This window comes from Miscanthus floridulus, chromosome 19, assembly GCF_019320115.1.
Source record: "Miscanthus floridulus cultivar M001 chromosome 19, ASM1932011v1, whole genome shotgun sequence".
Classification (NCBI taxonomy): Eukaryota; Viridiplantae; Streptophyta; class Magnoliopsida; order Poales; family Poaceae; genus Miscanthus; species Miscanthus floridulus.
The window spans coordinates 20,065,679-20,117,190 of NC_089598.1; the positions used below are offsets into that span (position 1 = coordinate 20,065,679).

Genomic DNA, 51,512 nt, shown 5'->3' on the forward strand with positions numbered 1-51,512 from the left:
TCATATCATCTATCTATTTAGCTGTCTGTTTTCTGATTACAAGACTATGGGCTGAACTGCCCTAGGCTTCCATCTTCTCCATCAGTGTTGGTTTCGTTTAGCTGTGTTCACCCCACTAGCAGACACACCCTTAGGGTCTGTTCGTTTGGTCCCAAAACCAACGGGATTGGGAGAGATTGAGGGAGATTAAATCCCCTATAAGTCAAAATCCTCTTCAACTCCCTCCAATCTCCTTCAATCCCTTTGGTTTTGGAAACAAACGAACAAGGCCTTACCAGGCTATTTGCCTTCCCCATAGTGGGCCATCTTCCTCTGTAGCTTCGATATTTTATCTTTCAACATAGCATTCTCTACGAGTAACTTGCCTTGCTTACTTTGTAGTCATGAACACGTCTTTTCAAGGTCGTCCCTTTCTTCAACAACTTCCTTACATATTTTTGCGACGTCCATCACCCTCGCCTTCCATACATCCAGTTTCCTCCTACTAAAATCATTGATTTTAACAAGGCCAAATTTCTCTAGCATAGTGACAGCGTCACGAGCGGCCTTTCCAATGGCTCTTCTTGCAGAAATCGATGAGGTGGCTGTGAACTCTCGTGGACCACGGTATCCCATGGAGACCCAGTTAAGAAGGTCCACTTCTATGATAGCACAGAACTTCGTGTCCTCCCTCTGCTTGCATGTTATTCTTGGTTCATTCAGTCCAAGCTGACGCACAATCCATGCGAGGCTCCTCAAGTAGTTGATGGTTAGCTTTGCCATGTAGCTCATCTGGGATGGTAACTAAGGAAGAAATTACAGTATGTTAGGGAAAGTGGAGACACAGCTGTAGAATATTTTGCTTAGCTTATACAAAAAGTGGGTATTAATAGGTGTTCCATCTAAATATCGTGCCAAGCACATATTATAGATCCTTCCCTACACTGAACCAGCGCGATGCCTAATTATTCTTAGGCTTAGTGAATGAGAAGTAGGAATTGATAAACATATTTCTTGTCAGCCATACCTCGTCCCCTGTGGATTCCTTCTTGCACGTATAGGATGTCTATGATGGTATAGGCTTTGTGTCCCCTTTTATAGAGACTCCCAGAAACTATGGTTCGCACAAATGCAGATGAAAGCAAGGGGTCTAGGATAGCCCACCCCGTTTATTGTATGTCGTCTATTGGCCACCCCGTTTCACATTTTGACCTCGCACCAATAGCCGAGTATGGGTGTTGATGTTGATAGATATAGGAACCAATTTTAAAATGGGTTCACGTGTACCTATTATTGCCACCCATATTAAAATTGGACTCAGGCATGAATATCTACACTGTCCCTAAAATAAATACTCCTTCAATTCCAAAGGGAACAGAATTATCACTTTCCAATAAAATAAATGATTTTAGATTTGGCTAGATCTATACAAAATACTATTAACATTATGTGATACCAAATATGGGTTATTACACTATGGGGTGTATTTTATATAGCAAATTTATTTGTAGAGGCAATTGTTAATATTACTTGTGTTTTCTTGATCAAATTTTGTAAAAAAAATTGCTTATTCTAAATCTAGAATTAAATACTCTCAACGTTAGTAAAAGCTTGCAATTCTAGGCCCAACGCTGTGTCCATGAAAGCTTGCAATTTTAGACCTATAAAAGGCTAGCAGTGGTGGGACCCTCTCATCTGCACCTGGGTAAATCTACCGCCAGCTCTCTGTCCAGCCAATCAGCCATAGGTGTTGTGGCATGTGCGCGTGATGGAAGACAAAAGTCTGTCAATCTAGTAGGGATACATTCCTGTTCACTAACTTCACCTTGGGAACGTATATTTGCAAGCATTTGCGGACAGAGGGAGTACCTTTTTGCATCAGGACCTCTATCCTTATGTTCCATCATATGAGGTAGATTGATTTGACCCATAAGACAGTCAGCCAGTCACCCATCTTGCCAATTGAGACAAGACAAAACATGCTTCAGAGTCTATGAAAATTAAATGCTAGCCTGCATGCTTAGCCATAGCGCAAGTATGACAACCATCCTTTAAGCAAGGACAGCATTGGGGATGGCGACAATTTTTCTGCGTGATGCTTCTTCTACGGGCAAAAACAAATGCCTGTCTTGGTATCGCCCACGGTTTCGGTAGGTTCACTAGACTTTTATAAGAATAAAATAAAGTTCCAAATGTACACATCGTTGGAGGCGTGCGTGTTCATATCATTTTCTCCGTAGTTTAATCTTGCTAGAAATATTCTCTCCTTGCAAAAAAATATATAATCTCATTTTTTGAGAACCAAACAGTTTAAACTTTGATTGAATTTTATAGAACAACAGCAATGTTCATGATATACAGTAAGTACTATTGGATTAGCTATATTAGTTATATAATATATTTTGTATTAATTTTTTTGGTAGACGTAGATGTTGTTATTATTTATTATAAACTTAGACGGACGTAAACTAACTATTTGATTATTTGTTCGGCGGGGTACTGTGGTTGCATTCTTGGCCCTGTTCAGTTGCACTCTAAAATGCTAAATTTTTCAAGATTCTCCGTCACATCGAATCTTTGGATTCATGCATGAAGCATTAAATATAAATAAAAAATAAAACTAATTACACAATTTAGACGAAATCCACGAGACGAATCTTTTAAGCATAATTAGACTATGATTGGACACTAATTGCCAAATAACAACGAAAACGCTACAGTAGCATTTTGCGAAAAAATTTTGGCATCCAAACTGGCCCATGGAGCAAGACAGCAAGTGATTTTGACCACACTTTGCCAGTGCACGACAGTCAATTTATATGCTTACTACGGCCTCTGTTTAAGGCCTTGTTTCGATTGCAAGTTTTTTCACTCTCTCTTCATCACATCAAATATTTGGACATATGCATGGAGTATTAAATGTAGATAAAAAAATAACTAATTACACAGTTTGATTGTAAATTACGAGATGAATCTTTTGAGCCTAGTTAGGCTATGATTGGATAATAATTGCCAAATACAAACGAAAGTGCTAAAGTGTCAAATACTGATTCCTAATCTCAATATAAACAAGGCCTAAGTGGTCACATGTCTCGCCTCACTGGATTTACACTTTATAGTGACAAGTGCCATCCACAGTTACACTTCTGGTGTTATCACATCAATATTTATTTGGGTTCCCAGTCCTGGTCACCTACTGCGTGTTTTTGTTTGGGCCTTGTTTAGATTGAGGTTAGGAATCAGTATTTGGCACGGTAACACTTTCGTTTGTATTTGATAATTATTGTCCAGTTATGGCCTAACTAGGCTAAAAAGATTCGTCTCGTAATTTACAATCAAACTGTGTAATTAGTTATTTTTTATCTACATTTAATACTTCATGCATATGTTAAAGATTTGATGTGATGGAGAGACGCGCGCCCCTAGCGATGCGTGTGTGTCTACTTATACCTATAGACCAATGCAAGACCACACATCCTAGATCAGCTACTCGCGGGCAGGCAAAGACCAACAGATAGGTAAATCAACTTTCCAACATCTTCACATTCGTTCCCACCAGCAAAAGTGCACTGTTTGTGCCACGTGCCCACGTGCATAGGCCAAGCTAGACATAGGTTTCTCTGCCCAACATTTCTATTCATTTTTATACTTCAAATCTCCTTCGTTCAGTGCTACATCTATTTTTGCATATGAGCATGGGAACTGGTAGCTCTGAATAAACAAGTGGATACAAGTGAAGTGTGGTCATGTGTTGTTTCCTTTAGATGATAGCGAGTCGAATATATATATGCGAGTTTTAATCGCGTACACCTTTTCTTAAGAAATATGCTCATCATAAAAATTCGTTGTTACATATGTCTGACAAATGGCAGAATGAGTAGCGGTAACATGGACAAGGGGAAGAGCACGAATGGGGAACCAATGCTACAGGGCTCCCAGAGAGTACAGTCAAGTGATTCCGTAACCCAGGTACACTTTAACGTTATTAGGCACAGCCAACACCGTTTCGTATCACTACCCTAGGCAATTTTTTTCCTGACGGCCGACACCGTCAGGGACAGTAGCCAATACCGTCAGGAAAAGTCATCCGTGACGGTAACCGTCAGGGATACGCCGTTAGGGATAGACTGACAGGGAAAGTCTACCTTCCCTGACGGAAAACCATCATTGATTGATTCCTGACGGTGGGAACCATCAGGAAAGGTCTTCTGCGTCAGTTTTTTCATCTACCGTCACGGAAACCTTCCCTGTCGGTTACCATTCGTCAGGGAAAATCTAAATATTTCCCGTCGGCTTTAGACCATCAGGAAAAAACTAAATCTTTCCAGTCAGGTACCAACCGTCAGGAGAAACCTAGGACCTTTCCTATCTGTTGCTAACCATCAGGGAATGCCAGTTCTACATATCCATAAAGCATAATTTAACCATTCAAATCAGTGATTCATAGCTCTTTTAATCATGCATCCTAAATGTCACACCAGGTAGTCTTGGCACATATAATCAAATAATCATCATTTAATCATGCATCCACACAAGCGGTAAATGTTACACTGTCTTTGTACATATAATCATATCTTAAAATTGTACATACATCAGATAGTAAATGTTCAACAAATCAATCTTAAGCTACTAGTTGTCTTGCAAAATAAAGATAGAAGAGCGAAGCTGCAGTGCTACAAATGTAAGAAATAGAAGTCAAGTAACTATTGCTTCTTAACAGGCCGATGGCAATGCAGCAGCTACTGCACATGTCCTGTCCCTCTCTACAACCAAAACGATAAATGGAACCATTCATGAGATCATATGTCATGGGTGTAGCCAAGAGATCATACTTTCACAGCAAGTGTAGAAGTAGAATCTTCTAATTGCAGTTCAGATACAAATAGAACACTAAAATAGTCCTATTAAAACATGTATCTAGCACCTCGGTCTGATGCATGTAAATAACAATAGTTGCACCAGACCAAAAATAATTTTGTACCATACAGTAAGAGCCAACGCAGTCAGGGATCTCACCGTTGTGTTACAGAAGTAGGGGAAGATCTACGACATTTTGGATGGCACTATGCAGCAGCTTCATTTTTGTAATAACGCACAGCTCAGTGAGGACAAATAAACTGCACATCTGGATACACATCTAGTCGAATATGCCTTTACAACATTAGTTGCTATGAGTAACTGTTCAAGAAGGTGATTGGCACTATTTTCTGTTTGCATAATAGTAAGCTCTTTACTATTCTAACTGTAGTTCAGAAAACTTCAACAAAATAGTGCACTAGAACCTATCTTTAGAACTAAAATGTTCAGATTTAAAAGGTTGTCTATCCAGCACAAAGAATAAGAATATTCAGTCTTGTCACATGGTAGCCTGATCTTACCATGTCATTTCTTCTCCCAAAAAAAAACAAAACTGTGCAGAAATCACATACTAAAAATAACTATGCAGAAGTACTTGTTGAATAATGCAAAATGCAGCTACGCAACACAAGAGGATACCCGTGTGTTTGCTTGCATTATCATCAGTGTACACTTGCAGTTGCAGGAAAGATTATTCAAATAAAATTCAGTGTACTAGCACTCTGTAAGGGTAAATTGTGTCAGATGGTGTCATCTCTATTGTGTCAGCTTGTGAGTAATTAGATAATAGAGTTGTCTGCATTTGCATCAGTTGTAGTGAGTCTTGGCACTATCGATTTGAGGGTAGAGACTAGAGACTACAGAATGAATGACCTTATGATTTTATTAATTACTAAGAAGCTCATCTCATTTTGGAATTTTCCCTTGTTTGATTGGCTAGTTTGGAATATGTTGAATATCAGTAGCTACCAAGAAGCTTATCTCATTTTGGAAAATTTCATATCCAATTGTTGTAACACATAGTTGCATTAGACAAAAATGGCTTCATGTTATTCTGCCTCACCATAATTGCTACAGATCTCTCACAACACAGGACTTGCTCCCACACCTCAACTTGACATCAACTTGACACAAAATCCTAATAAACTTGATAATAGAAAAGGCAGTCACAACATCTCATGTTCGACATTTTCAGGATTTGAGCCACCCTGCAATTTTGATGTGGGCTGAAGGCAAAGTTTAACATAATCATTGAAGTATGTGTGCAGAATTAAAGCATGTAGATGGATTTAATTGCAAGTTACTGAACCTCAAGAACTATGAACTGACCAAGCGAGATGACATTGTTAAAGCAGGCATGTCCATCTTCATGCTCATTCTTCCAAGTGAACTGATTGCAAAAAATATATATATAATCAAGAAAGAATGTGCGGTCAATAACACTAATCTTAGTATGCACAATCATATTTAGTGTTTTATATAGCATGAATCAGCAGGTTAACTACAAGCAGCAGGAAACATATAGCATGAATCAACATGATTAACTAGCAATCTAATTCTAAATCTGCATAACTAACAAGATAGCTAGCTAGTAGTGACAAGCAATCAATAAGATATCTTGCTAAAACAGTTATCTCAATACGTCAGGCTATGATATGAACATTAAATATTTATTTAACTGCCAATGATGCCTCGCAAAGTCTGTATAGAATAAAATCCTTCACCATGTTCATTATTGAGCATGAATAGCTGTAGTTCAGAGAAACAAGGTAGTTCCAAGATGCATCTGCAGCCTATATACATGCAATAGAATTTGTAGATGTACCATGCCCACAAAATCTCTACCCCTACTTTCACTTCAAATAAATATGTCTGTAGCAGAGTAACAAATCATTCTTACATTGGCAGATTTCATAGCTATTGCCTATTGGTGAGTTTGACAGCAAGTAACTGAATGAAAAGCAATGAAAAAAATAACAATTCAAGAATTGCAATAATCTAAAATTCCAGATTTGCAAAGGCATAATTAAAAAATCTACCAGATCGATTTATAAGGTACCAAGAACAAGTGTCTGCAACGTCTTACCATAGGGAGAGGAGAAGCAGCGTTAATAGCCTGATATTGCTAGCAACTACGGCAGCGAAGGGTTGCTCACCTGCACCAGACTACTAACACATGGATGCCGCCTGTGCTGTGGCGCCTACGCCGCATCCACGCCACCACCCACTAGGTTCTCCACACCCGCCTGCAGGTTCGCGTCGCCCATCCCGCCGCGGAGCCGGCAGCGGCCCGCGCCCTCGTACGCGGCGCCGTTCGTCGCGGAGCCGGAAGCCACGCCCGCGCCGTCCGTCGAGGTGGCGCCTGCCACAGTGTCGCTCCACCCGCGCTGACCAGAGGCCCGAGCCCAGAGCACAGAGGCCCGAGCCACCTCGGAAGGCGAGGACCGAGGAAGAGCTAGATCTGGGGGGAGGACAGGAGAAGAGAAGCTCGGGCGACGCATGGGACTGGGGGACTGGGGAGAGGATAAGGATGGGGAAATTTCCCCTTGCGCGCCTTGTGCGCTTGCCAGCCGTGCGCTTTTCTTTTCGCCTCTGTCTCTGCTGCGTGGGCCGATCCTTTTCCAGAAGCGCGCGAGTTCTATTTTTTGGCCCTGCATGCAGCGCCCCTGACGGTGCCTGACCCTTTCGCTTCGGTATATGGCGAACGTAGGGGCAGAGTCAGCGTTTCTGACGGAAGGTTGGGGACCGAGGGGAGTACTCCGTACCGACGGGAAAGAACTGAGCTGGGGTAGTGTATGCCCACCTTGGTAGTAGCTATTATTTCATGCATTGCACATGTTCTTGTTAGTGATTACCTAGCGTGTAAATGGCTAGGCGTAAATGCAGGTAGGTGGTAATTCTTTTCATGATCTCATAACCCATTATATCTACTCATATATATACATATTTTTTTTTTCTTTTTTAGGAACCTCTTGTAGTTGTTATCTCGCGCAAGGACATCCTGCGCCAAATCATTACCAGCATAGGTGCAACTATTCGTACTGCAGGGGTGGTAGAGATGGAGAACTCTAAAAGGATGGTCTGGCTTAGCGTTGAAATCCCTTCTAAAGATGGTACAAGAGGCACGATGCTTGAGAACTTCTGAGGTGTTCCTTGCAGAACCGGTTATGAGGCAGAAGAAAATGTTTCTGAATTAGCAATTTTCCACCTCATGTCACATTTAAATATATGGGTCAAGGATATAAGTTATGATCCACTCTTAGAAACAAGTAGGCACTTACACTATTATATGTACTGGTCACAATACCTTCAGACCACATATCGAGAATTGAGTGCGGAGAAGGATGCCTTATTCAATGCCCATAAGGCTATTTTGGAGCGTCTAAGCTCCATCTGTGCAAGATACAGTAACATCCTTCCCCTAGCGTCCAGTGCTGCAGTGACAAGCGTACAAAGTTAATCAGTTACGTACACAGGAGTAGAAGCACTAGAGATACAATATGGAGGTCTTGCTCATGAGCTAATCAACATTTTGCACGAGAACACCATTGGTGTTAGTCTGGCTAATGTTAAATGAGTGGTACGTGTGCTACCTAGCTATTTACTATCCAATTTTAGCTTCACGTTACATACCTCTCCTAATTTGTCAATCCATTTACATGTGTTTGTGTAATCTCTCGCAGGAATTCAATCAAATGATGATGCCACCATCCAGTTCAGTCCAGTGCAGATGAGGCCTTAGGCTACCCTAATAATCTCCTTCAATTATATTTGTCGCATCAATATCTATGACAGACCGCGTACCACCTAGCGAATCTACCTCGTACTAGCATGCATAATGCTCCCCCCCCAACAGGGGGACATTTTAGTCCATCTGGAACGTTGTGTTAGGCAAATGGCACTATATATTATAGTATCCAGAATTGTCCATGCCCTAGAATGTAATTTTTATGTGTCTCAAGTGTGCACCTTCCCACCATCTAGGTTGTATAATAAATCATAGTATGTGCTTTGACCCAATATTGGCTCAGTTAATATGTTACTATGAATACCTGTATTTTGCATGTGAAATTATATGCACGTATGAACGCACACACACCCACGTGTATGTATGTGTGTCTCTATATGCTCCCCATAAATATTGTGCTAATGGGTATGGTGCTATTTGATGAGTAATTTCATCTCCCGAACAGGTTATAGATTAGCGTCTTTAGTCAGCTAGGTAAATCGCACCCATCCCAACTATCATTGGCAGTATGGACATAGTCCCTAATGTACCTGTGCTGGCATCGTGTGCTTAACTACACAACCAACGAGTATAAATTAGCACATACATTATTGCTGCTTGGGATTTTTATATCCTTACACAATTCATCATAAAGAGGGTAGAACTTTAAGGTACATACAACCATACGATTCACTGTTGTTGCCCCATAGATTAGTACAAGGGTAGGTCAAATGTTTCCAGACAACATATAATTCTATAGGTCCGAGTCCCATGGAGGTGATTCAAGCAGCAGTCCACGCTTTGGCTACCAGAGGCCATCACCTAAATTACTTGATAATGAATTTTGGGGAGGAAGTGGCAAGCATATGCATCTTAGTTTGTGTGCACTGGTACTGACTCTGACAAACTCAATGCATCAAGTATGCAAAAAATCATTAATGGTGGCAAGAGCAGGGAGACTGACGTAGTGTTCCCATATTATGTCCTCTACAATTTGGCTTGATCCATTGAGACGTGCTCACATGGCTTCTGTGGCATCTAGGGCACGAACAGGCCAACCCCAAACGCCAGCAATGTGGCAAATCTTTTTAGTTTGTGATCTGGCAAGGGCTTGTGTATTCACCTTCATCTCATCTATGCAGGTAGAAAGCCCCCTATGTCTAGTAAAATATTCCTTCAATTCTCGCACGCCAATTGCCCTGGCCAACCCATTGTGGCTATCGATCTTGCCAATGGACATAGTATCATAATACTCTTTGATTTCCTCAACTAGGCCATCATCAACCATATCATCAATACAGCGATTCAAATATTCATTGAGAGCCAACTCATCAACATGGAGCCACAAGAGGCAGCTCTTAAACCTCAAATTTGGCCGATACCTTGCATTTGTCAAGGGATCACCAATGTAGGGATCATATTGTTCAGCAAGAAACCCATGGATTAGTGAGTTTGACCCACCTACCAAAACTGGCACATGGCCACGCCTTGCAATAGACGCTAAAGTTGTAGTTGCAATAGATCGAAATTAAGGTATGGATAAATCATCACTAATTGCTGAAACCATTCCGATAAGGTGATGAGGAATACCGTGTTGGTTACTTAGATTGACCTTGTTGGTTGTGATGTTGAGGCCAGCATAGATTTGCATCTTGTCAGTGTTTACCGCTTCGCCACCAATTGCCTTGCACACATAGATTGATAGCTTCGTCTTTCCTGTACCCGTGGCGCCTAGAATGACCACTGGCGACAGCATCTAGAGTCTATGGCAAGGGGAAGGAGTATGGGGGATGCAATCGGGGGAGGAGGGGAAAGTGTCACCGGTGGTACCAATCGTCGTTTGCCGCTGGTGTGTACTATATCAACGCATCTAATTTCTTCTACCATCACTGTTTATGTGCACTTCAACATGGCAACCATACAGAGAAATACAATATCCTTAAGGATTTGATATGTGCTCCAACTAATTCATTTTATAGGTGATCACATCTAGGTACCAAAGTAGGCTTGAAAGGATCAAGATGCCCAAGAGGGGGGGTGAATTGGGCTAATTCTAAATTTTCTTGCAATAATTAAATCCTACGGTTAGCCCAATTAACCCCTTGTGCCTAGAAAAGTGTTTCCTATAAACTAACGCACAACGGACTAGCAACCTATGTTCCAAACTTACTCTACATGGCAATTCTATGAATGTAAAGACAAGTATTGAATTGCTCAAAGTAAATGCTCAAAGTAAATAGAGAGAGAGAGAGGAACATGGTGATGTTTTGCCGAGGTATCGGAGAGTCGCCACTCCCCACTAGTCCTCGTTGGAGCACCCGCGCAAGGGTGTAGCTCCCCCTTGATCCGCGCAAGGATCAAGTGCTCTCTACAGGTTGATTCTTCGACACTCCGTCGCGGCGAATCACCCAAAACCGCTCACAACTTGAGTTGGGTCACCCACAAGCTCCGCCGAGTGATCACCAAGCTCCTAATCACCACCAAGCCGTCTAGGTGATGGCGATCACCAAGAGTAACAAGCACGAACTCTCACTTGACCACGCGAAGCCTAATGAGAATATGGATGCACACTTGTCTACTCTTGATTCACTAATGAGGCTACTCTCTTGGATTCACGAATCTCAATCACTTCACTAGGACCTTGCTCTTCTTGGCACTCACAAATGTGTTTCTCAGCTGTTGGAATGAGCAAAAGTAACTCCACACACGAGAGGAACTTCTATTTATAAGGCAGCCTGAAAAACGAACCGTTATGAGCTTCTACGGGGTGACCGGACGCTCCGGTCGTACTGACTGGACGCTTCGGTCAGTTCAACCCACAAACCAGTGAAAATGTGTTGACCGGACGCTAGCAGGGTCTGGTCACCACTGACTGGACGTGTCTGGTTGCATTAAACCCTTACTGGAACCTTACTGTACTCGACCGGATGCTGAACCCCCAGGGTCCGGTCAGTACTGACCGGACACGTTTGGTCACAGATTCCCTTCTCTGGAACCTTACTGGAGTCGACCGGATGCTGCCTCTCAGCGTCCGGTCACTTGACCTCTCCAGCGTCCGGTCGCACCGAACGCGGTCTCTTTATCAAATAAACTGACCGGACCCTGCGGCCAGCGTCCGGTCGCACCGGAGCCAGTGCCCAGTCAGCATTTGACCTTCCATTCACTTCCAACTCTCGATCATAAGTGAATGAAGTTTGCTCCAAAAGATCTTAGGCATTCATAGGAGCTACCTAGAGCTAGTTTTAACAAGTGTGCACCCACCTAACTCACTAGACTTATCTAGGTCAAGCTACCCATCCATACCCCCCTTAATAGTACGGCCAAAGGAAAAACAAAGTCCTAAACTACTCTAAGTGTCTCTCCAACTCCAATCGGCACTTAGAACTAGTCATCCTTAACCTTGTCGTCCATCCTTTGAAAACCGAAATGATTTCCATCGTAGGGGCATGACAACCTTGATTGCCCAATTGATCTCCATTACCATGACCCAACTTAATTGCCTCTGCAAAACACACATTAGTCATAGTAATCTTGTATTGTCATTAATCACCGAAACCCAACTAGGGGCCTAGATGCTTTCAATCTCTCCCTTTTTGGTGATTGATGACAATACCACCTCGAGTATGTGAAAGAATGAGGTTTTTGATGGGCTTGGTTCATATAAGCTTTTGTCGATAAGAACAAAAGTGTTAGTCAAGCTTATATGACCCAAGCCAACACAATGTACTCAAAGGATATGAATTAAGCATGAGTACGAGTAACAAAGCTCATTTGCATCGGAGTATAAACGCGGAAGCAAAGGCAAATGAGCATAACACAAGTGATATGACATATAAATAATGTAAAGTAGAGAGCACACATGTCATATATCACAATCACGTAGATATCACTATCACATAGATATAATAATATGCATGAAAGTAACACACGAATGCATAATAGTAATAGTGTATCACACAGATAAAACTCTAAATGTATATAATAAGCTAATACTAGATAACCAGCTCCCCCTAAATGTCGCTCCCACTGAGTCTACATACTCGAACCCTCTTCCCCTTTGGCATCAAACACCAAAACCTAAGGGTCGGTCGGCGGGGCTACAGTGGACGAGCCAGGCGCTGAAGTACGTGGAGCAAGATGAAACTGGGTGCCATCATCATCTGACCCTAAGCTCTGTACTGACTGACCCTCTATAACAGGAAGTGTTGCTGAAGCGGTCTGGGTCTAAGCTAGGGCAGGTGCTGCCTGTGATGTTGCTAGGACGTTTGTCGTAGGATCTAACGAGGCGATAGACGAGGGGAGCCTCTGAGTAGTCATGACAACTAGAGCTGCTGTAGAAGGACCAGCGGTATGCATATGAGGCGGTGTAGGCATGCCGGTCAACTCGCTAAAGGACGCTCCAAGACTCCTGGAGACTGACGTGTCAGTCACAAAAAGCGAGGAAGACTGATCCGGTGAGAAGCCCATATGATATAGAGTGAACTGCAGGGCTACCACTGGTGAGGACAACCACTGGGACACCTGAACTATGGGTGAAGCAAAAGGAGCTAGAGGCTATCCCAGACTCTAAAGCCCACTGAGCTGTACTCCTGGAGTCATCGTGGCGGTGGCAGACTGAGCAAGCTAGGGCGAAGGCTCTGGCTGTGGGGCCCCAAGAGCTATTACTACATGCTGCATAAATCCCATGAGCTGCTGCTGCATATGTATCTGCTGCTGATGCATCTGCTGCTGCTGCTGCTGAAGGAGCTGCTGCTGTCGCTGGAACTCGTCATGACGAGCCTAAAATTGTGCGAAGTTGGCAGCAGTCTCCTGAGCATGTCGTGCCTAATCCCGCTGCATCCGCTCAAGAATAGCAATCAGAGCGGGGTCCGTCTATGATGTAGGTGGAGCTAAGCTGGAACTGCCGACCTCTGCATCATGTCTGCATGGAGGCATCTGAGGAATCGGCTGATAGTCATCATCCGAACTGTCACTGGACTCGGTCATCTCCTGCTATGCCTCAAGCTACTCCTTCTCAGTAGCGGCTATGCCTCTGATGATCTCATCTTGCTGAGCTACTGACTCTAGAACATCTGGATGACGACTGGGCTGAGTGGGTGCCTATGGTGTGCTGTGCCTGATCCTCTGTGCCATGTTATAAGCTGGAAACTCAGTGGTGGCACCCTTATACTTTGCAACCATCTCAGGGGTCCTGACCTACATAGACTTGAGCATCAAGAATGTGATCCAATGTGCATAAGGAAGCTGCCTGCGACCCTTGAAGCCCTTAATAATAGTATCCTCCATCTCTGATAGAAGGAGGTCCCAAATGTCGAACACGGTCTGCTACATCAGGGCATTAAGGAGCTAGAGCTGTAGGCGAGTCAGACCCTCTCTGTATCCCAACCTAGGAAGTAGTGTCCTCCTGATAATGGCCTCTAGCACACGAGCTGTAGGAGTCAGGTCACTAGGGTTCCTCCTCGACCCCTCACCAAAGGGCTCCTTGAAGCAATGTCGCACAAGATCAGTAGGGGGCACTAAACCTCCATGAGGACGCCTAGGAGGCTCCTGTTGTCCATAACATACCTCATGCAACTTGACAGGCTAATCCTGTATCCTTAGTATCTCTCAGGCCCTGAAACTCATCACCCTGTAGTCTCTGCCGTTGAATGCAAAGTGTATGAAGTTGTGCTGTGGGTCAACGTAGAGCGAAGCATAAAACTGCTGAACCCAAGATGGCACATACAATCCAGTCTGGCCAATCAGATCTAACAACCTCGGCAAATATGACAAGTAGGGGCGGATATGCTCTCCAGCTACTGCCATAATAGATTCTATACTGCATACCCGCTGAGATCTTAACACTGCCCCACTGTTGAGATAAGCATTGTAGAAATCCTCGTATAGTGGTGTGTAGAAACCCTCAGCTGCTCTCTCATCCCTCCTTGGAGGGAACCACACCTCAAACTCAACAAACCTCAGCTGGCGAACCTGTCTGGCTGTGGCGGCCCTCAAGTCAAGATGTACTATTGGAGGCGGACCCTGTGGTCTAGGCGGTGGGTGTGAACCCCTGCGCTGTGTAGCTAGCCTCGGTGGACTGTAGCATTGGTATGACCAGAGCGGCGTAGCTGGGGTGCTGGCTCGGTTTCCTCGGCCTGCTGACCCTCATGAGTCTCCTGAGCTGGCTGAGGCTCTGCTGGTGGGGGCTACTGCTGTGGCTCCTGCTAAGACTCCCCCTAATGCTGAGGCTCCTCAATAGCTAGACGACGTCCTACCATCATAACAGTCCTAGGTGGACTACCATGAAGTCGCTCAATCTCCCTCAGTCTGCCCTGCGCGTCTAGTGCCAGCTGATCTGCTATGACAACTCCACTGCGGGCACCTTCTCTCTCGGCACGCTCTGTGGCCTCAGCGACTGCTGCTGCTCTCACTGTCTCTACATCGGGGTACTTGCGCTTCTTGGATGTCACCTACTTCGTTGCCTTGCCTTTCGATCCTATAGGCTGGCAAGGTGGGGGCCTCCGATCGTCATCTCTTGGACCACCACCAACATTCTTCGTGCAAGCCATCTAATCTGACAAGAAGATGAACTACCACTGATGAAGATCAACTATCAAACTAACACTCCCGAGGCTTGGCCTCGATCCGTACTCACGAGCTTGGCTCCGAGTTGTCTGACAACTGCCATAAGAACCTCAACGGCACCAACTCGCTGCACGATGGAATAGATGGATATACAAATGAATACAATATATCTAATAGATGCAAAAGACCTAGGAAGCAAGCAATGTAGGTACGAAATTAAGATGATGGGCATGCTACCTGACGATCAGCGATCCAGGAAAAGAAGAGACGTCACGCGGGGAACCTCGGAACTGGCTAGGGTTAGGATTGCGAACCACTTTGAAGAATTCGGCGGCCCTGGATGATTTAGGTCAATGCATTGAGATTTGAACAGATCAAAATCACGCAAGGAGGATGCTATGGTCTTACCGGTGAGAAGACAGGGCTAGGGCTCAGGAACAGCGGGCTTGGATGGCGCCCGGTGGCTGGGGAGCCGACGTTGGCACACACGGCGTGGCAAGGTGGCGCTGGGTCGCGGGAGGCACGTGGAATCAAGGGCGCAGGTGAAGGTGGCGGTTCAGCGTAGGACAACGATGGTGCTTGCGGTGGCGCGAGGTGCTCGATGGTGTGGGCACGGGAACTGCTACGGCAAGCTTGCGGTGGCATACGGTCGAGGGAGGCGTGGAGGGACTACGGCGGTGCTGGCACGGGAGGCGCTGGCGTGGCAAGCTACGGCGGCATCGGTGGCTAGGGCACGGGTAAGGCCGGTGGTGGAATAGGCCAGCAAGGTACGGTCGATTGAATAAATAGGTCCCCCAATGCGACTAGAAAGGAAACGAAAAAGGAGTCCTGAAGCCACACGAGATCCACTGACCAGACGCTCCGGTGGTAGCGACTGGACGCTACCACCCAGCGTCCGGTCAATTCCAGAGAGGTCTAATTCCTCTGGAATCACGACAGGACGCGTCCGGTGGTCCATGACCGGACGCATGTAGGGTCCGGTCAGTACAGCCTATTCCTTCTTCAAATGACCGGACGCTAGATCCCTTCCTGACCGAACGCACAAATGCAGCGTCCGGTCACTCCTTCAGTAGCAGTTCACCTCCTGTGAACTGACCGGACGCTGGACAGCAGCGTCCGGTGGTCCTTTTCCAGCAAATCTTCAAAGTTCCTTCGCACTGCCTATTCCCAATCAAGTCCCAACTTGAATAAGATCCAAATAAACACCAATTGGGACTGATGTGAGTGACCTCTCTCAAACCCTCATATTTTTCAAAATATTTTGCCTTAGGCTATAGTTCCTTTTAAGAAAATAGGCAATAAGAGGGCAAATGGAACAAAACAACATTCATACATATGCAATACTTGTAAGTAAATCTAGTTGCTTGTCAAGTTTGATCCAAGGTTAAGCTTCTTCACATGCTTTTCGGCGGTTATCTTAACCATGTTAGACAAGCCCTATATGCATTGCCAAAAATTAAACATGTTGTATATTACAATGAATGCAAGGGACAACACAAGCTCAATTTTTAGTGAAGTTGCTAAAGTCAAGTACATTGAGCTCATTGTGCAATCTACAGAATGTGGCCTCATCTAGCGGTTTAGTGAAGATATCCGCTAATTGATCTTCGGTTCTTACACCTTCTAGTGATATATCATTTTTAGCAACATGATCTCTTAGAAAGTGATGGCGGATATCTATATGCTTGGTGCAAGAGTGTTGAACCGGATTATTTGCAAGTTTTACCGCACTTTCATTATCGCACAAAAGAGGTACCTTTTCTAGAACTACACCATAGTCTAGTAAAGTTTGTTTCATGTATAAAATTTGTACACAATAAGCACCCGCGGCAATGTATTCCGCTTTGGCGGTGGACAAAGCCACACTATTTTGTTTCTTGGAGGACCAAGACACAAGTGATCTACCAAGCAAATGGCACCCTCCGAATATGCTCTTTCTATCAACTTTGCAACCGGCATAATCCGAATCGGAATAGCCAACTAATTCAAATATAGTTCCTTTGGGATACCAAAGACCAATGCTTGGTGTGAGCTTAAGGTACCTAAGGATTCGTTTTATGGCTATTAAATGTGTTTCCTTATTATTAGCTTGAAATCTAGCACACATACACACACTAAACATGATGTCGGGCCTAGATGCGGTTAAATATAACAAGCTACCAATCATAGAACGGTAGAGAGTTTGATCAACCGAGTTACCTCCCTCATCTAGGTCAAGATGTCCATTGGTAGGCATTGGTGTCTTGATTGGTTTACATTCATCCATCTTGAATCTCTTGAGAAGATCTTTTGTGTATTTCTCTTCAGAGATGAAGATGCCTTCTTTCATTTGCTTGACTTGAAAACTAAGAAAGAATGTAAGCTCACCAATCATGGACATCTCGAACTCCTTCGACATCAATTCACCAAATTCTTTGCATGAGTCTTCGTTTGATGATCCAAAGATGATATCATCAACATATACTTGACAAATGAAGATGTGCCCATCAAGTTTCTTGGTGAATAGTGTGGTATCGACCTTCCCAATGGTGAAGCCCTTCTCAATGAGGAAGTCCCAAAGGCGCTCATACCAAGCTCTCAGGGCTTACTTAAGCCCATATAACGCCTTGGACAATCTATAAACATGATTAGGATATCTAGGGTCTTCAAACCCGGGAGGTTGATCAACATAGACTAGTTCATAAATAAAGCCATTTAAAAATACACTTTTCACATCCATTTGATATAGTTTCATTTCATGATGTGATGCATATGCAAGTAGGATACGGATGGCTTCTAATCTTGCAACCGGTGCAAAGGTCTCCCCAAAATCCAAACCTTCAACTTGAGAGAATCCCTTTGCAACTAGTCTTGCATTGTTCCTCACAACAACACCTTGATCATCTTGCTTATTACGGAACACCCACTTTGTTCCAATGACTCTTGCACCTTTTGGTCGCTCTTCAAGAGTCCAAACTTCATTGTGAGTGAAGTTGTTCAACTCTTCATGCATGGCATTGATCCAATCCAGATCTTTGAGAGCTTCTTCTACCTTGGTAGGCTCATAGCAAGAGACAAAAGAGTGATGAGCAATAAATGAAGCAAGTTTTTGAGATCGAGTCATTACACCCTTTGATAGACTCCCTATGATGAGATCTTGTGGATGATCTTGTAGGAGAGGTGTATTTCTTCTATTGACCACTTGAGGAGGTTGTGGAGCATCAACAACTTGTGCTTGTACCACCATTTGCTCATGGGAGATATGAGTATCTTCATTTTCTACTCTCCCATCTTTTTCACCATCTTGTGGCACACTTGATGAAGAAGGTTGATCAATGATTTGTACATCATTTCCATCATCTTTTGGCTTGATGTCTCCAACTGGAATGTTCTTCATAGCCTCCCTCAATGGTTCATCACCTACATCATCAAGATTCTCATGTGCTCCTTGGGAGCCGTTAGATTCATCAAATTCCACATCATATGTTTCTTCAACCAAGCCGGTGGCATGATTAAATACTCTATATGCTTTAGACTTTGATGAGTAACCAACAAGAAAACCAATATCACAACATCTTTGAAACTTCCCTAGGTGTTGCCGCTTCTTGTAGATGTAGCATTTGCAACCAAACACCCTAAAGAAGGAGACGTCCGGCTTCTTCCCATTAAGCAACTCATAAGGTGTCTTGCCAAGGAACTTTTGAAGGAATAGGCGGTTTGATGCATAGCAAGTGGTGTTGATTGCTTTCGCCCATAGAGCTTCGGGGGTGTTGTACTCATCTAGCATAGTTCTTGCAAGAGTGATCAAAGTCCGGTTCTTCCTCTCAACTACACCATTTTGTTAAGGAGTATAAGTTGCAGAGACTTCATGCTTGATCCCAACTTCATCACAATAAGTTTTAATGCTTGTGTTGTCAAATTCTTTTATGTTGTCACTTCTTATCTTTTTGAGTTTCACCTCAAATTCATTTTGAGCTCTCTTGGCAAACTTCTTGAAGCAAGATGCAACTTTGGATTTGTCATGAAGGAAGAATACCCATGTATACCTTGAATAGTCATCAATAATCACAAGACAATAGAGATTCCCTCCTAAACTCTTGTATGTTGTTGGTCCAAATAAATCCATGTGTAGGAGTTCTAGCACTCTTGTGGTTGACATGAAAGCTTTGGTTGGATGAGTATTTGCAACTTGCTTGCCGGCTTGACATGCACTACAAAGCTTGTCCTTTTCAAACTTGACATCCTTCAACCCTCTCACCAAATCATTCTTCATAAGCTTCTTGAGTGAGCTCATCCCAACATGAGCAAGTCTTCTATGCCATAGCCACCCAAGTGTTGTTTTGGCGAATAGGCAAGTCTTCAAGTTTGCATCTTCAGAGGTGAAGTCCACTAGATATAGGTTGTTGTATCTAAATCCATTGAATATCACTTGATTGTCATCTACCTTGGATACAACAACCTTCTTCTCGGTGAACAAGCATTGGAAGCCAAGATCACACAATTGCCCAACGGATAGCAAGTTGAAACTCAATGAAGCAACATAGAGCACATTGGAGATGGAATGATCATTTGATATTGCCACTTTGTCTAATCCTTTAACCTTGCCCTTTGAGTTATCTCTAAATGTTATTTTCTCTTATCCATCTACCTCTTCATCTAGTGAGGTGAACATACAAGGATCACCGGTCATATGTTGAGTGCAACCACTATCAATAACCCAATGACTTCCACCGGTCTTGTAGTTCACCTACACACAAGAGATTCAAGCTTTAGGAATCCAAACTTGTTGAGGGCCCTTCACCTTCTTAACAAGTGACTTAGCCAGCCAAATCTTCTTAGGCCTATTCTTGTTAGGGGGACCTAAGAACATGACTTTCATCTTTCCACTAGAGTCCTTTCTAAGCATATAGTGAGCATTGAAGACAAAGGGTCTAGCATGCTTGGGCAAGGGTTGTGGCGGTGGAGTTTGACACTCATGAGCAAAGTGGCCTTCTTGTCCACACTCAAAACATCTCTTTGGCTTTGGCTTTGGCTTTGATTGTTGTTGTTGAACTTGAGCCTTCTTCTTCTCCATACTTGCCACATATCCAATGCCACTTCTATCCATCTTCATGATGGTGTTCATGAGTAGCTCACTTTGGAGATGCTTTTCTCTAGCAAACTTGCTCAATCCAATCTTGAGATGCTCTTTCTCCAACTTGAGCTTCTTATTTTCTTCCTTTAGAGCATCATCTTTCTTCTCTTCCTTGAGCTTCTTCTTTTCTTCTTTGAGCTTCTCATTCTCAAGAATCAACTCTTTATCATGATCAAGAGTTTCTAGCACAATGGTGTTGTGGCTTTTCATTTCTTCAAGATCTTTCATGAGCTTCTCATTTGTGTTCTTGAGCTTGACATATTCATCATAGTCATTGCACTCAACCACTTGCTTGCCTTTGCCACTAGATCCTTGCTCAATGCTCTCATCAATCAAATCATCACATGATGTAGCTATATCAATCTTAACAACATGGTTAGTAGTATCATGTGGCTCATTTGGTAGGAATTCTTGAGCAATGACAAGAGTATCATGATTGATCTTAAGAGTTGTATACTCATCTTTTAGCTTGTTGTGACTAGTGATGAGCTCATTGTGCACCCACTCAAGTTTATCATGTTTATCTTTAAGCTCTTTCTTAGAAGATTTGAGCTCCTTAAGTTTGGATGATATAGCATCATTAGTTTCTCTAAGCTCATCATTAGCCTTTTCCAATGTATCGCACTTAGCTAAGAGTGAATCATTTTTAGCATCAAGCTTTTCATTTGTAGCTCTACTTTTTCTAATGATCTTAGTGTATTTTCTTAGTATTTTGACAAGATCATCATATGTAGGTGAATCATCATCATCGCTATCGCTATCATCATCACTAGCTTGCTCATCATCACTACTATCATCATTCTTAGTTACCTTGCATTCACCCTTGGCCATAAGACATAGGTGTGTAGAGGATGATGGTGATGGTGGCAGTGAAGATGCAAGATCAATAGCAATGACAGCCACCTTCTCATTGTCACTATCATCATCGGATGATCCACTTGATGGATCAATGTCCGTGAGCCAATCACCGACAATGTAGGCCTTTCCACTCTTCTTCTTGTAGAAGTCCCTCTTTTTGCCATCTCTTTTCTTGTATGGCTTGTTCTTTTTCTTCTCATCTTCATCCTCATTGCTTGAGTCATCTTTCTTGCCCTTGTTCTTGTTCTTGAACTTGTCTTTCTTGGGCTTTATGCATTGATGAGCTAGATGGCCAAGTTCGCCACAATTGTAGCAATCCATCTCGGAGATTGGCTTTCTTCTTGAGCTAGTGAAGAACTTCTTCTTCTTGCCGTCAAACTTGATGCCACTCTTGTTTAGCTTCTTTAGCATCTTGGCGGTCTTCTTCACCATGAGAGCAAGACTTTCTTCATCATCTTCTTCATCACTTGAGCTCTCATACTCAAGTCTTGCTTTGCCCTTATCTTGGCTAGCTTTGAATGCTAAGTCCTTCTCTTTCTTCTTTGTAGAGGATGAGCCATCTTGTGGTGTGATGTGCATGTACATCTCATGAGCATTGATCTTTCCCAAGATTTGTGTCGGTGTAGCGGCGGAAAGATCACCTTGATGTAGCACGGTCACAATGTGCCCATATTTGTCAATGGGGAGGACACTCAAGATCTTTCTCACAACGTCGGATGGTGATATTTGAGTAAGTCCAAGCCCATTGACTTCCTCTACAAGAACATTTAAATGAGAATACATCTCATTAGCACTTTCTTTGGGAAGCATTTCAAATGAATTTAGCTTTTTAATCACAAGATGATAGCGTTCCTCACGCTCACTCTTGGTTCCCTTATGGAGCGCACAAACGTCTGACCATAGTACATGGGCATCTTTGTGGTTCCTTACACAGTTGAACACATCTTTGCAAAGGCCTCTAAAGATGGTGTTGCGAGCCTTTGCATTCCATTTTTCATAATTAACCTCATCGCCTTGTAGGTTAGTAGCATCCCGAGGTTTTGGGAAGCCTTGTGAGGCGGCTCTAAGAATACCAACGTCTAGAGCTTCTAAGTACGCCTCCATTCGGATTTTCCAATATGGAAAGTCATCTCTCTCAAAGATAGGAGGAGGTCCATCCCCATGAGACATCTTGCTCTAAGCAGTTAAGCTTAAAAACATGAGCACGAGGCTCTGATACCAATTGAAAGGATCAAGATGTCCAAGAGGGGGGTGAATTGGGCTAATTCTAAATTTTCTTGCAATAATCAAATCCTACGGTTAGCCCAATTAACCCCTTGTGCCTAGAAAAGTGTTTCCTATAAACTAACGCACAACGGACTAGCAACCTATGTTCCAAACTTACTCTAGCATGGCAATTCTATGAATGTAAGGACAAGTATTGAATTGCTCAAAGTAAATAGAGAGAGAGAGGAACACGGCGATGTTTTGCCAAGATATCAGAGAGTCGCCACTCCCCACTAGTCCTCGTTGGAGCACCCGCGTAAGGGTGTAGCCCCCCCATGATCCATGCAAGGATCAAGTGCTCTCTACGGGTTGATTCTTCGACACTCCGTCATGACGAATCACCCAAAACCGCTCACAACTTGAGTTGGGTCAACCACAAGCTCCGCTGGGTGATCACCAAGCTCCCAATCACCACCAAGCTGTCTAGGTGATGGCGATCACCAAGAGTAACAAGCACGAACTCTCACTTGACCACGCGAAGCCTAATGAGAAGATGGATGCACACTTGTCTACTCTTGATTCACTAATGAGGCTACTCTCTTGGATTCATGAATCTCAATCACCTCACTAGGATTTTGCTCTTCTTGGCACTCACAAACGTGTTTCTCAGCTGTTGGAATGAGCAAAAGTAACTCCACACACGAGTGGAGCTTCTATTTATAAGGCAGCCTAAAAAACGAACCGTTATGAGCTTCTGCGGGGTGACCGGACGCTCCGGTCGTACTGACCGGACGCTCCGATCAGTTCAACCCATGAACCAGTGAAAATGTGTTGACCGAACGCTGGCAGGGTCTAGTCACCTCTGACCGGACGTGTCCGGTTGCATTAAACCCTTACTGGAACCTTACTGTACTCGACCGGACGCTAAACCCCCAGGGTCCGGTCAGTACTGATCGGACGCGTCCGGTCATAGATTCCCTTCTCTGGAACCTTACTGGAGTCGACCGGATGTTGCCTCTCAGTGTTCGGTCACTTGACTTCTCCAGCGTCCGGTCGCACCGAACGCAGTCTCTTGATCAAATAAACTGACCGGACCCTGCGGCTAGCGTCCGATCGCACCGGAGCCAGCGTCCGGTCAGCATTTGACCCTCCATTCACTTCCAACTCTCGATCATAAGTGAATGAAGTTTGCTCCAAAAGATCTTAGGCATTCGTAGGAGCTACCTAGAGCTAGTTTTAACAAGTGTGCACCACACCTAACTCACTAGACTTATCTAGGTCAAGCTACCCATCCATACCTCCCTTAATAGTACGGCCAAAGGAAAAACAAAGTCCTAAACTACTCTAAGTGTCTCTCCAACTCCAATCGACACTTAGAACTAGTCATCCTTAACCTTGTCGTCCATCCTTTGAAAACCGAAATGATTTCCATCGTAGGGGCATGACAACCTTGATTGCCCAATTGATCTCCATTACCATGACCTAACTTAATTGCCTCTGTAAAACACATGTTAGTCATAGTAATCTGGTATTATCATTAATCACCAAAACCCAACTAGGGGCCTAGATGCTTTCAAGGCTGCAAACACAAACTATATGGGTGCTCATTTTCCCTATGGTAGTCAACTATATTCAACTCATTCTTAGTTAGAGGATAAGTATTTGGTGCATTTTTTGAGTTTGTCTCTTCATGGGTGTCTTGTCTTGCATTGTTTCTCTACAAGGTAAATGTTACTAGGCCATTATTTCCTTCTTATGTGTAGACGTTGATCAGACCAGGCGTCGCCTATTGGCAATAACGGCACTATCCATTACATCATTATCGTTGTGTACTTCCACATGTGAAGTGTGTATAGCGACATCCTAGCGCTTGTTTGGTTGACAAGCGAACAAATTTTCTTTCCAGACCAGTGCTTGAATGTAAACCGTGCGCCCAACTTGTAATCTTTGGAAAATTCATATTGACCTCATTTGTGTCCCCTAGCCATATAGTTGCAAAATGCCTACAACTTGCCACACCATTATTGTTTCTGTCATCATCTTGTCTCTATGCATTTTACATAAAGGCACTAATGCCCATGAATAATGGAGAAAGCCCCTAAGGCATCTGGTGACTACTAACACTTTGTTACTCGCCACTGACCATGCCACTACACAACTCCACCCGCATGCGATGACACAGTCGCTAACATTAACGAATATCATCGAGATGGCACATCATGCCCATGAGTAATGAACTATGTCCCTTAAGGACCCAACAACTACTCCTATGTTGTCACATCACCACCGCCCATGCCACTAGATGACACTACCCGCGTGCACTACCACAGTCTCTTGCATTAGAAAAGGTCCTTGGATTGCTCGACATGGCTCAGTTCATCTATAGGTTATGGCACCAAAAGACTCTTCCACCTTAGGAGATCTAGCATGCCATAACACAACAACCTTTCCGTCAAGCATCGTACCTCCAATTCCTCTCTTTTTCTATTTTTTATACGAATCGGGCTCCCTTCCTCTTCTCGCTGCCCCTAGCAAGGTGAGGAAATCATGAACATATTTATAGGAATCTTACCCTCTCATGTATGTTAAAAAATGACTTTCCTCCTTTTCCTCGCAGATGATAGATGCAGGGTGTCGAGATGGCAGAGCATGCCCATTAGTAATGGAGTGTGTCCCTTAAGCACCCAACAGCTACTCCCACGTTGTCACATCACCACCGCCCATGTCACTACACAACACTACCCGCGTGGGTTGTCACAATCTTTCGCATTAAAGAAGGTCCTTGGATTGGTGGACACAGCTCCATCCTTTTATCTATAAGATGCGGCACCGAAGATCTTCTCCACGTCATGAGATCTGGCATGCCCTAACACAACAACCTTTCCATCAAGCATCATACCTGCAGTTCCTCCCTTTTTCTGCTCTCTTATACAAATTGTGTTGCGTTGCTCTTCTCGGTGCCCTTAGCAAGGTAAGTAAGTCATGAACGTATTTACATAAATCTTACCCTCTCCTATATGTTGAAATTGACTTCATTTTCCTCGCAGATGGCAGAAGAAGGGTGGACCACCAGCTATTGCCTAAATAAGGATGGCTTCCCCAAGCTCCTATATGCCATCATGGTCAGGATATGTATTTTGGATCACCCGGAATATGTAGGAAGGGAGTATGAGGAGTATGGCACTCAAAGGTGTGAGGTGATCATCCATATTGGGGCAAGTAGGGATTTCCCTGACATAAATCCTTGGGTGGTGTCCACTGTAGGGTTTCAGTTCGAGGACAGTTACCAAGCTGTCGCTCGAAAAGCTTTGAGGTACCTATGCCAGATTTATGAGAAGCCAATATGTTGTACACCAATGAGATTCTTCCCCCCTTTTGTAAAGAACAGCCCTGTGTGGGTAGCCCGAATGAAGACCCTCGAAGGCCCTGAGCTCTGTGAAGGTGATCCAACTACAGTTTTCATGATGACTACTTGCTTTCCTTGGATAAGCAGTATGATAGGCAGGCTAAGTATTTGAGGAGGTGCATTCATAGGGCAGAGGAGGCAGAGAAGCAGATTAGAGAGCTCTAGGTGCAGCTTGCAAATGCTAAGGTGCAGGCCACTAAGGCGGAGAGCCGTGAGGCAGTGGCAGTTGAAGCCTTCAAACAAGCTGAAGACCGGCACACTCAGCAACTGAAGGATATCTATCTTGTCACTAGGGCCAGGAGAAGGATTGTCGCCATGGAAGATAGAGAGTGCCCAATACTAGATGGAATCCCAATTGCAACCATGGAAGGGAAAATAGTGGACACACCGCCTGCACCTCCTCCAACCAAGGCCTCCCTTGAGATAGGGTCACCTGATGGCGAAGAGATTCTCCCACTCGCTCAGCCACCGCCAGGAGATGGCACCTCTCCTCATGCCATCCTCTCAGAGGATTTCTCAAGCTCCGAAGCATGATCTAAGTGGCCACATGGCCCCTCAGGGAATGAAGTTAATATGGTCCAAAGCTAGACCCTTAAAAGTGGTTTTAGCGATGTGCCCTTACGCCTAAGGGGAGTGAATCTTAATTCACTTTTTTTTGTAAACCCTCACGTGAGGAGATGTACCCTTATTATACTGTAGTGTTTGCTCTTTCCACCTACAATGTAATCCCCACCCAGTGTTGTGCTATGAATTAGTAGTTCTAGCTAGGTTCGCTTACGTCTAAGGGTAGTGAACCCTAATTCACTTCTTTGTAAACCCTCACGTGGGGTGATGTACTTGTATTGCAGTGCTTGATTTTTCCACATATGGTGTAATGTAATCCTACCATGTGCTGTCCTTTCAATCTAATCACTCCAGCAAATGTTTCTTTATATGAGAAAGCCATTGATTTTATTACAAATATTAGCTTTCTTTGATGTATTTTTTGAAGATTCAATGTATCAAGCAGACCCTTCCATATAACCCATAATGGAAAAGACATCTTAGCCTTTACTAAATTTTCCAAGATTTGATATACCAAACAGACCACCCGCAGCGAAGCATGGGCATCAGTGGCTGCGAATAAAAGTTGCTTGTAGGAATAGAGCCACGACGATATAAGACTGATGTGATAGAACTCCGCTGTCAGCTATAAGCAGGCCAATGGCCCAAGACATGTAAGTATGAATTCTGTACTGTAAGGTTTTTAATATCAGTCTTGTTCAACTATGCGTATCAGCTGCCGTCTCTATTAGGAATAAATTCCTTACCCTGTGCTCTTCCCTCTCGTCCCAGTATACATAGAGTGGGCTATTAGTCCTCAGATAAATTTTGAAGACAAGATTCAGCTACACTCCACATCGTGCAACTCGGAAAGCACATGGCAGACCGTCTGCAAAAGCCACGGACATCGCGCACATAGCCCTGCGCACTCGCGCTCATTTCTCGAACGCTGGTGCTGTCCTCTCAGCGTCACGACGCTGTCCCCTCCTACACCGCCACCCACTACACGCCGCACCACCGCGCGCCATAATTGCCCCACGACGCCACTCGTGCTGTCACCTTCACCGCCCCCGATGCCGCTGCTGCCGTTCTACACGACCTCGATTCCCTCAGCCCCAATGCCGCTCGATGTCGCCAATGATGGTGAGCACCCACCCCCTTAACCCCGCCATCCATCGTCTATAAAAGCGCCCTCGGCTGCCTCATTAATCACCTCAAGGCACTCCCACCATCAAAACCAATCACCCAAATTCAAGTGCCAACCCATTCCAACAATTCAAGAAAGAGCAAGAAATGAGTGCTACCATCTGAAGACTTTCGAAGCAAATATGAAGGAGTATATCGTTGGAAGCAAGAAGTTGAAGCCCACAAAATGTGCCTAGATGAAGAAGAGCTCGCCATCACCATCTTTGCCTTTCCAATCCCTCCATTAGTGGGATCAATAATCTTGTATATCCTTATAATGCGCCCGTTACCCTACGGAGAGCGCTAAGATATCAGCTGAAACAAGAAGGGTGGAATAAAAACCCCTAAGAAATTTCATTTGGCGTCAGAGATATATTTGAAATTTTTCCCTTCCAAGTCACCACTTTCCCTAGGATTTGCATGAACTCCCAATGCAACGAACATCACCGACCACATTGGTAAAGCACATCACCCGCAGCGAAGCACGGGCAGCAGTGGCTAGTAAGTGAGGAAAGCAGCCAGGCGACACTCACTCAGGAACAGACCAGGCCAAGCAAAGCAAAGAAGGAACATCTCCAGAAATTCAACCCAATGGCGGATGAGTCATGGAGGGTGCCGAGCCTTGTTCAGGAGCTGGCGGCTACCGTGCAGGAGCCGCTGAGTTGGTACCTGATCCCCCGAGCAGGACAGGAGCGGTGACCAGCTCGCCGGTGCGGAGACGCCGGAGCCCGTCCCGACCATCCATCTCCAACGGCTGTTGGCGTTCGACTCTGGCGACGAGGAAGCTACCAAGCTGCGCTCGGCGCTGCAGAGCTGGGGGTTCTTCCTGGTGAGACTATCTGCAGCTCCGTTCTTGAGCTTCTCAGACTTACAGTAGTTAATACCCTCCGAGAGCTCACTGATGGAGTTCTTGCTCTTGGTTCTGTCCAGGTTACTGACCACGGGATCGAGAGCTCACTGATGGATTCTCTCATCGCTGCATCACGGGAGTTCTTCCGCAAGCGGCTGGAAGAGAAGTAAGCGTACAGCAACCTGATTGAAGGGAAGCATTGGCAGCTAGAAGGATATGGAAATGAGCAGGTGTATACCCAGGACCAGATCCTGGACTGGTGCGACCGGCTGCATCTCAGGGTTGAGCCGGAGGACGAGAGAAACATGGATCGCTGGCCCGGAGACACCCGGAGTCTTTCAGGTAATTAATTTTAACCGCGCGTTTCCTTTCCTCATTTTTTTTAATCTTCAGAAGCAATTGGTATGGAAGAATTTCAGGAACAATTGAGTTCCTGAAGCTAGACATGTCCCACTGGACTGCTGGAAATACGTGTTTGCAGGGGTCTTCTGCACGAGTACAGTCAGAGCGGCAAGCCAGTCAAGGACGGGATCCTCCGGGCGATGGCCAGGCTTCTGGAGCTCGACGACGACGACGGCATCATCGGCCAGTTCGGCGACAGGGGCTCCACCAACGCCAGATTCAACTACTACCCATCCTGCCCGAGGCCCGACCTCGTCCTCGGCGTCGGTCCTCACAACGACGCCTGCGTCCTGACGCTGCTCCTGGCGGACGAACACGTCGGCGGGCTGCAGTTCCACAGGGACGGGACCTGGTACTGTGTCCCGCCCGTGCGTGGCCGGGCCTTGCTGGTAAACGTCGGCGGCTCCTTGGAGGTAGCCTTCTCTGAACTTGTGTGATATTTGCAGTCATGTATGCTGTTGACGCAGAAGTGATCCGAATCAAACATCAACAGAGCCTTGAACGCTTGGGCCGCTACAGACCGAAGAATACAGCGAGGATGTCACTCTTTCATGGTGAAGAGCGGAGAGGTTTACAAGCAAACCACAAATCATCAAAGGATAACCAATGTGCTTACGTGACAAAGAACCGACTAGTTTTCAGTCAAACTAGCAAATAAACCGTCGAAGCTCTCGCCCGGGAGAGACCCGGTCAGGGCAAGGATGTCGTCGGGTTGCCCTAGTTCGGCCGGCAAGCCTAGGGCGCCATTCTTGGTCGTCGGATAAGGGATGAACAACATGGGGGTTGGAGAAGAGGGCAAAAGGGTTGGAGTAGAGGTAGTAGATTGATTTGTTTGACGATTGGATAGATGGGAACGCAATCGGCCATGATCCTCTCATATATAGAGAGGGGGCGGTCTTATCCCAGTAGAAAACCTCTGCAAGCCTTATTTTCCAAGTTTCCCACGAGTTTGTAGCAGCTCGGATCGGAATCCAAAAGGCTAGATCCGAACAGGATTTTCTGTTAGGTATGTCGGAAGTCCCGACTTGAGTTGAAACTCCCGACGTAGAGATAACCCCAAACACCCGAGCAGATTTCTTCAAGCCTCCCGGAAGTCCTGCCACCCGTCGGAACTTCCGACAGTCGGAAGTCCTGACTTGGGTCGGAACTCCCGACGTAGGGATAACCCCACACACCTGAGTAGATTTCTTCAGGCTTCCCAAAAGTTCCGACACCCGTCGGAACTTCCGACAGTCAGAAGTCCCGACTTGGGTCGGAACTCCCGACAACGAGGCCTCTTTCTGAGGGCATAACTTCTTCATCCGGACTCCGAATTAGATATTTCATATATTTTTTTGACCGTCTCGACGAGAGGAACGTAATGGTGAAGTCTGTTTCACATTTTGACAACTTCACAAAATGAACATTTTTTGTTGTCAACATATGCCCCCTGTTTTCAGATGAATGATGCATAAACCTGAAAACACTTAATCAAATAAATTAAAACCAAACAACGACGATTCCCATCTCATCGGCTGCTCTGTGGCTAAGGGCGATGTATACATAGCCATTTTTTCTAAGGGCGATACATGTATCGGCTATTGTTTGGTGAGCACTTAGGCTTCTTGTCAAACACTTAGAAAGTACCTTTTCAAGTACCTCCCGTTGAATGCTCTTATGAGATGTTCAACTTGCAATGTCTTGAGCACATATGAATTTCCGAATATAACTTTGACCACTTTGTAAGGACCTTCCCAATTTGGTGACCACTTGCCAAACTGATTGCTCTTCGATCTAATTGGTAGTATGGTTTTCCACACTAATTCTCCCACTTGGAAGGATTTGCTTTTGACTTTCTTGTTGTATGCTTTGACAACTTGAGCTTTATTTTTCTCTATTTCCTTGAGAGCTTTTAATCTCACATCAGTCACCTCATCGATATTATCCATTATCAAATCATGATACACAACAGCTGATAAATTATTTTGTTTAGCAAGCCTGTATGCATCCAAATTCACTTCGATAGGCAATATGGCCTCTTGGCCATATACTAACTTAAAAGGAGTAACCTTTGTAGCACCATGCCTTGAAATGCGATGTGCCCATAGAGCCTCAAACAAAACTTCATGCCATCTCCTTGGATTCTCCTCAATTTTCTTTTTGATGAGCTTGATCAAAGTCTTATTACTAGACTCAGCTTGGCCATTGGCTTGAGCATAGTATAGAGATGAATTGAGCAACTTGATCTTATATAATTCGACAAATTCCCTCACCTCTTTAGACACAAACGATGTCCCTTGATCTGTAGTTAATGTTTGAGGGATGCCGAATCTATGAATAATATGCTCAGTGATGAACTCAATTACTTTTTTGTGTGTCATATTCTTCAAAGAAACTCCCTCGGTCCACTTAGTAAAGTAATCCGTAGCAACTAACACAAATCGGTGTCCCTTCGAAGATGGGGGATATATTTGGCCAATGAAGTCTAACCCCCAACCACGAAAAGGCCATGGTTTGATGCTAGGATGAAGCACAACAGCAGGCACAAGCTGAATATTTCCAAACTTTTGGCACTCTTCACAACCTTTGTAGTAGAGAAAACAATCGGCCATCATAGTAGGCCAATAGAAACCGGCTCTACGCAATAACCACTTCATCTTCGGGGCCGATTGATGCGTACCACAGATGCCTTCATGGACTTCTCCCATAGGCACTCTTGCCTGATCTGATCGCAAACACTTAAGCAGTAAATCTTCGGTGATTCTTCGATAGAGCTCATCATTATACAATACATATTTGAAAGCGCTCCGCCGAACACTTTTATTTATTTTGGCACTTGGATCACGTAGATATCTCAACAAGGGAGTCCTCCAATCTTCTAAATCGGCCCCAACATCACTGGAAGTTATATCGGGCCGATTTGATAGCTTCTCAGGCGAATTGATCGGGCTGGTCACAGGGGAGTCAGCTGAGCCAACAGGGCCGATAGGCTTAGCCGATTTGGAGGTGTCGGCTTGGACGACTAGGGTAGTCGGCTTAGCCGACTTGACCACAACAGAAGAGTAGTCGGCTGAGCCAACTTGGTCAGTCGGCTTAGCCGACTGGTCTGTACCTACATAAGAAAAATTAAAATCTTCATGCATCGACTGTTTTTGAATATGAAAATTATATTCACTGACATCATAGCCAGATGCTTGTTGAGCTAACATGTTGGCCTTTTTATTTTCATGCCTCGGAATATGCCGAATTTGAAATTCAGCAAAATAATCAATAACATCAAGGCAAGCATCAAGACAAGCTCTTAGTGATCATTCTAAACATTGAAATTCACTAGCAACTTGTTGTATTACCAGCAAAGAATCACCATAAGCTTCAACATGTTTTACTTCCATAGACCGCAACATGATCAACCCGAATAATAGAGCTTCATATTCGGTTTGATTGTTGGTACAAGAGAAATCTAATCGGCTTGACATTCCAATTTCAGCACCATTAGGAGAAATCAGAATAATACCAACACCTTGGCCATCTTTACAAACCGATCCATCAAAGTATAATTTCCATGGAGTAAAAGTAAGGTAATTGACTTCATCATCTAAATCAATACCATGCTCAACAATAAAATCAGCAAGAACTTGACCTCTTAATGTTTTCAGTGGTTCAAAAGTCAAGTCATATTCTATTAGTGCATATGCCCATTTGCCTATCCTTCCACGAAGAATTGGCCGATATAACATGTGCTTTATCACATTGGCCTGGCAAGCAACAACACATGTACTAGATAAAAGATAATGTCTCATCTTAGCACAAGCATAGTACAGTGATAAACATAATTTTTCTATATGGGCATACCTTGTCTCAGGATAAAAAACACGGCGACCAAGATAAGCAATCACATATTCTTTACCTTCATCTTCTTGAGTCAAAACAACCCCAATTACCTTCTCTTCGGCAGCAATATATAACTTGAAAGGAACTCCTCTCCTAGGTGCACGAAGAACCGGTGGTGTTGACAAATATTCCTTTATCTTTTCGAATGCCTCTTGTTGTTTTGCCCCCCAAGTGAACTTAGATTCATCCTTCAGCTTCAATATAGGGGTGAAAGGAATAATTTTCTCGGACAAGTTAGCAATAAATCTCCTCAAGTAGTTCACTTTTCCCAAGAACTTTTGCAAGTCCTTCTTGCACGTAGGTGCTTGAACTTTCTTGATCTTCTCTATCCTCTTGGGATCAACCTCTATGCCCTTATCATGAATTATGAAGCCTAAAAACTTTCCAGCTGATACTCCAAAAGCACATTTGAGTGGGTTCATCTTCAATCCATAGCGGCGCATCCTCTCAAAAGCAAGACGCAAATAAGCCAAATGAGATTTATGGGCGAACGATTTGATCACAATATCATCAATGTACACCTCCATAATCACCCCCAATTAAATCATGGAAAATCAAATTCATAGCTCTTTGATAAGTAGCACCTGCATTCTTCAGCCCAAATGTCATCACAACCCACTCAAAAAGACCAACAAACCCAGGACATATGAAGGTCGTCTTAGACATATCTTCCTCGGCCATGAAAATCTGATTATAACTAGCATTACCATCAAGAAAGCTAATAACCCGGTGTCCTGAAGCATCATTGATAAGCATATTGGCTATATGCATAGGATACTCATCTTTCGGAGTAGCTCTATTCAAATCTCTAAAATCAATACATACTTTGATCTTCCCAGAATCCTTCTTCTCAACAGGCACAATATTAGAGACCCACTCCGCATACCTGCATGGCTGGATAAACCCCGCTTGCAACAACCGATTAATCTTTTCTTTAATCCTATCATAAATTGTAGAATTAAATCGATGGGGTTTTTGCTTGAAAGGCCTGAATCCTTTCTTAATAAGGAGCCGATGCTCAACAAGCTCTTGGCTCAATCCAAGCATCTCTATATAATCCCATGCAAAACAATCAACATATTCGTTGAGAAGCGCGATTAACTCAACTTTGTAATCGGCTTCCAAATTTTGATTAATAAACGTTGGCCGGGGCACAGAGCCATCCCCAATATCAACTTGCTCCAAAGGGTCGGCCGACGTAAAACCTTGGCCCAACTTATCGAGCTCATCAAAATCATCAATAGCCTCACAGGCATCGATCTTATTAGTCCGATACTGTTAAACACGATGTTTTAACCATTCAATGTTAGCATCCATTATAATAATGATTACATGATGATATTGAGCCAATTATTAATCGGCTTCAAGGACACAGGAACAAAACCTTGCCTGGTAACACTAACAAATTCAAAACTAGAAAGATCTCTACCAGATAAGCAAGCAATAGCATCATGCCCCCTGAGTGTAGGAGCATCGGCTGCAACAACATTAGCCGATGAATCTGAATGCACGACCTCAACAGCATCTCCCACCCATTGGATGAGAAATTGGTGCAAACTAGATGGCACACAATGATTGGCATGGATCCAATCACGCCCAAGTATCAAGTTATAGCTACCTTGCACATCGACGACGAAGAACACCGTGGCCAAAGTCTTGCTTCCAATGGTGAGCTCCATGTTAGCAACTCCTTTGGCTAGAATAGGAGCACCTCCTCCGACACCGTTGATCGTCATGTTGGTCTTGATCAGCTCCTCATTAGTGCCACCGAGCTTCTTGTAAAGCGGATACGGCATCAAGTTCACTATCGCCCCACTATCCACTAACATGCTATGGACCGGTGTGCCATTGATATGGCCATTTACATGTAGAGGCTTGAGATGGTTGATAGTGTCATCTGGTTTCTGAAATACAGCGCTTTCCGTTGCAAAATTAAATTCTATCGCCGTGGAGTCATCTGCCACGATGTAGTAATCAGCAGATAAAACAACTACATTGACCTCCACTCTCTCTGGAGTAGGCTCATAGTCAACCATCTTCTCATCGGGAACCTTAGGAACCTCCATGCCAACCAGAGCAGCAATGGTAATAGCAAAATCATCAAAGGACACCTCAGAGGCACCGAGGACAGCAGGAGTCAGCTCAGCTGACTCGGAAGTCGACTTAGCTGACTCTGGAGCTTCCAAAGCAGTAAGGGCAAGCAAAGTCGGCTCAGCCGACTCAGGAGTTGGCTTAGCTGACTGGCTCAACACAGGAGTCCGCTTAGCCAACTCTAGAGTCGACTTAGCCGATTGGCCAGCAGTAGTAGCGGCGTTTCAACCTTCTTGAGGGATTTCAACATGTACGGGGTTGAGGATTTCATCTCCATCTTGGCAAGCTTCTCCCTCTTTTGTTGGTTATGTTGGGCACGCTGCAATTTGCGCCGTTGAGTTTTATTCAACCCACGAGGACACCATACGGATTGTCAGTACTTGGAATCTCCTTCGACGTGTTTCTTCTCTTCAACTCAAAAAACATCTTTAGGAGCTTCATCTTGCTTAGATGTCAGAATTTCTTCGATTACAATTAGCCCATCATGATTAGTGACAGGAGCTTCCATGGAGCCAATTGTGATAACCGATTAAGGTCTAGCTCTTGGTGGGGGAACGATAGAAATCTCAACCTTCTTAGGCACATAAACTTGCTGCATTGGTGTCTTTCCCGACTCTTGTGGAGAGAAAGTCCTGGAGGTAATCACACGATCTTGATTTGTACCGCTAGAGCTTGATTGACAATTGTTCAATCGGCTAAAGACAGAGGGTCTTGAAATTGAACCAGTAGGATCTCCCCACCTTTGTTGGCTATGCACGGGTGCTGCCGGAGGATACGGCACCCAAACTCCATAAGAACCCCATTGCGGTCTAACCGGAGGCGGAATCAGGGGACCCCAGCAAGAAACATGAGGAACAACTCTCTAAGACGGAGCTGTTGGTTGCACCACCGCCAATTGCTTGATCTTGTCATCTTCCCGCTTAGGCGGAGTAGACTCTCTTTTTTTAAACCACCAATTCTGGGAATCGACCTTTTGTTGCTTATACTTGGCTATGAGCCTATCAAAGGTGCATTGCTTCTTCACGAACTCTCCCTAGTTCTTCTTCTCATTGGTCTTCTAGGTGCCAATCTCCGGTCACTGTGGAACAAATGTATGCAAAACACGAACACCGAAGGCGCCAGAGCTATTGGAACCTGGAGAATTGGCTAAGCTGACTGGCGCAATCGGCTCAGCTGACTTGGCTGAGGTGGTGGTAGAGTTAGCTACGCCGACTCCTTGAGTCGATTGAGCCAACTGGCCCTGCTATGTACTGGAGTTGGCTTGTCCAACTGGTGGAGTTGGCCTAGCAGGCCTCTGATGTGCCACCATTGTTTCATACCACCGCTGCCTTTTCAAATATTGCGTTGATGCAGTGGTGATCTTCAAATTGTTGTTGCCTTCATCATCCTTCTCAAGCACCACTTTGTGCCCCAAATTCATTTTGACATTCGGTGCTACACGTGGTTCGCCGATAATCATGTTCTTGCCTTGGGCTTTATCGGCTTGCTCTGGATGAATCAAAACAGCAGGTGCCCCTGCTTCAACCATGTGCATGGGAAAAGGGGTCTTATCAACTTGCATTTCAGTAAGACTCAATCGTCCCTCATTAAGGGCCGATTGGACCTGCCGATGAAAAACATTGCAATCATTAGTGGCATGAGAAAAAGAATTATGATATTTATAATAAGCCCTTCTCTTTAATTCATCAGCTGAAGGTAATATATAATTGATTCTAATATAACCAAATTTCAACAATTCATCAAAGATTCGGTCACATTTAGAGAAATCAAAAGTAAATTTCATTTCCTCATTCCGATTTTTATGAATCGGCTTGAGAGAAGGACAAGTAACCAATTTATTCTCTGTTGGCCATTTAATTTCAACAGCTAAACATTCTTTATTATCATCATTAGAATCATCGGAACAATCACCAACAAAATGCACATTCTAACGATGAGATTTATAAGCATCACAAGACTCTTTAAAGCTCGATTCAATTGAAATGGTCTTTTGCATAAGTTGATTAACATTGTGAAACTCATAATGCTCAAGCTTTTCTCTAATACTAGAACGTAAACCAGCAAAGCACAAATTAGTTAAATCTCTTTCAGAACTATTTAAATGGAAACATCAGTTCTTAGTCTCTCTAAATCGTTTGAAAAAATCATGGACGGACTCATCGCGCCCTTGACGAACCGATGCAAGATGAGACAATCTTGTTCCATGAGCACCGCTATAAAAGTGATTATGAAATTTCTCTTCTAATTTAGCCCATGAACCAATAGAACAAGATGGTAATGAAGTAAACCATGCAAAAGCTGTGCCAGTAAGAGATAAAGGAAAATTACGAACTTTCATAAAATCATAAGCACTAGCTTTACCCAATTGTGCAAGAAACATGCTAATATGCTCCATGGTTGATTTACTATCATCACCACTAAATTTCTAAAAGTTAGGTACCCTCCACCCATCAGGTGCTTTCATGAAATCATAAGTAGAAGGGTACGACTTTTGATAAGTATTCCTACTAGACTTAAGTTGCACTCCTAAACTACTCTCAAGAGATTTAGCCAATTCATCCTTAAACCGATTCAAAGCATCATCAAAATCGGTAGTAGGAGCATTAGGAGTATCATTAAATGTAGGAATTTGACTAGGTGACTTCGGTGGGTTTGGTAAAACATTATGCCCCACTAAAGCTCTATTCGTTGATGCTCCATAATCGGTTCGAAGAGCTCGACACGAACTTTGTGCACCAACACCTGTACGTGTAGATGTGCTAGCACCAGGTTGACCGGCCTTATCGGTTTTAGATGCCAAAGGGGCCAATTGAAATTGGCTAGCAGAAGCATAAGAGGTTTGATTTTCATAAAAATTCAAAGGCATACCAAATTGAGGTTGTTGCACGGCACCCGATTGATCACAATCGGTTGTCTTGCCCTCTAACTTATCCATACATGCTTGAAGTAGATTAGAAAGATGCTTAAGGTTATTACTATGCAATTTTCTTTCATCTATCAACATCTGAGCAAAATTAGCATGAGTAGGATAAGCATCGGCATTTACCTCCTCGTCACACTTAGCTTTTCTGTTGCCCTTCTCCTCGGCGCCTGAAGATTCGGAAGCGGTAGCATCGCCGTAGGAGGGTTCATGAAACTGAGTGACCTTGTCATGCTGATTCTTGGTGTAGTTCTCCAAGAAAGCCTTGACATCAGCATCGAGCTTGGCCTGAAGCTTTTGGCGCAACTCATCTAGAAGCTCGTCCATGGATTGAGGAAAGATCATGTTAGCCTCATTGAAGGGGCTGGTCTTATCACCCTTGTCGGTGGTAGCACCATCGTTGCCTCCCATGTTGCTAGTAGATTGATTCTTGATTTGCTTCGCTTTCCCCAGCGGAGTCGCCAAAAAGTGTTGTTGATGTCAGAAGTGATCCGAATCAAACACCAACAGAGCCTTGGATGCCCGGGCCACTATAGACCAAAGAATGCAGTGAGGATGTCACTCTTTCATGATGAAGAACGGAGAGGTTTACAAGCAAACCACCAAAGGATAACCAACGTGCTTACGTGATGAAGAACTGGCTCATTTTTAGGCAAACTAGCAAAGAAACCATCGAAGCTCTTGCCTGGGAGGGACCCTGTTAGGGCAAGGATGTCGTCGGGTCACCCTAGGTCGGTCGGCAAGCCTAGGGCACCATCCTTGGTCATCAGATCAAGGGATGAACATCATGGGGGTTGGAGAAGAGAGCAAAAGGGTTGGAGTAGAGGTAGTAGATTGATTTGTTTGACGATTGGATAGATGAGAACTCAATCGGCCATGATCCTCTCATATATATAGAAGGGGTGGGCTTATCCCAGTAGGAAACCTCTCCAAGCCTTATTTTCCAAGTTTTCCATGAGTTTGGAGCAGTTCAGATCGAAATCCAAAAGGCCAGATCCGAATAGGATTTTCTGTTAGGTATGTCGGAAGTCCCGACTTGAGTCGGAACTCCCGATGTAGGGATAACCCCAGACACCCGAGCAGATTTCTTCAGGCCTCCCGGAAGTCCCGACACCCATCGAAACTTCCGACAGTCGGAAGTCCCGACTTGGGTCGGAACTCCCGACGTAGGGATAACCTTAGACACCTGAGCAGATTTCCTCAGGCTTCCTGAAAGTCCCGACACCCGTCGGAACTTCCGACAGTCGAAAGTCTCGACTTGGGTCGAAACTCCCAACAACGAGAGATCTTTCCGAGGGCATAACTTCTTCATCCGGACTCCGAATTAGACGTTCCATATATGTTTTTTTGACTGTCTCGATGAGAGGAACGCAATGGTGAAGTCCGTTTCACATTTTGACAACTTCACAAAATGAACATTTTTTTGTTGTCAACATATGTATACAGATTTGAGAGTTCCTGGCCGTTTGCGTTAGACACTTTCAAGAGCCCGGTGCACAGGGTGGTGACCAACTCTTAGAAGGAGAGGATGTCCCTGGCTATGTTCTACGCTACACATCTTGAGAAAGAGGTCCAGCCCATCGCTCAACTGTTAGATGAGAAGCACCCAGCACGGTACAAGAAGATTAAGTACAGGGATCTTATGGCTGCTCACTATGAGCACTTCTCTAGAAGGGAGAGAGTTATTGAGTCGCTGAACATCTAGATTTAAGGTCATGTTCCACTTATAGAAAAATAAAGTTGTAAGCTGATGTATCTTTCATGGGCAATTGTGCCCGAACGTCTATTTATTGTGTGGCCATTTAAACAAATTGTGGCTCAGAGATTAACGATTTGCAGCTCGAAGATTGATATAATGGTCACGTCATGTGTCTCAATATGTATAGGGATCGAACTCTCTGCCATCGCTGGACAGTGGACACACCCAACATGTGTGGTTCTAACTTGTATGAGTTTGAATCACAAAAGAGACACAAAGGAGTATGAAGATATTATGAGAAGTAAAGAAAATCCAGACATAAGAACCACTTCTCTATTTAACATTAGAAATAGATATAGCAGATATAGATAATACGATGCCCATGCCAAATAAATATATGAACTATGGAAAGTATGTCCTAGAACTTTTTTTTGGATTATCGCCTAGGTTTATAAACTCTTAGACTGGACATAGACTCTTTAGTATTTTAAATGGTTCAGTGAATCACTTCAAAAGGTTTAATGACACGGATCCTCACTTTGAGAGTGTAAGGACCTATGTGTGAATATGGAAAAGAAATCCATGTCTTTTTTACTCATTTAACTGTCTAGCAAACATGATAATATGTGTTTCTATTAATATAGAAAAGAAAGACGATGATGACTACTACTACACTGCTGGGAGTGGGACTAAAAAAGAAAAAAACTTCTAAACCCTGTTAACTATTAGTGTTCATCTACTTCACTCTCCACCTAGAACAGTAGGTATTTTACTCCTCAAAATATTAAAAAGCGTCTAAATAACACATTGGGATGGTTTGGAGGTGGCTTTGCTAATGTTGCATATTATATGGAGAACACACCGGAGATTCATTAACTTTTGAGGGATATCATCTAGGTTCATCAGCTCTAAAATTGCATTTCTTGGTCTATAAATTCTTCAAGCGGTTCTCTATAGACCCATACCTCTTCGTTTTGGCCTTTAGATTTGACCTGACATGTACAATCAGTAGCCAGTGTGGAGGAGGGATTTACAAAATGCAATTAGACCCTACTTCTCACCCTATCCCCTCTCTTCCGTGCCTCTTGTGCCACCGCCACCACCCTCCATGCTCGTGTTAGTGCCTGTGTGGTCGCCGGCTACACTGGTGAATTGGCAATGTGCACGGTTAGCAACAAGGAGGTTGACGATGACTCGGGGTTTGGCCCGATGCTGGAGTGACGCAAGCGTGACGGAGGTTGCATAGAGGATGTGGAGTGTCTTGATGGCACGGGCAAGGAGGTCAGTGGTGAGGTAGTAGGCGAGGAACCTAGCGAGAGCCATGGGTTGAGTAAGAGGGTGAAAGGCCAGTACACAGTGTTAGCGCGGAGCATGCAGGCGAGCATGACCCATTTTGTTAAGTAGGTGAAGGGTCGAGATGGCGGACTAGAGGGGGGGTGAATAGTCTTTTCTAAAATTAATCGCGTCGACTAACCGATATAAATGCGGAATTAAAACAATCGGTCTAGCCAAGACTACACCCCTCCATATATGTTCACTAGCACCTTGCAAAGATACTAATTAAGCAACTAAGGTGTCAGGCTAGCTAGAGCTCTCCTAAACAATTCTAGGAGCAAGGTCACACAAACCTATGCCACTAGTACTTTAAGCAACAAGGGAGCTCCTACACATGCTAGTAAGCAAAAGCACAAGGCCAACTAAGCTCACTAGCAATGCTCAATAACAAGGCAACCAATGTCTAATTAGAGAGCGCAAATACTTAGCTACACAAACTAAGCAATGTGACTAACAAGGTTAATAAAACCAAATTAGCCACTCAAGGGAGCTACTTCTATGCTACACAAGCAAGAAGGTAATTAGCAAGCTACACAAGCTATCTAATTACAAGAGCAACTACACAAGCTTAATATGTATGAAAGTAATTGCAAGCTTGTGTAAAGGGGATGCAAACCAACGGGAAGAACAAGGTTGACACGATGATTTTTCTCCCGAGGTTCACGTGTTTGCCAACACGCTAGTCCCCGTTGTGTCGACCGCTAACTTGGTGGTTCGGCAGCTAATTAGCATCACCCACTAAGCCCGCACGTCGGGCGCCGCAAGAACCTACCCCTTAGTGAGGGTAGCTCAATGACACACTTTACTAGAGTTGCTCTTCGCGGCTCCCGCGGGGCGAGCACATTGCCCCTCACAAGCACTTCTCCGGAGCGCCACACAAGCTTCTTGCGGGCTTCAACGGAGACCACCACCAAGCCGTCTAGGAGGTGGCAACCTCCAAGAGTAACAAGCACCACCAGCTTGCAACTCGATCACCTAGTGCCACTTGATGCAACCTCATGATGCAATCGCACTAGAATCGCTCACTCACACAATCGAATGATCACTATCAAGTATATGTGTGATGGAGGGCTCCCAAGCACTCACAAGTATGGACACTAAGTCCCCTTAGGTGCTCAACACCAGCCATGGCCAAAGGCCACTTCTATTTATAGCCCCAAGGGCTAAACTAGCCGTTACCCATTCACTGGGCAAAAATCGGGCCGACCAGACGCTCTGGTCGTGTTGACTGGACGCTAGACCTTAGCGTCCGGTCGCTTGCAGACGACCACGTGTCCCGATTCCAACGGTCACTTGACCTGACCTGACACAGCAGCTTCAACTGACCGGACGCTGAACCCCCAGCGTCCGGTCGTTTCTAGTAAGGTACCAACCTCGACCGGACGCATCTAGTCACACTTGATCGGACGCAGCCAGCGTCCGGTAACACTCCAGCTTCTGCGTCATCGTACGTCAGCCTGATCGGACGCAGCCTGCCAGCGTCCGGTGCATTCAGATCCAGCGTCCGGTCAGTTGACCGACACCAGGATCTTCGCGACCAACTCGTTTTCACTTCTAACTTCTTCACCCTTGCTCTAATGTGCTAACCACCAAGAACTTGCATCCGGCGCAATAGAAAATAGACATTCTATTTTCCCAAAAGCGCCGAATCCCGCCGAGCTTGCGAGGCGGGAGGGACCCAAACCCATCTCACCCCTGCAAACACCACCTCCTTTGTAAATGTGCCAATACCACCAAGTGTACACCACCATGTGTATGTGTGTTAGCTTTTCACAATCATTTCCCAAAGGATGTTAGCCACTCAACTTGCCACGCCACTCGATCCTAGCAATGATGCAAAGTTAGATCACTTGAGTGGCACTAGATGACCGATATGCAAACAAGTTTGCCCCTCTTGATAGTACAGCCATCTATCCTAAACCCGGTCATAAACTCCTCTACACACCTATGACCGGTGAAATGAAATGCCCTAGGTTATACCTTTGCCTTGCGCATTCCATTCCATCTCCTTCAATGTCGATGCAACACATGCACCAACACGATCAACAATGATATGATCCACTTCATATCATCACATGATCATATTGGTTCATCGATCTTGACTTCACTTGCTCTTCACCGTTGCCATCGTCCATCGGCGCCAAGTCTTGCTCAAGCTTCACCGCCACGCGGTCCATCACTCCAAAGCCTTCGACTTGCCCTTCACGCTTACAACCGGTCCATCAAGCCAAGTCTTGTCTTGATCTTCTCCACCTTGATCACATGACTCAATGTCATGTCTCATGTGCATTTAAGCTCCTTCATCGTCACATGTGTGAGCTTTGCAACATTTCCAAGCCATTTTCACCTTCATGGCATATGTTGCTCACACACATGTACCTGTGGACTAATCACCTGTGTATCTCACATAAACACAATTAGTCCACCTAGGTTGTCACTCAATTACCAAAACCAAACAAGGACCTTTCAGTAGGTTGTGCGCGTGCTCCTATTTAGTTTTTCTGGTCTTCATGGTGTCTCGTCTTGCTCGTGCGCAGGCATGAGCCTCGAGTGTCGTTGTCACCCTAGCCTCTGCTCCCCGTAGCTCCACCGTGCCCCTATGGCCAGTCTCTGCCCACATCGCACCTCTCTAGGGGCCTCGTTGCACGCCACCGCCCTACACGCAACCCACCGCCACCGCTCCATGCTATGCCCCTAGTGCCACCACTTGTCACTAGCTGTGCGCCATCGCAACTGCCCCACATCCATCTCAGTGCACTATCTATCCATCCACCGAGGCACCGCCTCTTTGTCCTGCACGCTTGCGACACAGCCGCCTATCCTACTCCTCACTCTATACGCTGCACAACCCCCTACCAATTCAGCCTAGCCAAAGGCCTATTAGTTTGGCCCATGGAGGCATGGACAAAGGTGAGTGCCTTGAATGTGGTGGTGTGTGTGGTGGTGGGGGAGAGAGGGAGGGGCTAGAGGCTAGCGACTTAGGTGTTAGCGATGGTATCGTACCTAGTGGCATCGATGTTGGCGGCAAATGGGATGGGGATGATGACGTGGGAGTGGAGGGGTGGGGAACAGAGGCACATCACTATATCTGTCCCCAGTTGGCCACCAGCTGACCTGCCCTATTGGCTTGGAGGCCAAGCTAGCCACACGGAGGACAACAATGACCAATGTGGGGTGAGGGGGTGAGGGAGGCATGGAGGCCTAGCGAACGTGGTGGCAATGGGGCTGAGCGCTAAGACATAGTGGAAGGTAGCATATATAGGAGGAGATGACGCCACTATGGAGCTTGGAGAGGAAGGGGAGGGGGATGAATGAGGTCAAAGAGGCATCGATGAAGAGGTCTTAGAGACGATCGACAATGAGGGCCTAGATGACGTTGAGTGTGAGGAGCTCTTCGCCCTAGGAGGTCTCGAAGGAGGCGATGATAGTAACACTATAGCAGAAGCGGAGCATGCTAAAGCAGCCCATCGTGTGGAAGACAAAGAAACACATAAGGATTCCTTCAAGACCCACACCGCACCTATACCTGTACCCTGCCCGTGCCTATACCTCGACCCGACCTACCCGCGTCTATACCCTGACCCTAACACGCCTGTGCCTGCATGTGTGCCTTATCAACTATCGCTCCTCTCTCATGCCTCCACCGCTACTCCGTCCCTCTCTCTCTCTGCGGTGTGAGCGAGCGTCTTGGCACAACGGCACAGCGGCCTCGAGGTGAGTGGACCACGACGAGGAGGCCCGAGCGGCCCTCGACATAGTGACGCAACGGCGCTGGTGGCCCTGGTCATGGGCGGACCAGCGCGGCGGGGCTAGCACGAGTGGCTCCTCGGCAGATCTGGCTCCCTCTCCCAGTCGTGTGGGCGCTACCTCCTTGATGTGTCGTGCAACCACCATTGGGCCGCTGCCTCTAGTGAACTCCACACGTCAATGAGCCTCCATTCTCCCAAGTAGCATGGAGATGTTGCGTTGCGCTGAAAGCGCGTGTTGCAATGTATGTTTTATGTGTTTCAGATGTTTTAGAGGTATATTGCAAGTACTTCATATTGTGTTGCAAAAGTAGATCAGGATGTTACACATGTTGCATATGTTTCAAGTGTTTCACATGATGCAAGAGTTTGTTTAAAATATTTTATTTATTTCAGACGTATGTTTACAAGCATTTTGATCTAGATGTTGCATATGTTTCACACACATGTTGCAAGGGTATGTTCTAAATGTTTCGGTCTTCTTTTGCAGCAAGTGTTTTCATGTTGCAAGTTGTTAAGTGTTTATCTGGAATTGCATAAGTTGCAATAACTATACACAGTATATTGCAAGTGTATGTTTCAAATGTTTCAGCTGTTCTCATAAGTATGTTGCAAGTGTTTTTTCTGGATGTTGCATATGTTGCAGTGGCTATACACATGTTGCAAGCGTATGTTTACAAATGTTTTATCTGTTTTAGACATATGTTGCAGCAAGTACTTCATGTCGCAAGTGTTTTCATTAGGCAACAAGTGCAAGCAGAGGCGGTCCCCGTGTGCATGCCCAGCACATGGCGTGCATGCACACGGAGCATGCAGACGCAGGTAGCAGCAGCATGCGCAGCAGGCAAGGCGGCATATGTAGGCACGTAGCAGCAGTAGGCGCATGCGGGCGCGTGCAGCAGGCGGGGTAGGCAGCAGCTGCATGCGCATTAGGCAGACAGGCGTGTGCGTCCGAACGGGGGCTAGCCTCTAGACGTCCTGATGCTAGCCACACCGTTTTATTTATTATTGTGAACAAAAAAAATAAAGTAAACCTGTTGTAAGTCCCTGGAAACTGAGGTAGCATTTGCCATGTTCGGTTGGCTAAAAACGGCTAATGTTGATTTGTTGTGAAAAAATATTGTTATTTTACTAAAATGGTACAGCTGATTAGTTCAAGCGAACATGGCCATTGGTTCTAGGTATTTTTTGTTCAAAGACGAAGTGCATTTTACTGCAACCTCAAGCTACCGTATAAATAATGTCGTGTTATGTAGTTGCGGTGAAACTCTCAACTTTGAATATCAGGTCTAAATAAGTATTACTACGTACTTGCTGTAAACTCGTGGTCCGTGGTAACAGTTGATTTTGATTATATATATATATATATATATATATATATATATATATATATATATATATATATATATATATATATATATTGATACCATAAGATTTATATTTTTAAATTTACTATAATAAATACTTTTATACCATATAGTTCACATTTGAAACTACCTTGTTTTTCGAAATTGATTGATGGTCAAAGTTAAGAATGTTGGACTTAGGAAAAAAGCTAATACAACAAGTAGAAAAATGGAGAGAGCATATAGTTATAGACTTATAGTCCTGCTGTCCAATAATATGAATATTAGAAATATCTTGCTCTAAAATAATGAAACATTGAAATGCTACAGTACCTGAATCATTGTCACAAGACATATAACATTTAGTATGGATATTGACTGGGGTTACAAAGAGCAAAGTGGGGTTTTTTCCTTAACGAACATTTTTTTGGGCAAACGAGCAAAGCGTTTATTTTACATCAAATCTGAAATACATAGTATATTTATGGACAAACATGTCCAAAAAGTACATTTTATGTTTTTATACGGAGGGAGTAAACAGTTGTTGTACCCTTACAGAGGAACCGTTAGAGCAACTCCAAGAGTAAACCGTAATGTGAGACAAACAATTCTTTGTTACGTAGTCGGGAATGAGAGACATCAAACCTCGTTTATATCTCCACACACTCGATGAATCTAGTTCCTTTACAAAAATGTTCATAGAACCCAGCCAGGTACTCCTTGGCCTTCACTGTCCTGTACCGTGCCGGTTGCTTCTCATTTAACAGAGCAGCTGCTGGCTCAATCTCTTTCTCAGGATCCAGGCCATGGAACATGGCCAATGAGATCCTCTCTTTCTCTGTGTTGGTGACCGCCCTGTGCACTGGGCTCTTGAAGATCCCATTGCTTATTATCTGTGTCCACGAAGGTCAGATCAGAGAATCAACAACCCGAATATGCATCATGACAGATATCATAGTGTAGATAATTTGGAGCTGTCAGTACCTCCACGTAGTCTCCTATGTTAATCAGCAACCTGTAAGGACTGGTTGGAACGTTGTGCCACACACCATCCCTAAGAACTTGCAGTCCACCAACATCTTTGTCCATGAGAAGAATCGTAAGAACACCACTGTCTGAGTGAGGCTTGACACCAAAGACAAGATCCGGTCTCGGACACGGTGGGTAGTAGTTAAATCTGGCGAAACTGGGAGCCTTGTTGCTAAATTGTGCCACAAAGTAATCTTCGTTAAGTCCTAAAGTCTTGGCTGTTGTCCGAAGGATACAATCTTTGATTCTCTTGCAGTTCAATGTGTACTCATGTAAAAGAGCCCTGTAAATAGCGGTAAATTAGTTGACCAAATTATTTCGTGTTACTGATGCCATGGTTTTTTTTTACTTGAGCAACATTGTCCATGCTATAATAAGAAAGCAAATGCTACCTATTCTTGCAAAATTGACAACACACCTGAAAGTTTTGGGATGTTCAGGCCAATGGACGAGATTCCTCTCATCTTCCGGTTCTACCCTGAGATGCAGCCGATCCAACCAGTCAAGGCTTTGATCCTTGGATCTCACTGGGTCATTTCCATATCCTTCCACCTGGAAATGCTTGCCGTCTATCAAGTTGCTGCACTTTTGCTTCTCTTCAAGCGGCAGATGGAAAAACTCTCTTTACGCATCGATTAAATCATCCATCAAATTGGTTTCTATGCCATGGTTAGCAACCTGGAATTACATCCACTTGGTTGTTACATCTCACAAAGCAGCAGATATTTGATGAAGAAAAGTAACACTAGCAAGCAAGAAGGGCAAGAACAGGAGCTGAGATGCTCACTCACCAGGAAGAGCCCCCAGCTCTGCAGGGCTTGCCGGAGCTTGCCGCTCTCATCATCGGCATCAGCAGCCGACAGCCGGCTGAGGTCGATTACAGGGATGGGCTCCGGCGTCTCGGCACCTACATCTACGCTGACAGGATGATACTGCTCCGGCTGCACGTACCTGCTTGGTGGCTGCTGCACCTTGGCCGCCAGTTCTTGCACTAACATAGGAATCCTCCATGATTCATCTGCCATATAAGTGCTCTCTTGGAATTATTTTTTCCCCAGAGTTTATTGCTGGATTTCACTGGCTAGCAAGAGGCTTCGGGTCGTCGCTCGGCAAACTGGACCCCTAAAACACAATTATTAGTTTAGAGTTGTTGTGTTAACAAAATACATTAAATCCATATGGTCACTGTCGAAGAATAGGGCGACAACCACATATAGTCATCCCTGTCATTATCAAATTCATAAAATAGGACAAATAAAATATTTACTACTAACTAATCTGATCCATAACTTAAGAAATTTCTCTAGTCAACAAGAGGGTTCATCAAATGAGGATAGCTATCAGCCTGATATAGAGGTACGTACTTAAATATTTCTCCTTTGCAGAAAGGTACTCACACACACAAAAAAAAAAACATTAGTGATGTTGATGTCCTCAAGACCTCAACAACACCTTATCTGAATCTCTGACGCACACAACAAGCAGTAGGCCTAACCGAAATCAACCACAAGCGGAGACAATTTGTGCCGTTCTGGGAGATGGTGGAGGCAGGAAGGCAGCGTAGACAGGTAGCCGGTAGCCGGTCGCCGGTCTTGGCGGCGGAAGGCGATGCCCGAAGAGAACAGGTATGAGCACGCAACGGCCTGCCAGGCTACTACTCCGGATCAAAGATCGATGCACCTCTTATCGCGGTGATTATTTAGGTATTAATAAGATGGCTTTAAACAAAAATATTATAAACTAAAAGATTAAAGACCACTTCGGTATCTACAATTTTACAAATGTTATCCCTATATGAGGTTATATAAAAAAGTTATGATTTTTCTAAAATATGTTGCGCTAGCAAATGATAAATCGAGACAATTTTTATTCACACCCTTACAAAGCATATCGACAAAAAAACTATAACTTTTCATATAGTCACATACTCCCTCTGTACAGAAATGATAATCATTATAGGAAAAAAAATCAAACTTTATAAATTTTGACCAAAAGTTAGTCAAATTATATGAAACTTTAGAGCACAAAAGGGTTAAAGTCTACTTTGTATGATTTTTCCTCTAGTCAAATATGATATCATGTCTGGATGGAGGGAGTATAAAGATAAAATTTATATAAGAATTGTATTTATCGTTGAGATCTAAACCCTTTTAGTTCACAACATTTTTGTTTGAACCATCTTGGTACCAAAACAATCAATATAATGTTTAGATCTACAAATACAAATCTGAACATTATATCAATTATGGAGGTATCGAAACAATTTTAAATTAATAAGCCATGAACTAAAAAATTATGGGTCTCCTCAAAATAAAATCTGCAATTTTTATATAAATTTTATCTTCATTCGAGCTATACTTTGGTGTTAAAGTATTGAGTTGAACCCTTTCTTTGATGTTAAGGGAGTAGATGAATAGCGATCGACTATTCAGAAAGGGTAGAAGAGTGGGACCCATTCTAGGATATATAATGCATTACACACGTTTGATCATTACCATTCAATACGTTTATTCTATTCCAGATTCCACTTCTAGACAGAGAAACGAACTAAGACCTTGTTTGGATGCGCATGTATTTATCTCAATTCACATGTGTTGAAGTGGATTGGAGTAGAATTAAACTAAGTTCCATTCCAATCCACTCTAACATATGTGAATTGAAGTAGATACACATGCATCCAAACAAGGCCTAAAAGAGAATATTTAATAATACAACGAAACATTTATACAAAATACCACATATGTGTGTGTATAAACACACGTCGTAGTCAGTAACAGATGCACACAGCTGTTCCATAGAACCGTCTCCATAGATTTTTTTTCTTATAAGAATTATTGCTGAAAGCAGCTCTTATATTATCCTTGGGTCTCTGTACCTCCTGTCACAGTTTAAACATTTTTTTAAACAAAGATGCAATAGCTTAGTTCTTCAGAGTCTCGACAATTCTCATTCCCTTGGCGAAATGTTCTTGGAGCGCAGCCACGAAGTCCTTGGCCTTAATTCGTCGGTACCTCGCCGAACGACGATTCTTGTCCACTAATCCAGCCGCCCGCTCAAGCATTTTCTCACCATCAACGGCATAGAAGACGGCCAATGACATCCTCTCTTTCTCTGCGTTGGTCACGACCCTGTGCACCAGGCTCTCAAAGATCCTGTTGTTCAATATCTGCGTCAAAATTTCACATAGAAATTCAGAGACATACATCACTATTTTCGGAATTGATTCGCACTACCATGGCGTCTCCCAAGTTGAACAGCAAGGAGTGTTGGACGGATGGGACAACTGGGAAAAGTTTTTTTCCCTTACCTCTATATGCATGCACTATTGGATGTACATGGGGATATCTCTCCTACTGCACACATGTATCCTCGTATGTATCCAACGGTGCATGCACAAGGGGGCATATGCCCTTACACACAAACTTTCTGTAACGACCCGGGCCGTTCCAATTTTAGCCCTTGACCAACGACCCTCTGAAAATGTTCTACTTTAATTTCTCAAGGACATCAAGTGATGTTCCATTGGAGCATGGCCTTATCTATCAGAGCTAGTGCATCAATTCGCGGCTCAATCTAGCTACGTTTGTCAAGTCAACTCGTGGTCAATGTCCATCAACCGGGAACTTATATCAAGGAGTCCACTCTCGAAGGATGTAATCAAGATTCCTTATCCTTCTCTAGGCAATGTTGTGTCTCTTGAGCCTGGTTTAGTTTGCAAATTTTTTAGCGAAATGGTACTGTAGCACTTTCGTTGTTATTTGGCAATTAGTGTCCAATCATAGTCTAATTAGGCTTAAAAGATTTGTCTCGTGAATTTCGTATAAACTGTGTAATTAGTTTTATTTTTTATTTATATTTAATGCTTCATGCATGCGTCCAAAGATTCGATATGATGGGGAATCTTGAAAAATTTTACAAAATGAAGTGCAACTAAACAGGCACTTGGATCACAAGATTGACCCCAATGCCAATTTGCCCAATCTTTAACTCAATCTCTCCAAGACAGTAGATTGACGGAGGATCCGACCACTCCAGCAGACCATCTGACAAAATTTCGGAGACAACAGATTAATAAGTGGAGAGTGAGCTGTTTTCCACTCAAGTGCTGTGGCCCACATGTCAGCACGAGATAGAGATGTTTAGCACCAGCTGAGCCTCAACTCCACTCCTCTCCCCTCTCATTTCACTCACTCCCTCTCTCTCTAGAATGAAGAATAAGAGAAAAGAAAAGATGAACTAGAGTGAGAAAGTGGAAAAAGAGGAGAGATCGAGCATGGAAAGGGCAGCAAGATCAGCCCTAGATCAAGGACTTGGGCTTCACCAAATCCTCATCTCATGGTGTTGGTGTTTTATAGACCGACTAGTGAATTTATACAAATGTCGCGCTGCTCCAGGAAGACGATAGTAGCATCCAAAAGACACGAGGAGTTATACTGGTTCAGGTCGGAGCCCTACGTCTAGTCTCAGAGATGATCGAGTGCGTGTTCCTCGCTTGAATGCTCTGAAGTTCTTACAATTGGGGTGCAGGAATGGTGGAAGAGGTAGGGGAGCTAGAGCTAGAAGATGGACTACCCAAATGAGAGGTTCGGGAGTCCCGTGTCCATGGAAGGGTGCCCTGGCTGCCCTTATATAGAGTCCGGGGCCAGGTCACATACAAAGAAGAAGGTTCTCCTGACCAAGGGGTCATGAGCCTAAGGGAGGGAACCTAGCTAACTTGGCTTGTAAGTAACGCCGTCTTGTGGTGTATGTCCGGGCATGGTTGTCGTCATAGTCTTGTGCCCACATC

General features: G+C 44.2%; 3 pseudogenes; 1 reads left to right on the top strand and 2 right to left on the bottom strand.

Moving 5' to 3' along the window:
* Positions 1 to 9,581: 9,581 nt before the first annotated feature.
* On the bottom strand, positions 9,582 to 10,319 carry LOC136525684 (adenylate isopentenyltransferase 1, chloroplastic-like; annotated as a pseudogene).
* Positions 10,320 to 28,029: 17,710 nt separating this feature from the next.
* LOC136529908 (2-oxoglutarate-dependent dioxygenase 11-like) lies at positions 28,030 to 39,276 on the top strand (annotated as a pseudogene).
* Positions 39,277 to 46,327: 7,051 nt separating this feature from the next.
* Positions 46,328 to 48,326, bottom strand: LOC136528281 (protein LATERAL BRANCHING OXIDOREDUCTASE 1-like; annotated as a pseudogene).
* Between the last annotated feature and the right edge of the window lie 3,186 nt (positions 48,327 to 51,512).